Source organism: Chelonus insularis, unplaced genomic scaffold (genome assembly GCF_013357705.1).
Source record: "Chelonus insularis isolate UGA/USDA-ARS -01 unplaced genomic scaffold, ASM1335770v1 contig_52_pilon, whole genome shotgun sequence".
Lineage (NCBI taxonomy): Eukaryota > Metazoa > Arthropoda > Insecta > Hymenoptera > Braconidae > Chelonus > Chelonus insularis.
Window position 1 is genome coordinate 119,528 of NW_023276626.1, and position 60,948 is coordinate 180,475.

The 60,948-nt window shown below is 32.3% G+C and overlaps 4 protein-coding genes and 1 long non-coding RNA gene across 5 annotated transcripts; 3 read left to right on the forward strand and 2 right to left on the reverse strand.

Annotated features, from left to right (window-relative positions):
• Positions 1-13,773: 13,773 nt before the first annotated feature.
• LOC118070143 (uncharacterized) lies at positions 13,774-14,729 on the reverse strand. Its single transcript, XR_004690725.1, has 3 exons — positions 14,635-14,729; positions 14,140-14,195; positions 13,774-13,986 (listed from the first exon to the last, which is right to left on the reverse strand). It is a non-coding gene; the product is annotated as an uncharacterized lncRNA (long non-coding RNA).
• A 5,472-nt stretch (positions 14,730-20,201) lies between these two features.
• LOC118070146 (protein PFC0760c-like) lies at positions 20,202-21,722 on the reverse strand. Its single transcript, XM_035088578.1, has 4 exons — positions 21,287-21,722; positions 20,769-21,172; positions 20,452-20,689; positions 20,202-20,370 (listed from the first exon to the last, which is right to left on the reverse strand). The coding sequence occupies exons 1-4, from the start codon at positions 21,720-21,722 to the stop codon at positions 20,234-20,236; spliced, it is 1,215 nt and encodes a 404-aa protein (XP_034944469.1). The 3' UTR covers positions 20,202-20,233.
• Positions 21,723-22,025: 303 nt separating this feature from the next.
• LOC118070141 (uncharacterized) lies at positions 22,026-24,166 on the forward strand. Its single transcript, XM_035088575.1, has 2 exons — positions 22,026-22,466; positions 22,550-24,166. Exons 1-2 carry the CDS (start codon positions 22,236-22,238, stop codon positions 23,321-23,323), a joined length of 1,005 nt encoding a protein of 334 aa, XP_034944466.1. The 5' UTR covers positions 22,026-22,235; the 3' UTR covers positions 23,324-24,166.
• Positions 24,167-30,543: 6,377 nt separating this feature from the next.
• On the forward strand, positions 30,544-31,673 carry LOC118070142 (uncharacterized). The gene is made up of 4 exons (XM_035088576.1): positions 30,544-30,643; positions 30,778-30,927; positions 31,096-31,245; positions 31,319-31,673. Exons 1-4 carry the CDS (start codon positions 30,584-30,586, stop codon positions 31,505-31,507), a joined length of 549 nt encoding a protein of 182 aa, XP_034944467.1. The 5' UTR covers positions 30,544-30,583; the 3' UTR covers positions 31,508-31,673.
• An 8,001-nt stretch (positions 31,674-39,674) lies between these two features.
• Positions 39,675-41,138, forward strand: LOC118070147 (uncharacterized). Its single transcript, XM_035088579.1, has one exon. It carries the CDS (start codon positions 39,675-39,677, stop codon positions 41,136-41,138), a length of 1,464 nt encoding a protein of 487 aa, XP_034944470.1.
• Positions 41,139-60,948: the final 19,810 nt, after the last annotated feature.

Sequence of the window (60,948 nt, forward strand, 5' to 3'; positions counted from 1 at the left end):
TTATGCTCTATTCACGTAAGTATTTATTTATCTGGCTATTACCTTATTTATTTACTCTTTTACTTCATTTCTTTACTTAGTAATTTATTTATTTACTGATTCATTCATTTGCCTATTACTTCATTTATTTACTTTATTTATTAACTTACTTATTTATTCACTTATTTTAAAATTAGAGTAATTCACAATTTAATTTATTCATCTTTATTGCAATGAAAATTAATTTAGTGAATTTTATAATACCGTTTATATAATTCCAAAAATTTTCATTCCCTGGATTTTCCTATCCTATTATCATTTAAAAGTGTCCAAGAAAAAAGACTGGTATTAGTTGTCTATTCTATTGGAAAGTGTTTAGATCATAGACAGATGAAGTACCAGTAATAAGGTCTACCTAATAAAATCTTATACCTCTTATTTTTACTTGTATGAGTAATCGCTCCGAAACTTATACGTGGAGAGACACTTCAGCTCGGAAATGTAACGTTTACCGGCCTCTAATTTAAGTTGGAGATGGGTGACGCACCAGTAAAGAGGTCCAAGGGCTAATATCGTAAACCTTATAAAAGAGAAAGTCAAATATAAGGATTCAAGTGTCATGTTTATGTTTGAAAAAGAAGATAAAGATATTGAAAGACAAAAGCGTTTGAAAATAATAAAAATCCCATTGATGAAATTGACGAGCAAAGATGACGTACTTATTTCAATTTCTTAATTAAATAAATAAAATCAAATTTTCTTAATTAGTTTTGAAAAATACAGTAATAATTAATTTCATGTATTTTAGATTATAAAAATTCCAAAGCAAGTTTTTTTGGGCCAGCTTCGATAGAAACTTCTTTTGAATAATAATAAAAATAATAACAATAATTGAATAATAATTCTAGAATTATTATTTAATTAGGACAATGTGGAACCAACATCTAGTTTGATAAAAAAAAACCAATTGATCAAGGTAAAATTTCTGCTGCTCAGTTTATGGATTCAAGAAATTTATTAAAATCTGTTGATATATATTTTTTTTTGAGAAAAATATGATGTGTTTACTTGTGGAGAAAAAGAAGTTTTGGAAGAATTAGAACAGCAATAGAGTCCGGCAAAACAGAGTCAGGCCTGAAATTCCTCTGACTCCATTAAAAAATAAGCAAAAAGGTGATAGGAACTCCATAGAAACTTTATTCAAACGCTGCCAAATAAGTTATTAATTTGGAAATATGTTGGAAAGAATTAAACGATAAATAATAATATCTTACAGAAAACAATAATATCAAAAACAATCAATTCAATGAAATTATTTTATTGAGGCAGCATCCATGTCACGTTTAAAGGTGTTTAAATTGTTGTAGATGGCATCTTTGAAAAATTCTTGACTATCATAACCTATTCAACATTGAAATATACGATGATCGATGCTCACTGAAGTTTATTTATATAATAGAACCAAGAAAAGAGTGGTTTGGTTGGAAAACTTCGGTTATATCCTCATTCTTGCTATAATGGCTAGAGTAACGTCTGTCCCGGGGACTACTTCTTAAAATGTATTCTCATGCTAGCGGGTCAATTCAAGGAGCATGTGAAAAAATAAATGAATAAATGAAGTTTAATGCACAGATAATGAAACAATCAATGTGATACATTTAAAATATGAATTTCTTTGAATGATCACTATTAAACGATTGATAAATATCCAAATAATTTGGTTTGAAATATTAATTAGTTATTTAAGGCTACAAGTTCTTGATTGTGTAATAATAGTTATTTGAATGTTTCTAATGAAAGGTAATTATTATTTTTTATATTCTGAGAATGTTATTCATAAAAAGTTTATCTTATCTATTTTCCTGTTTTTTCTCAATTTTTAGACTTCATCCTGCTGCTGCAGGTGCGTGCCTGTGGCCAGTTACCTTTATTAACGTCCTGAATCCCTTGTTAATATTTTGAAGTAAGAAAATAGGGTAAATTAGGCCGTTTTTACAATTTTGTGACAAAATCTGATTGAGTTATTTAATAATTATTTAGTCTCAAGTAATTGATACTCAGAATATCGTCCTGGGAACATCCGGTGCATGATCCGACCATCTCACATGCAATGCTTATTGCGAATCTATGTTTATGGCTGTGTTTGTCTTATTATCGAATCATAATAAAAATAAAACAAATGGAAAAAAAAGTATTTAGTCTAACTTAAACTACGTGAAGGACGTCAGGATGTAACTCTCAGAATATTCGAAAGTTGGTAAACAATACAAATACAGAAAAAAATCACCTGTGATTACGATAATCATGACCCTCCTTATTACCAATGTTAAATAAACTTGCAGTAAAACCAAGCTTATTGATTTTTTCAATAATATCTCTAACACCCGTTTCAGATGCATCGAATTTAAATTTTTCACGTTGCGTCGCTAAAGCTACAACTGCAAAATGAACACCAGGTAATTTGCTAACAGTTGATTCAATTTTATCCACACATGATGCCCATGTCATACCCTAAAATATGAAATGAATTTTAATTAAACATAAATCCTTTCAAATCTATTACAAGATAAAAAATAAGATCAAACTTTTGAATGATTTTACTTTTATATGTAGAAAGCATTTGGTCAGATTTTCAGACTTTTTATAATCTTCAGCAGTACCATTGGTTAGCAGTAATAAAACACTTTTCTCTTCTTTCTCTACTGGTTTTGTTGTTGATGTGACAGCATGACTTCTTTAACACGTCTTTCACAAGATTTTTTGAAAGTGCTATCATTCTTATCTTTTTTATTTTTTGATTCAACTTTTTTTGGTTTGTTAACTCTTTCACTGAACTCTATTAAGTCATTGTAAGTTTTAAAAAGACTATTTACATTCTGTGCTACATTAGCATTATCTGGAGACCAGCAATTTACTTTATAAACTATTAGAGTTTCTAAAACAGATAACTTAGCTGTAAAATTAACACTTTTAGCTGTGACTCCAAAAAATTATCTATTAAATCGAAATGATCATTGAAATTTATATCCTTCAATTTAAGATGAGACAGTCTTTTTGATAAATCCTTAAGAACCATGCTATACTTATTAATACGAAACAAGTTTGTATTTGATACATGACAGTAGATTTTTTGCAAGGTAAATATAAGGTTTTCAATTGGTATTTAGGTGAGTGCGTAATATGTCAATAATATGTTCCGCTAATTCAGGATTTGATGGAATAGCTTTATCTGAACTTTTGTATAAATGTTGCTTGATTTCAACTTCATATGACAAACATCTAATTAAGATACTTGAAATTTCAACAATGTTTAATTTCGTCGAGGATTACATGTAATATGTGGAGTATGTCATTCCACAGTTGCTTTAGTATAAATTGATCCTGAAATAGTCGTTGAAATGCTGAACGAGGATTGACTTAAGCTAAAAGTTTTCATTTTTAAATCCATTAAAAATTGTAAGAATCTTGTTACCGCCATTTGATAGGTTTAAATTCCTTTTCTAAATAAAACCTTTTGTAAAAAAAATTACCACTAAGGTATCTCGAATGTTAGTTGATAGGTTACACAATTAAAGGCAAGTTGCGGCTTCTCCAGGTATTGCTAGTAACTGCTCAAGTAGTGTACCTTTTTCATGACGGTTTTTAATTAATTTTTGAATGATTTATAAACCAATATTATGTAGAAAATTATCATCAACATCTTTCATCTTGGCTTCTAGAAAAATAACAAGACTTTTTTACACTAAATGAAGATTTTCATGACTGTTTTCTATTACTTTATAAATGTTATCCATAGCTTCGCCAAGGTTTCGGTAATATATCTTCTAATCACGTAGCAGATTTTTGTCTCTCGTCATTTTTAATTTTCCAGATTAAGGCTCGCTTGATTATATCAAAAATCTAGTCTTCATAAATATCTAAAACCAGAAGCACTACGTTGGAATGCAAAATTAATAGAGCATGAAGAGATTTCAGAACTTCTTCATTGTGTGTTTTCAACTCCTCTAAGATACATCTATCTATGGCTGCTACATATTGTCCAATGTGAATTCATCATCCCATCATCCGTCTGCTATGTCATTAATGCCTATTATTACCTTGACATTATTGAATAGTATAGGTCTCAATTCTTCAACACTCAAGTATTTATTATTTGTCTTAACATACATTGTCTATAATATTTATTCCCGTGCATTGAGAATTAATATTCTCGTGTTTGAATATGAATTGGCTTCCTTGATTAAAGTTTGCTGATTGGAATAAATATGCACCGACAATGTTTATTTCTTTTTTTTCATAAATCATTTTTTGATATGATGAATCACTTATTGGCACTAACTTTGGTAACGTTTCTTCCGCTGATGGAAATTTTATATTTGAAAAAATGTCTTCCAAAATTTCAGCCCGAAAATTACATATATCCCTTCCAGTAAAGTTAAGAGAAAATATGAAAAGAGTGCAAATGAGAAGAAATTATAAGAAAACACAAAATATCTATAATGATCAGCTTAAATAAAAATTATAAATAATGATTTATACGTACTTTATTTTGACGTTTACTCCATTTTGTTACATCCAATAGGGTGTGTTTTCTAGTCTCGTGTTCTTTACACATGTAATCGAGAAAAGTGTAAAAAATGTAAGGAAAAAATCCTTAATTCTTATTAACTTCTCTTTAGGAAGTTATTGAAATTGGGTCGATTGGTGAAATTTGAATTTTCATCATATCTCCACGTTTCATGATATTTGCAATATAGTGATCGATTTTTAGAATGATGTGTGTGTACGTACGTACGTATGTATGTACGTTTGTATGGACGTCAGCATTTTTTTCGTTTAAGATATCTTAAAAACGGATTGAGATATCAACTTCAACTAAAATTTATTCGGAAGATGTTATTATTAAGAAGAACTAAAAGCAATTTAAACGGATTCGGTTGAGCGGTCTTTTTTATAACAAAAAAAGTAAAAATAAATATATGAGAAGATTAACTATCTAAAATACATTTAAGCGAAAGAATAACAATTTTATTTGAAAATAAAGTCAGTATTAACTAGACATTATTGTTCACAACTAAATATAACTTTTACCAAACATGCATTGTTTACAACATTATGAATTTGTTATAAACAATTAAAAATTGTATTTTTTGATTAACTAATGCATATATCACACTGATTTGGATGTTTTCAACAAAATAATATCATCAATGGTGAAATATGACTCGTAAAAAATTACACATTGTTTATAATAATACGAATTTGTTGTAAACAATTAAAAATTGTATTTATTAATTAAGTAATGTGTATATCACATGGATTCGGATGCTTTCAATAAACATTAATGATAAATATTTAAAGTTCGTCGTGTTAGCACAAAGTGTTCTTAGACCTATTTATTGTATATAAATTTATAATGTATATGAAAATATTTCAATGTCAATTGCATGAAATATTTAACTGTAATCAAAGCACTATTTTTTTTTCTCACATATAAGAACTCAGTGTCGTGAGTATATAAAGTACGATAGTTTGTTTAAATTATCGGATAGCGCACAAACACCAATGATTACTAAGATGAATTGAAATTAAAATTAACTCCTTTAAAAATATATCCAACTTAAAAAAAAAAATAATGAGAAGAAAATATTGACAAATCACTTTTGTGAAAGAAGTTAATATTAACAGGTACAGTGAGACCTAAAAAAATGGAGAATATCTATACAAAATTAATTTCTATTAGAAGTATATATATATATATATATATATATATCTCTTTTAAAATATTTTAAAAGCTCTATCAGTTAAGTTTTACCATACTCATAACGCGTAACTTGTAAAAATCTATATATCATGGAATCAGATATGGTAGGTTAATAAAAGATGTAATCGAGTATTATATGGCTTAAATTTAATATCATCGATACTATTTTAGTCCATCTTTCCACTTTTTTGCATTCATGACGTAATGATGAAAAAAAGAAACCCGATGAAAACATGTCTATTTATATTAGAACGTTTTTGAATAATTTGAAAATATACGTTCACAACCTGTAGTGAAAAAATTATTTTCAACTTCAATCAAATCATTATGGAATACATACATAAGTTGTATTTTTATATTTTCGTACTTCGTCATTCAGCCAGCCATCGTTATGACCATATAGCCTCAGTAAACCTGCTGTTGATATTTTTTCATTGACTGATGTTTGATAAGTGGAACCTCAAAAATCGTTGAACAACATATTCTATAAATCAATATATCATTATATATCATCATAAGAATAAATTGACCATTTCAAATAATATATTAAAAAATATTTGTATGTCACCATCTAATGACTATTAGATTAACGACAGTTTTATAAGTTGCTGACGTTGCTTGACGATTAGTATGTTTATAGCAACGAGGGGAGAGTTTGTTTACATCTAGTTTTTAACTGAGACTTGAATTGATCGGACACCTTCTCTCTAATTTGTTGCTGCGTTTTCGGACTCTATAAGGTCATGCTGTAAAAACAATTTATCCAAATTGTCATTAGTGTCTATTATCGGCGCGGAAAGAATTGGCCCCTCACTTTAGAGGGGCATAAAAGAAAAAATAATGCCCATGAAAAATTGGACTCAGATTAAAAATATAGGTTGAGCAATTCTACGTTACCTGCTAAAATTTGACTTTAATCGGTTAAAAAGTTCACCCGCTACCTAATTTTAAAAGTCGAAAAAGGGCGTTTTTGATGTAGAAAATTTTTTAGGGCCAATATAAACGACCATAATGAGGTCAAAATTTGTCCAATCGAGTTGAAAATTTTTTTGTAGTTTCCGGGAACGTTTCTCTCAAATTGCCGAATTAATTATTCAAAGAAACATTTATCAACGCTATCTCAACAACAAAACAAAATAATAAAATGATTCAAACGGGAAGATACAGAAGAAAGAAATCACATTATAATCCGCAATTGGAAATATAAGGACAAAAAAAATTCGCGAAAATATAAGACTTTTTAAAAAACGCTATAGGTGTTTATAACACCGATTAACGTTAAGGCTTAACGGTCGTAAACCCATTCTTTGCGTATATGTACACAGAGGAGGATTAAAAGATGAAAAAAATTTTACGTGCGTGCAACCAGAAAACATGTGCAGATAGAAAAGCGTAGAACGTGAGAAACTTTCAGAGAGGCAAGAAATAACTAAAAGGACCAATAACGAATAATTCCAAGATCGGAACACTCGAGCGTCACAAATTCAAAATTCATAAGACCTTTATCTATAGAAATTAAGAAATAAAAATTGATCTACATATGGGATATACTTCAATGAATAATATGAAGCCATTTTTATTGAGCATCAACTTGCTCCTTAGGGTCCCAGAGCATGATTTCTGGGTCTATGAAAATTCATAACAGCTTTATTTATGAAGATAAAGGAGTAAAAATTTATCTGCGAGTTAATTTTATCTTAAAAATTTTCTACATTAAAAACGCCCTGTTTCGACTTTTAAAATTAGGTAGTGGGTGAACTTTTTAACCGACTAAAGTCAAATTTTAGCAGGTAACGTAGAATTGCTCAACCTATATTTTGAATCTGAGTCCAATTTTTCATGGGCAATATTTTTTCTTTTATGCCCCTCCAATTCTTTCCGCGCCGATAATAGATTATCCTAAAAATTACATATTACATTAACTTTAATTCTAACAATTAAAATTTCGTGTATTTTATCAATATTTTTTTGAAATATCAGTGCTCTGCAGTGGTCTGGGTGCGACCCGAAAGGTCCACACGACCAACTTTCCAGTGGAAAAAATGAAAAAACAATTTGAATAGAACCCGTTTCCATTTTTTATAACAAATGGAATTGTTATAAGCGGAATGAGTCTGTTTTTATTCATTTGATATGGTTAGTTACTTTATTTCAGTAAAAGAAAAAATTGTCCGTTAGAAGAATTCGAATGTACCTCATAGATCCTTTTTTTTCATTATTTACAACAAAATTTCATTGTTATACACGAAAAAAGTATGTTTTCATTTATGTCATACGGTTGGTAACATTTTTTTAGTTAACGAAAAAATTATGCGTTTAAAAATACTCTTATACATCGAAAGGGTCCCTATTTTTATTGTTTATAACAATTTAAAACTTATTGTTTAAATATTACTATGATCAATAATCACTTGTTAGTAACAATGTTCAATTGTTATGAACACAATTCCATATTATTGACAATTATTATTGACTATTATAGCGTCTTTAATGCTGTTTTCTCAATCCTGACACGAGTTTAAAATTCTTTCATTCCTGATTTTTTTTTTTAAAATTGTTTTTTTCGATGAAATATCGTCACCATATTTTCATACAAGTATTCTAATCATTTAATATTCATATTTTTTTTAAGATTTCGAAATTTTTTCTAAAAAATGGTATAATTTATAAATTGAGAAATTCAGGTCATTTTCCATTTTTGCTAGTTTTTTGGTTCTGCAAAAAAAAATGGCTGGACCGGTTTTGCTGAAAATCTAATCAATTCTAAGTTACATAATTACGTGTCGAATGCAATTGGTCCTACATCGATATGATTGTTTGTTCTCGAGATAATCGAGGCGAAAAATAATTTTGAACGCACATACGTATATACGCACACACGCACATACGTCCACTGGAAAACGATCGTATTCGACTCTGGGGACCTTAAAACGTGGAGATATGTCACAATTCGTGATTCGCAAAATCGGACCCATTACTATAACTTCCCACTGGGAAGTTAATATATTTTACCCTATTTATGCCATCAAATTTGAGTTTCCAGCACACGTTCGTTGGAAAGCTAACTGGTGAACCCATCATTTTGTAATGAACCCTGCTTAAACATTCCTATTGAAAAAGACTAAATGGTATAGGCTTGTTCAGAATTTGAATAGGAAACATCAGATTTAGATGGGAGAGGTTGAGAAATTTTTGGCACCCGAAAAAAGTCTAATAGGATTATGCAAATCTGAATAAGGATGAAAATGGTGATCGTAAAACCTATAGGATTCCGAACTTTCTTATTCACACAACTGAATAGGACTATGAGGATTCTAACAGGTAGTCAGCAGTTCTATTGGTAACGGAGAGTTTCTACGGGAAATAATAAAAGATATTTGAATAAGAAACTAAGTAATTGAATAGGATAATGTGACTTAGAAATTTTTTTTATTATCTATTGAACCTCGTAGGATTCTGCATTATTCAATAGGTTGGACATCTCCAACATCCAATAGGAGATGAATAGATCTCAATAGGGAAACACGACTTAGAAATTATTTCGATAATTGATCATACCTCCATAGGATTTTGCACTTTTTGAATGGTTCGACTTCTCTTATATCTAATAGGATATGAATAGCTGTCAATAGGGAAATACGACTTGATAAATTTTTTCATCATACATCAAACCTCAATAGGATGTTGGAGAAGTCAAACCTATTAAACAATGCAGAATATTATTGAGGTTCGATGGATAATAAAAAGAAATAGGTCTGAGTACACTTCGTCTGCGCTAACACAACGTACTTCCCGTTAGTGATTGTTTATAACAAATTTAAATAGTTATAAACAATGCGCAATTTTTAAGAGTCACATATCATCATTGATAACTTTTTTTTCCAAAAACATTCGAATCCATGAAAATATACGCATTATTTAATCGATAAATACAATTTTCAATTGTTTATAACAAATTTTAATTGTTGTAAACAATGCGTAATTGTTAAGAGTCATATCTCATCATAAATAATATTTTTTGGACTACAACATCCGAATTCATGTGATTTACGCATGAGTTAATTCATTAATACGATTTTCAATTGTTTATTACGAATTTGAATAGTTGTAAACAATGCGTGATTGTTAAAGGTAGTATTTGGTTGTAAAAAATAATGTATAGTCAATATCGATTTAATATTTCAATGAAATTGTTATTGTTTGGTATAAAAGTATTTTTGATAGCTAATTTTTTTATCTATTTGTTCTGACTTCGAGTCGACCGGACGAGAAAACTAAAACCTAGTGGACTGTAATGATACGAGCAGAACAAAGAAAAAGGTTGGATGCTAGAAGGTTCCTTAAAAATAGTTCATTAACACTAACTTGTATAGGTTTTATAGATTTTATTAACCAATAACACTTAACTTAACCAATAGAAATTAATAATCACTAAATTTATGTGAGTTGACTGTACATTAATTGTTCATACACTTATGAATTGTCTGATGGTTATTTTTTCACCAAAAAAAGTCTCATACAGTGAATAGCAACAGGCACACTATACACCTGAGTTGTTCGAGTGTGTGATGTATGTGTGACTGTCCGTGAGGCACTATGGCGTCGACGCCAGTTCAGCTTCGCGCCCAAAGACACTACAACTGACTTTACTGGACCACTGGCACTGATGAGATTGATTATGATGATTCACTTATGTTCGTGAGAGTTGTCCGAGTCTAATTGACCGTATTTGGTACTACCAAAGGTGAGCTGACTGCACAAAACCGCGATTTGACTGCGAACAATTATACAGAGATGACCGCGTGATTTGCCTGGAGCTAACTGACGCCACAAGTGCTCGGCCGCGTGCTTGTTGGCGTCACTAGGGCCGTAGAGTTGCCTTCTGGGCCATGAGGGGACTACTTCCCGATGATTGGTCCAGTGAGTTGACTGACACGCCGGTGGACAAGTCCGGCATTAACAGTTTTCAAATATTCTGAGACTTGCTGACTTGGGGCCCTCCAAGTCAGAACACTATTTATTAGTTTTATTGTAATGAAAAAAAACAGCTTGACCGAATCCGTTTGAATTTCTTTCAGATCTTCTTCATAATAATGTATTTCGAATAAATTTTGGTGAGGGTTGATATCTCGATCCTTTCTTAAGATATCAGAAATGGAAAGAATGCTGACGTCCATACAAACGTACATACATACGTACGCACGGAAAAGTCAAACCTATTAAATAATGCAGAATCGTATTGAGGTTTGATTAATTATCGAAATAATTTCTAAGTCGTGTTTTCCTTTCGAATCTATTAATTTTCTACAGAAATTGTTTTAATGGTCTCCTTTTAAGTAATATAGAATCCTATCATGGGACATTGGAATAAATATATAATTTCTGAGTTGCATTTTAACTGTTATATCTTCATAAATCACAATTTTTTTTTCTGCTTTAAAATCTAAAATCCTATTGAGAAGTTGAATAGGATTCAGCGTACACTCGGCGTCATTAATGCCTGGTCCATCAAAAACTTTGATACAATCCGAGCAATTATCGATGGTGTAGTTTTTTTTTCAAACAGAGATTCTACATCTAAATTAATTTAGAAAGTCTATGATTTAATACCCTTCCAGATAGTCCCTATAACAATAGAATATCCCTACTGAAAAATTTTTTAACCTTAATTTAAATAATAATAATAAATTTAAATAATGATAACTTTAATTCAATTATAAACTTAAGTTTATAATCACTATAATTAAACTAATATTAATGATCACGATTATTTTATAACTGAAGAAGTAAGTTTAAATTATAATTATTAAGTTTCTCTCTCACTTAACTGTTGTAACTTAATTATTTAAATAACTATATCACTTGATCTGTGATTTATGCCAATGATTCATTACGTGATTAATTTCTTAGATTTAGTTTTATTCTTATAACACTCAATGATTAAAATAATATTTTTTATAATTAATAATTAAATAAAATTCTATTATTGATGTTAATATTCAAAAAGTTTTTATTTTATCCTAGAGAACATTTTTATACACGTAGACATTTTATCTGGGGATATTTTGTACCAAAGTTATTTAGTCTGAGGATATTTTGTCAGGGAAATTTTGTCGGGGATATTTTGTCAGAGGATATAAACGCCTGATACCGTCAACTATCTTCATGTATTGAATTTTTTTTTTATCTTATTATAAAGAGTTTGTCTTTGATTTATGTAGAAAATTACATAATAATTTAACGAAAATTAAAAAACATTTCCATTTTATTTTAATAAATATAATTAATCTTTATGTTTAAATACTTGGCTGCAATGATTTCATGCATTTTTGTAGTTGTTCGCATAAAGAAGTTTTATAGAAATCGCACTTGATGAACGATGATTATCGTCTTCGTTATTCATACTTGGCGCGTATTTTTGTGAAGTCCGTTAGGGCTGTTTTTGGTGTGATTTCACGATTTTTTGTACAACAAACGGAATGTGCATCATTCGACTCCGTTACTACGACATGGAATTTTAGAACAGACATCACTATCTGTGTATAGATAGTACAGTACCAGACATAAATGCTGTTCAATTTTTTAAGAGTTCTACAGGCGATTTTCCTATACCGTCCTATAGAAAATCACACAGCATTTATGTCCGGTACTGTATAATAGTCTCCAGTCTGGTAGTATTTAACTATCAACTCAATAAAAAAAAAATTGTTATCTCCTACCGATCTTGAGATATAAACAAAATTATTGATTGAAGGACATGAATTAGTTTTCAAAAAACGTAAAACGATTTTTTTTAAAACGTCAAACCATCGGTAATACATTCTATGTATTACCTATCAACTTAAAATGTACATAAATATTTGTCGTTTTCGATACCGAAAAATTCGGTCGGCATAATACGGACACGGCATAATGACAGCGCGGAATGTACGATCGATCGTCGCGCATAACATCCACGCAGGTTCAGAATTAGAAGCGGCACCTTAAATTTTCCGGCATATTAGATTTTTGCGCCTTTTCTGATTTTAACTTATAAAATCTAAAAAGTAATAAGTGAGGAGATGTAAGTAAAATAATGAGTGCAATAATTCATATGAACACATAAATTTTAGTTTTATTCTTTAAATTTTTCCTCCTGTCTTTTTCTTCAATTTAGTAGGATACAATTTCTCTTCTATTGCATTCCTACCATCAACTTTTTTCATGAGAATTTCCTACAAATAAAAGAAAAGAAATACTTATTATGTTCAATTTTTAATTATTGTGATTAAATGTAAAAAATAGATTAGCTACCTTACTTATCATATCATAAGTCACTTAATTTTTCGTTAAACATTATAAAATAAATAACAATCTCTAGACTTTGTACACTTTGGTTTTCTTTAGGGGGAAATTGACCGTTCAGAATGAAGTCGTAAGTAGACAGAAGATTCATGCTGCATTCACATGAGAGTGAATCAAAAGTCAACAGAATAACTATTTGAATTCTTCTGTAAATCTATATTTAGAATTTTCCCAAAAACTCAATTCAAATAAAAAGTAATTTTGAAAAAAATTATTAATAATTTTAACACAATTTTAACTGTTGCGTCTTTAATGCCTTATACTATTGTACTGGAGCGACATTTGTACCAGTACTATACTGTCCTGAACATTTTGGTCATATAACATTTGTGCCCCTTTCGAAATGTGCTAGTAGTAAATTTACAATGTTGGTGGAGTAGAAACAGTTTCAACCGTTCATTGTGTTTATTTATTCAATGATCCTCTAGTACATGTATTTATTGGATATAAAGTATATTCATTATGATCAGTAGAATATTCATTGATTATTTTTTTTATTTATTTACCAAAAAAAGTATATATTTTAATTTATCTGTACCTCAAAATTATGAAAAATTCAAAAAAACATGAAAACATGATTTTAAATCTATTTAATTTTCTCCTAATATTTTCAATAATTTGTCGAACCCTTTTCTTTTCTTTTCCAACTCCTCTTCTTCTTCTTTTTTTCTTTTTGATGTGTAATATCTGGAACAAGACATTGAACTATAAAATGACAATGTTCATTTGGTTGTACTTTACTTCATTGTTATTGCAATAAAATAACCCTTACATTTTGTTTCGCAGCTTGAGATTTTTCCCACACCACCTCTTTTTTTTTCCTTTGTAGAAACATCTATTTTAATTTTTTGTTTCGTTTTTTCATCTTTTAGTAAATTTTGTGTTCTTGTTTCGATGACCTTTAAATTGAATTTTATTAAAAAGTATTCAGAAAATCAATCACACCGATTTTTCAATATCTCTGTACAGTCACAACTATTGACAGATAAATAAAATATCTTCGTCCGACAATTTATGATTAATTTACCGCTACTATCAACTAACGTACTTACTTGATTTATGTATAGGTACGTTTGACAGAAAGGAGCATTCAACACGCTCACCAGCGCTAAAAAAACATTTATTGAAAGATGGTTGTTTTATTTAAGTAATAGGTACACGGTATATCCCCCCCCCCTATTGATACACTCCCCAAAACTTTATTACTTTTTATTAATTTTTTATACCAAAAAAAATTTACATTTATAATTTGGCGCCTCAGTAATTCTTTAATTTTTTACCAACATAATATTTTCCATAGTCATGCAGCAACTTCATGGTAGTACCAACTTTATAAAAAAAAGTCGTACTTTTGAGGAAAAAGATTCTTTTTACTTAAAATGCGGTCCAAGGGGCGTGGCCAATTTTAATTTTTGCAAATAAATGATTTTTAGGACACAATAGCAATTGCAATTTATTGTCGTAGCTAATCAATGGGGTTTTCAAAGATTTTTTAATAAAGTTTATGTCATTATTGCAGAGAAATTAGAAATTTAAAGGAGCATAACCTCAAAAGTGCTAATTTGAGCGGAATAGAGACACGGTAGTGCCTTCGTCACCGCTATTCATACTTGGCGCTCGAGACACTACTAAAATAAACGTGTCTCTTGATTACTCAAAAAATAATAATTTTCAGGAATGCACTAAACAAAGGGCACCAAAAAATTTACAAATTCTTTAATCATCTGTTCCAAGCAAGACAGAGCATAAAGTGTAAACATTCATCTCCGTCATATTCATCAGAGAAAAGACTGCGAGTGCAGGCGCTTTACCGACAAGCTCTATGCCCACCCTCTGTACCCAAGCGAATAGCTCGTAACTTCACCACTTTAGCAGCTGCTAAGTAGAGCTGCCAACAATGAAAATATTTATGCATTCAGCGCCACCATGTCAAAGAGCGTGCTACTACTTTACCAGACCAGGATTCAGCGCGAAAGAAAGAACATCATTGTATTTGTGACATGTTGCAGTGTCGATTTTCATTTATTTTATTTTAATATTTGGGTTTAATAAACGTTTTTTTAGTGTGGTGACCAGTGTAGGTAAGAAAATATTTCCATTGTTTTAGAAGTTATAATTACATATGTATGTATACACACTATAGACGAGTAACCCAATGATTTATTTAAATAATTACGAATTATGTTGATTAATTTATAACTATAATTAATTTATTCTTAATTGTATCTTGTTTTTAGAAATTAATACAAGTCCGACTCGACCCCGTCAATAGATAGAAACATTATCGGAAACAAAGCAACAGACCTTACTACAATAGCTTCAAGAAAATGATTGTTGGGTGAAAATCGCGAAATTATTCAATGGAAACTCATCTGTGTTTCATATTAAAAAAATTTATAAACTTAGCAATTAGCCTTTGCTGTAAAATATCTCGAATATAAACCTTTGCAATTTTAATGGACTTCAGATAATTTTCAGGAGGTGGACAAATGGAATTAGCCTTCAATTGTGTTTAAGAAATTACATACAGTATAATTAAACCCTTAATAGAAGGTTTAAATAACCCTTATGATAATGATTCAGAATATAATATGAATAATGAACAGAATGAAAATCAACCACCAGCTGTTGATCCAGTTTTTGAAGTAAGGGATAAAGTATTTATTATAATGATGGATTATTACTTTTTCTTACAGTTCTTCTTGATTTTTTATGATTTCTATAATGAAATTTTATTTTAGCACCTCTTGAAATCCAACAGTATGACAAACTGGAACAAATGGACTCCTACCAAACTGAGAAGCCCTTTAGCTGAACCGCTGAAGAACATTATATCAAAGTCTCTTTCGAATGATCAATCCGAGCCAGTAGCGTCTACGTCAAGTGGAAAAACGTCTTAAAGTTACATGAATAATAAGTTACAAAATACTTTTTGATGTTATAGTCATTTTTTTCATTATTATTAACTCATTGCCTGACCAATATTCACTTGTTAATGTATTTTGTTGACTTTCCATAAGAAGAAAACCGTATACATCGATGAAAAACTTCTCAGTATGCGACTGTATCATGCCTAAAAAATGTAATGTTATCTCTTTGAATATAATACATCAATTTCTAATTGTGTACAATCTTTTACTACACCAGTAGATCATCAACTTTAAACGTAGCACTAGCAAAATCTCAACATATATCTTTAGAGTTTAATGGATCTATCGAATAATTATATAGACAACAAACAATTTTAATCTTGAAGAAAATTTATTGACATTTACTTCCGCAATTTTTCAATAAATTCGGATGCCCAAAACTCCGCACATACTTTCGAAATATTAATTGAAAAGTTTTGAAATTGATCTCGGTATTGCAGTAAGTGTTTTCATTTATAAACAAAGCCATGCAATACAAGATTATATTGAACTTTTCTTGACCAAGTTTCAAGCTTCCCTTCTGAACGTGTTGCAAAAAGACTATTTTTCAAGGTTCTGTAATCATAGACAGCATGTATATAAACATCGTCTTCTTTAATACAAACTTTTTTCTTATGTGTTGAAGCTACATGCTTCTGGAAGGCAATTTTAGTATTGAAATTCTCTAAATAAATTCTACATTTAAGGACTGTAGTTGTTTTCGAAATAATACTTCGATATTGAGTTGATCTTTGGATTTTTGGTGGAGTATTAGATGTAACATCAAGTACTATTTCTTCTACAATTCCAACGTCATCAACATCTTCATTTTCACTGATGTACTCTATTGCTTGTAAATCCATACTATGTGTTTTAATAAATGGTGACACTTCTTAAGCTTGTTCATCTTTTTTAACAGGATTATTAACTGAAAATTCTTATTAGAAAATTGTATTACCATTGTCAATGGCTATACATCGACGAGCTTGCAAATCTTCAACAGTCTTTGCAAGGTTATTCTCCTCATTTTTAATAGCTAGAAGTTCCCTCAGCATGCACTCTAGTTCTAATCCAACTTCTGTTGCATTTTTTTTATATTGACTGAAGAAACATTCCAAAACTTAAATTAATAAATTGAAATTTAACATTCATAATGCTAAATGAAAATAAGCAGATAAATCAAATAATTCTTCAGCCTAGTTTCCAATACTGCCGCTTCCCAACTCTGCCTGCTTAAAAATAAATAAAACAAATTATTCTGGAAGGAAAAATCCTGCAGCGGGTGAAAATCTCCAAAACAGGCCAAAATAATCTAAATTAACTAATAACGTCATTCTATACAATAAAAAATTCCTCAAAAACTAATCGTCCGTTAGTCAAATTGAAAATTTAAAAAATCTATGTTTTCATCTTCAATTTCCTTTCCTTCCTTCTTTCTCATCAGGAGAAACCGCTGGGAAGAACCAAAAGAACCCAAAGAGTAGGAAATGCCAAGAACTGGAAAGTCATGGAACTAAACAAAATAAAAGTTCCTCACAGAATCAAAGTTCTTTAAAAATTTCATTATTATATCGTAAATTCAATGTTCAATTAAGAATTAGGTTGAATGGTCACACTTCATGGAGTCAATTCCCCAAAATACCGACTCCCATCCTTCTTTTAAAATAAAATCCGACTCTCAAATAAATGATTCAATATCATTAAAACAATCAATTCAATTCCACCTTGCGCAAGGAATTTTCATAAATAAGTTCAATAGCTTCTGCTCACTGTGCAAACTAAATTATTAAAAATTGGGCTCACAGTTACGCATACTACCCGAACAAAAATAATAGGATACCATGGACATCTAGTAGCTCACTTTGCTTCACTTTGGCCAATAAATAAAGAAAAGGATTCCGGTACAATGACTTCAACCGTGTTTATTCTAAAGTAACTCCACGAGAACGCTCCAGAACAGACATTGTGAATTTAATTCAACAATTGAATGATCAATAAGAGCCAACGTTCTCAGACTGGAAGTTACAAAAACCCTGAATTCAACAGAAGTTAGGAATCCAAAAAGAGTCAACAATGATTTATTATCATCATACGGAGCGAGTCTAATCATTCAATCACTTAAAAACGATCATTCAAGATTTTCTGAAATTCAAAACACAACATCTTTGAGTAGATTTCAGATGCATAAAGACCTTCCAAAAATAACTAAAACTTCAGGCCATTTCCTTCACTTTTAAGAAAAATTGAATCGAATCTATGGATTTAATCTAAAATAATCATGAAAGCTAACGAACTATGATTAACCGACGAAGTTGAGACCGATTCAACCAAATTATTAGAAATATTTTCTAAATTATTATTATCATTGTTATTATTATTAATAATAGTAATTAAGTTCCTTATCTTTAATGCTAGAAATCCTCCATTGTTTTCCAACTTAATTTTTTTACTATACTATAGCAACCTTACAATGGTACCAACTTCATAAATTTCAAAATTTTCGTTTTTTCGACGGATTCACGAAAAAAATTATGGAAAAAAAAAATAAAAGTTTATATTGGTTTCAGGGCTTTAAATGTTTATGTAAATTCACTCATTCATGTATAACTGTTGATAACTTTTTTACAAGTTATCGTATGGGCTTGTTATATTTTTTTATAATCTACACAAAAAAACAAACAGATTAAAAAAAATTTATGCTAAAATGTTGATTTTTCATATTTTTACAATTAAAAATAATAACAACTTTTCTTAAAATTGACCGTTTCCGACATATCATCGTTAGTGTCTCTTTTATTAAGTAATTATCGAAATAATGTAAATAAAAACATTCTTAAAATTACTAATCAAGTATACAATATTGAAAGTAAACTTCAAAAAGTTGAAAATTATGATCATTAGAAAAAATGGTATCCTACTGACATTTACTGTTGAAGAGAATTGAAATGGCGCGAGGGGCGGGGCGAGGGGTAATCAAAAGCAGACCAAATGTGAAAATTTGTTATGAATTTTTAACAACCTCCCCCCCCCCCTCAATCGACATTCTCTCTAATTTCATGTGTGTTTGATAATGATATAGGATGAGTAAAAATGCTGGGTTAACTCAATCATAGATGTACGAAAATTATTTAACACCGATAACTTTATTAAATAATAGGCAACAGTAATCACAGTTTAAAAGTAAATGAGTGTGTGAGTTCACTTTAGTTCATAGAGACGATGAGCACTGATAGTACAGTAGTGAATGAATGTTTGAATGCACTACGACGTGGGTTGTAAGGCCGCGTCATTAAGGATGAGTCCAGAATGTATGATTTTAGTGAGTGGTATGAGTTTCTTAAACACTAGATGAGTTCAGTGAGCTACAGAAGTTAATTGTTGAGCACTAATGTTGATCTCGATGATTGCTTGAGTAGAATGAATGCCCAAAAAATGAATGCTTGTACGACAGCTACGATCTAGCGTCGGTGAGCGCGGTTCAGCAACAACTCGTCGACAATCGAGTTTCATCGAGAAAATTCGTGAAGCCTGCCCTTAGCAACATTTACCATTGATTTCCATTAAGAAAGTACCATTGATTCCCATTGCCATTTAGCAATGGAAATGAATGGACCTTTGCCAAGGATATTTTTTTCCATTAGTATCACCATTGGTATTACCATTGATAGTACCATTGGTATTACCATTGATAGTACCATTGGTCTTACCATTTGTAGTACCATTGGTTTTACCATTAATAGTACCATTAGTCTTACGAGTGTTAGTACCATTGTTATTAATGTTATTTATATTATTATAATAAATAATATGAATCATTATTACGTGGTATTAACATGTTATCTGTAATGAAAGAAACGTTTATTATGCATTTAATGTTCAGATTAATTGACAAATAGCTGATTCTATTTTTGAGTTTATTTGTCGTAATGAATTTAAGAATAGTGAATATTAATTGAAAAATTTGTATGAATATAATAATGAGCATGTTATTTAAGAGCTTTCTAAGAGCTGAATTACTGAATGATAGGCGTAGCTCTAGTTTAAATTTCTATTAGTAATAAAATTTTTTTAAATCAGAAAAGTTTGCTAGTCGTCTTTTAACAAAGTATAAAACGTATAATCCAACTTGTTCACAGAAATATATAACATGTCGCTTACATCAATTGCAGTTAATTTTAAAAATAATTAATATTTTTGTTCTTGTAATACTAATAACGTAAAATAATATTTCCATTGCTCATGAATCATTTTTCTCCTTTTTTGGTACTTTAAAATTGACACCAAACTTCTTGTGCGACTCATATTTCAATTTTCCTTGGATTGTGGATTTTATTTTTTCACGAGTTGCGTCAGGGAATTTTCCTTGAACGTATTCTATAGAACAAAGTAGGTAAGTATAAGATCTTATAAATAATTCAAGGACAATTGAATATAAATATTTGACTTTAAAAATACCTATAATTGCGTCCACTCTTTTAAAGTCCAGTTTTTTTTTCTTTCTAATTTCATCGGTCGCGCGATTTTTATGAATATTTGGTATTTCACCGCTAAGAGATGACTCAGCCATCTCTTCGACTGAGAATATAACAGTCATTAAATCAGTTACCAGCTTCGATGGTTTACTAACACAACAATTATTCAGTGTTTTTCTTGCAATCAAAGTTCCACCAAAGTTTATAAAGTCCACTGTTTCCTATGTAAATATAAAAGGAATATAATAAGATATTATTAATCAACAAAAAAAGTACTAAATAAAAAACCATAAAACTTACATTTTCTGGCAGTAATTTTTGTAGAGTATTGTTTAAAACTGCACCATCTGTGATTACTATCTTCTTTTCATCGAAAGACTCATCTTGTGGCTCATCACCTAATTCATTTATGTTTGATGCTGGATTATTTTCCACCTTTTCATTCTCATTTGTATTGTCACTATTTGCAGTATTACATAGATCATTATTATTAGATGAATTTCTTCTATCATCAGAAGTTTCGATTACAAAACCGCTATTCCTTTCATGATCATTAATTTTAATCAATTTTTTTGCGTTTCGAGAAGTTATATTATCTCGAGTCGGCTGTGATTTATCATTTGTGATAGTTCTTTTAATTTTTTTATTAAAATTTTGCAGTATAAACTTTATCTGAGCTGTTTTCTTCGACATCTGTCTAATAGCTGTAGAAATAAAAATAGTATAGTTGTATTAAGGAAAATCATAATATTATTTTTTATGAAATAAAATTACACATTCTAAATTATGATTTTGAAATATTGTAAATAATAACTTACACTCCGAATGGTATATTATATCAAGAAGTCGTTTATTTTGATTTTTCAATAACCGGTTTTGTTTTTGCAAATGAAGTAATTTATTTATTACTGAAGATTGGGTGATACATGGTTTTGAAACATTTTCAATTATATTATTTTCATTAACATTTTCCTTATTAGCCGACTCTTTCAGTAATGGTTGAACATGTTTTAACAATTCTACTTGAGCTCGTAGAACAGATTCATCTATTTTTTGTTTTTTTGTTATATTTTTATCACCAGAACTATCATTCAATCTTTTTCTTTCTGGCTTCAAATCTCGAGCATCATTATTTTTTTTAGTGGTCTGATTGTTTGGTGTTTTTTCACTCTTAATGTTAGAACTTTTCATTTTTGAATCACATTTTTTTGTTTGTTTTAACTTATTCGATTTATTTCGCAATGACGGTGTCATATTGGTAAATGACTATTCTTGACAATGCCGGTATAAAATAGGTTAAGCTTATCGAAATTGATGTTAAGTATTCCGAAAGATTAAAATTAACTAAATATAATTCACTGATAATAAATTCTAAAAAATCATCATGTTATCAGTATAACATTACATGAATTTTAGATAAGCATGAAAGTAACTCACTCAAAGCGTCTATTCAAGAAATATCAACGGTTAAGAAGATCTGCAGCTTTGTTCAACCGTGGCGTTGGGACTCAAGCTTGAACCTGCGCGTGAATTCACTGCGCATACCGGCAAAGACTACGTACGTCAACACAGTAGTATACTCAAAAACTTTGTAGCATAAAAAAAGTATTTACCAGTGTTAAAAGTTTACATTCTATAAGTTTTGTGATAAATTTTTGTAATTGTTTGTAAAAAAAAAAAAAAATGAACCCGGGGAAATGATATCGAAGATTCCTGTTTGAAGATGCTCCTATTCCAAAAAGAACACGTGTTCGTCGTGAACAGGTTATGTCCACACAACTTCAAGTAAACAACATACAAGATAATGTAGAAGATAATATCATTACAGAAGTAGAAATGAGTGAGTCTATCAGAAATTGTGAAGAAAAGGTAACTCAAGATCAATCCAATGTAGGCGTTAATCACACAAACAGTTTTCGAGTGCTCAATAATGAAGACCATACTATCAATGGAATTCGTACAAATGACGTAAATAATTTGCTTAACACATCGACTGAGGTAACAGAAATTTGCAGCAATTTATTAATTTGAAAAGTTTATAATCACTAACAATTGTTAGATACATTTACTTTTCTTTATAGAGTAATAATGATGATCAAATACTGTATGAAGGAGCACAAATTACTCGAGCTGAAAGTGAAGCTCTTATAATGGCATTCGTTTTGAATCAGTCAACATCTGAAAAAGGCTTAGAACTTCTTCTAAAACTAATTAACTGTCATATGCCAAATCCAGTATATACATCTGCTAAAAATTTTACCAACAAATTTCCAGTGCACTCTTCGAAACAAAATTTTTTTTGTATGGAATGTGAAGCAGGCTTGACTTTTAATGATCACTCTGAAATCATTTGTATGTGTGGAACGCGTAATGTTAAAAAACAATTAATTGATAAAACTAAATACTTTCTTACTCTGCCAATTGAGGAGAAATTAATAGATTTATTGAACAATGAGGAACTACGTAAACAATTGAATATATCAAAAAATAATTCGAGTGATGTAACAACTGGTCGAATGTATCGAAATCTACAGGAACGTAACATTATTGGAAAGAACGATATTACTTTTCAGTTAAATACAGATGGAGTCAGTGTTTTTAAGTCAACAAATGCTTCAATGTGGCCAATTTTCTTATCTATAAACGAATTACCATTGTCAACTCGACGAGATAATACTATATTAGCTGGATTGTATATTGGAAATAGTTCACCTAGAATGGATACATTTCTCACCCCAGTAATAGAAGAGTTAACAAAATTACATCAACTTGGAATTACAATAAAATTAAGAAATGACACCACTTTAAATATTAAAGTACATACAATTATTTCTCCTGTAGACTCCGTTGCCTGATGTAAAATGACATATTCCAAACAGTTCAATGGACGATATGGTTGCCTTTGATGTTTCAATGAAGGAATGCAAATTTTTAAAGGAAAAGGACATTGTCGCATATATATGCCCTATGTTGGACAACTAAGAACAGCCAATGAATTAATGGAAGATGGAGCAGCAGCTATAATCGGAAGGAAAGAAAATGTTAGAGGAATCAAAGGTCTTTCACCACTACTTAAATTACCGGTATTTAATATAGTACGGTCTTTCACACCCGAATATATGCATGGGACTTAATTAGGAGTCACATGCATGTTTTTCGATTTATTTTTTGACTCCAAATATTCTCAAAAACCTTGGTCATTACATGGATCATTACAAGAAATATCCATGAATGTAAAAAATATAAAACCTACATCTGAAATCACTAGACTTCCTGCTCCTATAGAAAAACGTGGCTTAAATAAAGCTTCAGATTGGAGAAGTTTATTATTATATTATTCTTTGGTTATTTTTCGAGGAGTTTTGAAAAGACCATACTATGACCACTGGTTTTTACTAGTCTATAGTTTCAGAATGTTGCTAAAGGATAAAATTTCCTCTACGGATATAGATAAAGCAGAAAGATGTCTTCAAAAGTTTGTTTCTACTACTGGACTTCTTTATGGTGTAGAACACTTATCATTCAATTTACACATATTATTACATGTATCAGATTGTGTACGTGATTGGGGCGGCCTTTGGGCCACATCGACATTTTCTTTTGAACATTGCAATGGAATATTAACTAGATCTTTTAACGGTACACGTTCAGTGATTCCACAAATATGTGCTTCTTATGAACGCACTGGCGTTTTAAATTATAAAAGTAAAAAAATATTTACTGAAAATACCTCTCAGCTTGCAAATGATTTATTTCATGATCTCCTGGAAAATCGAAAATTAGTAAGAAATTATTACCAAACTGGATATTTAACCATTTTAGGTGTAGGTCAGTTACATGAAATTAATGATGATCTTAAACATGCAATAGCTGCGGAATTACAGATTATCAACTCGACTAATTATGAAGTCTTTACATTTACACGTTTCATTTATAAAGGAATTGTTTATTGTGGTCAAGCATCTAGAAGATTGACAAAGAGGGATAATTCAGTGGTTTATTCGAAAAATAATCGATTTGTGGAAATCACCAGAATTATAGAGATTAGATTCGATAATGATCGATATCACTTTATTTGTGGAAAAGAATTAATTCCTTCATTTGAATTTGTTATAACAGACGAATCCATAGGAGCCACATCATTAGATTTTTTACAAACAGTAAAAGAAGGAGCAATAATATGTACTCTTATAAAAAATATTTCCCAAAAATATTTACGAATAACTTTGAATGAAGTTGCATATATCACACCTATAGCAAATACCTACGAAAGAGATTAAATATGTAATTTTTAAAATTCTAGTTCTTAATAAATAAATACTCATGCATTTTATAGTATGAAATGTATCTTTTTCTTCAAAATAATGCTTTCCTTTTATGTTCAATATTTATTTATTTGAAACCAATGAAAAAATATTAATTAGTTTATCCATTGTATTTTCCTTTCAGTACCATTCAATTCTAATGATAAAATTTCCATTTAAACTTTATCCTTTATGATATCCATTAGATTGTTAATGTCAAAAATTATCTTTGAGAATTTACCATTAAATTACTTTTGAAGTCAATGATAAATTCTATCATTAAACAATTCCCATTCTTTCTTCATTTATTCACCATTGACATTCAATGGAAATTATTATATGCCATTGATTACCAATAATGTATTAATGGCAAATGTTGCTAAGGGCGAAAGTCGGCGTCGTTGATGGGTCCTAATTGGTCCGAGTGGGGTTAGCTATTCAGTAATCAATTACTGAACAATGTAAACGATTGAAAATACTGAAATGGGTAATTTTTTTTGTTTTAAAAATTGCAATAATAAAAATTTTTTTTTTTATTTTAATCTAAAATTCGATGAATTAATATTTAATAAAAACTAAATTATTTGTTACTGTCAGTAATTATTACATTTTATCGATCGTTAATGATCGTAAAGTCATTAATCTTTTATCCACTATGTCGCTGCTATCGTAAAAATTCAGCGCACACATATTTTGAATCGATTATTTGACTGTTTGAGCGCTGTAATCAATTTTCACATTTGAGATAATGTTTGCGAGTGATATCTAATTAGAATGATAAGAAGGATATTCAATTGATTTCCTGACTGCAAGAGCGCTGCAACAGAAGTTAAGAATTTCAATAATAATTGTGTAGGCCATCTAATTAGATCACTAGAAAATATACTAATCAAAGAAAATTTCGCAATTAAAAACGTCCATGTTTCTCCGTCATAAACTTATTTCCTTTGTCATAAGTTGGAAGTACTTTGTTTTTTAAGTTGTAAAAATAAATTAAGCAATAGTTTTTATTAGTTTCGTGATTAATAAAATATATATCAGTGTAATAATTAATAATGGTGTGTTCTAATTGTGAAATGACCGTTTTAAGACACTTTTAATGTTCAATGACTTTAGACAAACAATACAATTTCTCATAAATCATAGTGTGATGAAGTCAAAGGTATTTTGTGGAAGTTGTGGTAAATTATGTGGATTAAACTCTACGACTATGTTTTGGCAGTGCCGTAGAAAGAAAAAAGTGACTGTAAATAAACGTGCGAAACTTGAATAATGTAATTTCAAGTTGTCAGTTTGTACTCATACTCGGTTCCATAATTCTTCGATGAGTTTTGAAAAAGTTTGTTCAATAATTACCCAATATTTATTCTTAAATCCATCCCACGCACAAATAAGTTTAAGATATCACCTAATACATAAAATGATTGGGCATCTTACATTAGGCTATATGTGAATAGTGGGTTTTTAAAAACTGTAGTGAGAAAATTGGTGGTCGGGGCAAAATTGTTGAAATTGATGAGGCTGAATTTGAACATAGGAAGTGAAATCGAAGTGGGCTTATTAGGAAAGATGGATTTTAGGAGGCATTAAGAGAGAGAAGGCCCCCGGGGTTGCATGGACGTTTCTGTCCTTAAGATATGTCGCGCAACAACGGGGACAGATTGAAGATTATTGTCCATAATCCGTCGTGCCCCACTTTCGTACTGCCCTATATGGTAGTCTGAATGTGGGCACGTCGAACACGCCGAGCGCGAGACGCGTTAGCGACCGCCGACCAAAGCGGATAAAGTTGGTACTACAGGAGGCCAAATTCCAACCCTGTGCCTGGGGCTGCAAAGTCAAAATATGACATGTAGGCCTAGGTACAACTGACCAATTGAGGTCGGACTCGTAGTGGTATGTTGTATGGCCTCGGACTCGTTACGTGTATCCCTGTGCCTGTTCTAGGTGCAGGTGTACGCGTCCCGGGAAATGCCATCGCAAAGAGAGTAGAGTTATCATTTCCCAGAGTTATGCCCAAAGGGGCGAGGTACTCAATTTTCGTCCTTCGGACGGGGGAAGCATGGCTATGGATTGGAGTAAAAAGTCATTGTTGGAAGTAATGAGAAGGAGAATTAAGTCAGGGACTACGATAATATCAGATTGCTGAAGGGCATATGATTGCTTGAATGATGAAGGTAATTGTCAATTTTCTGTTTTTAGTATTTTTTCTGGATTTTTTGAAACAAAAATTTATTGATACGATTGTACTTACTGTTTTGTACAATTTATTAAATTTTTTATAAATATTTTAGGGTTCAAACATTTAACATTGAACCACACTTATAATTTTGTTGACCCGGATAGTAGAGCTCATACTCAACACATTGAGAGAACCTGGAGAACAGCGCGAGCCAGTATTTTAAGATACGGCTGCAAGGAGGAGAATCTGTTAGGATATGTTGCAAAATTTATGTTTCAAGATTTTTTCGGGGATAATATATGTAATCGATTCATTTGGTCATACCAGTCATCAAACTAGCCATTCTACCAATCAATTCAACTCCTGAAGCCCAACAGCAGAATCAACCAGAAGACAATCATCAACCAGTTGCTGATGGCGGGCGGCATGTTGAGAATTGATCAATTCTCAGTTTGAATTTGCCAGCTGACAGGAACTTCGGCGGCCATCTTGGGACTGGGTCGATAACCAATCGACCAAATAATCAATATTTCTTAATCTAGTCACTCATTTGACTAATTTCCAGTGTCTCTTTTGACTAATGAAGTTCCTGTCACCATACTTTCTCTGTTCTCGTTCACTTGTACACGTCATACGAATTCTTTTCTAAAAAATCTTGAAGTTTTGAGTCATCAGTCAAATTGTGAATCATCAGAAATATTCAAGTTTCATTTTACGATAGAAATCAACTAACATTTCAAGACATTTCACAGTAAATTCACGAAAGTACAAGAAATTCATTTTGCATTCATTCCATTGATAGGCTAACGACACGTGCACAATCATATTCTTGCTTAACTTAAGAAGCGTACTGAGCTCGTGTGGGAGGTCAATAATACCGGACACACCGAGTTGAGCATTTTTTAGACATTCAATTAGAAATTCAGTAACCACAATTATAAATTGTTTAAAAAAAAATCCTACCACTAATGTAGCTACACATAGGTATAAAGATGAGTTTTTTTACACTGTTTGATTTCTTTGTTATTCTTCCGTCATTTATTAGAAAAATGAATGACTTTTAAAATTCATTTTGGTATCCCAAAATTGCAATTGCCTAGAGTAGCGGTAGATACTCGGCGCCACGTCACTTGCACATTCTGCCCCTTATTTAACTATCGCCCCTCGTCAGAGTAGTGCGCTCTCACAGCTCATATTTTCAGTGCTGAGTATTACGCTACTCTGTGCTAAAAAGTTTGCGCGTGACGTCACGGCGCAATGTTTAGTTGTAAATATCTCGATAACTATTCACTATTACCGAATAATTTTCAATTTATGATTAATAATGACTGTTAGCTTTCATTAAGATCCAAAATGAGATTCATTCATTGAGTATTAATCGAGATACAGATTAAGCTACGCCCCTACATGCCATCCAACGCGGACTCCTTTCTCGTGGCCACAATTTTTCTACGATATATATATATATGTTCTGTAAATATCATTCTCAGTTATAAATTGTTTCAAGTAAACATTAATTTACTTGCAATATCGTACAAGTTTTTCCTGTCTTTTGATGAATTTTATGCTGGAATATATATATTTATGTTAAATTCTATTTTTTTTACCAATTTGATATTTGATATCATGAAAAAACGCATTTCTGTATTGTTAACAATTCGAATTTTTAAATTCCTAAACATTATTTTTTACAATACAATTAATTATCTGGCATAACTGCATGCAAAATTGCTATAGTTTCTCTATTTTTTTTGGTGAATAACGTAAAATAATGTACTGAATTGATATTTTATTTAAATTATTTTTAAAATGATTTGTTTCAAAGATTTATTTCATTAGTACAAGCTTAAATCTTTTTTATTAAAATTGATATTAGTCTTGTATAATCATCTACAACATTAAATCAATATAATTTTTATTTTACATAATTAAATTATTTATTTATTATTACTAAATACACATTTGATACAAACTAAACCTTCAAATATGCGGTTTATTAATAATAACTAAATATTTATTTCGCCATTATCAAATATACCATTTGTTAACTATAAATAAATCTTATTTATTCTGAATAATCTCTTTTCTCCACTAAAAAAAAACTGAGTGATTGGTAGACATACCGAAGGATATGATATGAGATAACGGACAAGAAATACTAAAGAGTTTTTCTTTAATTTCTATTGACTTATTATTCTTCTATAAGTTGTTTACATTAACTATTTAGTAATTAAAAATAATATTATGATATATAATTTTACAATTCATAAATGTTATTATATACCGTTTTTTTTTTGTTTTTTAGATGAATATCAGTCATCGGTAAATGTTTTTAGTATGTGCTTGAACAATATGTTTAAAAATCTCATATTATATAAAAATCTATCGAAATTGTAATTACTTATATTTTATCGTTCAGTTGACGATACCTGTCATCATGAAAATGACAATTGTTGCAAGAAATCCAACAATGCTGAAACAGCGCGCTATAAGATCGCGCATTGATGCATTTTTAGTTTATTTATGAAACGGACTTGTGTAAATAAACTAATGAAATACTCTAGACCAGAATGAGATGTGCTTTTGGTTCGAATTAGATCTGATGCGGACTGAAAAAATCTATGTAGTCTAAAAAAAAAATTTTTTGGTGAACTGTAAAATTAATTATTTTTACTCAACAGGGCATACATATAATTGTATCTACAAATTCGGTATAAAATTTTGCTAATACTAATGTAGTAGGAAGGGTTATAAATTGCTCTCCGTTTTGAATACATCATATTCCACTCGATTAAATTATAATCAATCATCATTTCTTGAATTTTTTGTTAATTGTCAAAAAAAAAAGTTTTTTAATATAAGTGAAGCTTAGCTGATAGAAAACGCGTATTAATATTTGAGATTATATATTTTTATTTCGAGAATATATGAAACTTAAATAAAGAATGAATTATTTTTCATTCTAGCAACTTGTGATCAAGAATAAAATAATTTCTGACATAGTAATATTATTTTTTCAATGTTTTAGTAATTGAGCAGATACTTTCTGATTTAATTTTCTTTCAAAAAAAGACAATTCCACGATGATGACAAAATATTGATTATTATTTTTCAAATGCTTTGTCGATATTTTTATGGAAATTATGAATTTGTAATTATTTGCAATGTTCAATCGAAATAAAGCTTAGTCTTATTGGCACAATTTAGATTGCATAACATGTATGATTTTTATAGAAGATAAATAACACTTTTTATCGTATAGTTAAATCTACCCGGATTATTTCTTTTTTATTGTAAAAAATATAACATTAATAGAATATCGTATAAAATTGTGTAGGTAATTTTCAACATCAATTTCATTAAAAATAGATTTTTTTTTTCTGAAAATATCGGATTTTTTTTATCGATTGTCATGACATCCTTTGGATGATTTCTTATCGATCTCAACTTCTGCTTTATTAACAACAATGCAGCTATTAGAAATATAAATATTATTATACAAATAAAATGATGAACGGATGAAGATATCAAAAATGGTGAGTATAAAAGGAAGAATAAAACTGTAGTCAATCTAATAGTGAATAACATTCCGAACTCCGTTCAAAGTTGTAATCACAGCAGTTATCAATATGAAATTTTATTTAACTATCTTTGGAATAATTTTAGCTCTCGGCTTAATTTCAGGAACAGTAAGTTAGAAGCTGATTTTTACGTATCTAAGAAATGAATTTTACATTGAGTTTAATGTTGTTTAGACTTTTATTATCTGTTTTGTTTCTTTTTTCAATTCAAATTCATTGATGGATCGATTCTATTTGTTCAGTCTATTCAACGATTAATAATAAGGGAGGCTATTCCTGAAGTGAAACCGAATCCTTATGTTAAATCGATTAACGTAAAGATAAATGGAGAGTACAATGATACAGTGACAATTGAGATGCCCATTGATGAAGAGCTTCCGGATGATATTGTTGTAAGTCGAATTTTTCTTATTAAACATTCATCAGTCATCAAACAAAAACAATCTCAAATTCAAATTTACTCTAGTATTCATCATTCTATGTTAACTGCATACAAAATCCCCATTATTAAATTAATTTTATTATTAATTTGATATGTGTTTTTTTTTATTTCTTCACAGATGAATCTCAATGTCATATATAATGGTCAAGCAATTCCAGCGTTGAAAGGTGAATTATGTGATCTATTTGATGATAAAACATTTGCTCCAGACATGCTAGACACTGCAGTACCAAAAGATAAATTTCCAAGACAATGTCCAGTCCTTCCGGTAAGATAAAAAATGAATTAACTGCTATGGAAAGCCTTCAAAATATTTCATAATATTACTCTGTTTTTTGTAGAACAAAGATTATGCTTTTCTCAACTATACATTTCCACCAGAAAAATTAGGCCCCGGTATACCAGATGGAGAAATTTATACTGAAGTGTATTGTTCACGCAGTGGTGATGATTCTAATGCTTTCCTCATATTTCGTTCACATTTATCATTAGTTACTGTTACTCCAGATGCATCTTCGCTAATGGGTTAAAAAATTCCTTAAGTTAAAGAATAGATACAAAAAAGATCGCATATTAAAAATCTAATTTTCATGTTGCACTTTATATTTATTGACTCATAAATGTGATTCAATAACAATCTTCTACACTGTATTAAATTAATAAGGTTTTAATAAAGATTTATCTTGCATGCGGAAATTCATTAATTTTTTTTTGTAAAATAAAATTATTTAATCTACGGCAAATAAACGTCAGTTACATGGTAAATGTTGAAATACTGATTACAAATCGAGCATTTTCTACAAATGAAGGAGAATTCAAATCCAATTTATCTACAAACGCCTTTTCTTCGAATAGCTTTCGAGACACAGACTATCGTCTCTCATCAGGCTTTAAAACAATAATGGCGTTTATAGTATTGTACAATATGTATACATCGCCATTTAATGATTTACAGACATACGACAGTTTTGTAGAATGTTGACGTTTCTTAACGATTAGATTGATTATCGCAACGAGGGAAGAGTTTTTTTATCTTAAGAAAGTGGAATAATAATAATAATAATAATAATAATAATAATAATAATTAGGGTAACCCCAAGTTAGGGTAATTTTCTCCGGAAAATTACGCTCTCTGCAGAACACCTAGCTAGCGCTAACCAAGATCTCGACCACCGGGTACCAGATAGTGTAGATCTTTTTGCACTCAACAATGCAGTCTATGATGTGGCTCGAGGGTTTACTCAGGACAGACGAACACCTGTCAATCCTGAGTTAAGCCTGAAAAGACGCATCGAACAGATTGCAATTAAGATCAAGAAGGCTCGACAGGGTGCATCTCGTATTCAGAGTGTGATGGATCACTTAAATACTCACAGGCCTTATACGCCAAGAATTCGGCGTATCGTGGCGAGTATCAGACGTGAACATCACACTGTGAATACGGCCGTGTTACTGATCCTAAAGAAAAGGTACACAGGCAAAATAAGATCGCTAATGGCCGTTAAAAAGTCAGGAATGCTCTAAGGGGCACAAAAAACTGGGCTGCCCCTGGGCCAGATGCAATCCCCACCTTCTGGTGGAAGAAATTGACCTCATCCCACCAGCATCTGGCTCGTATCTTCTCAGAATATCTAGGAGGAGATACACCCATTCCTGGATGGCTCGTTGAAGGGCGTACTGTGCTGATCCCCAAAAGTGGTGATCTGACCAACCCCGGAAACTACAGGCCTATTGCATGTCTAAATACTCTCTACAAATTGTTTACAAAGATTTTGAACGAGAGGATTTTGACTGCAATAGAACCTGTATGGAGACAGATAAACGAACAACGTGGCAGCAAGCGTGGCTTGACAGGTTGCAAGGAGAACAGAAAGGCATTTGATACAACATCACACGAGCTTCTCCTCTACTTGCTCGAATGCCTTTCAGTACCCCCCCAAATAGTGAGATGCATCGAACATCTGATGCCGCTCTGGAGGACACGTTTCACCGTAACATCTGGTGAAACAAGAGTGTCTACCAGAGCAGTGCCATTTAGGAGAGGCGTATACCAGGGAGATACCCTGAGTCCTCTCCTATTTTGCATCTCACTGCTGCCATTATCTGTCACTCTACGCCGAACGCCTGGATATAAAGCCGGACGAGTCTCCAACCGCGTACACAAAGTCACACATCTATTTTATATGGATGACTTGAAAGTGTACGCGGCAAGTCCTGAGAGACTTCGAACAGCCCTAGAGGTTGTTTCCGAGTATACCAGTGCAATCGGCATGGAGTTTGGGTTGGACAAGTGCGCAGTTGCCCACTTAGTAAAAGGAAGATCGCCGAACTGGAGTGATAATGTCGAGCTTATAGACGGGAGCATCATAAAACATCTGGATGCTGGAGAGTCATACCGATATCTTGGACAGGCACAGTCTCCTTTGCAGGACGTGTCTGTCATCAAAGATACTCTCCGCAGTGAGTATCCGCACAAAACAGGCATCTAGGAATGCCTGTAAAAACTGGCGCCAATTTTGTCTTTAAAGTCTGCCCAATTCAGTTTCAAATGTTCTTATGTACGAACTATAATATATGGAACTGTTGAAAGAATTTAAAAAATTGGGCCAAGTTTCATAGTTTTTTGGTTTTAAAGATTTTTTTTTTGGTACTTCAAAATTAACTGAAATTTTATAAGTCAATAGTACATTGCTAGTTCGAAAAAATTATGAAAAAAGACGCAGCTAACTTGGCGTTTTACTTGATTTCACATGTTTTTTTGATCTTACCTTTTTTCCATTTATACTAATTTTACTTGAATGTGGACTTGGCGCCAGTTTTTACAGGCATTCCTAGATGCCTGTTTTGTGCGGATTTCACTTCTTTTTGAAGTGAAAACTTCTTCAGGCGCGTTGGAGCAATTTTTAGTAGGGGACAAACTTGTAAGTTCACATCACCAAATCATCCGTGTTACTGACATAGTAACGTTGATATAATATCTATAGCTATGAAGTTGAAGCGTTCCTCTTGAATAACAGTAAAGTATATATACATATATATATATATATATACATGCAAGCGGACGTTTGGTAACATTTTGTGCGACCAAAGTGGAAGTTTGGTGACGAATTGAAATTTTGGTGACTGTCACCAAACTTCCCTACAACGATTATGGAAGTTTGATGACAGTCATCAAACTTCCAAAATAATTTTGAAATCTATAAAAAAAAGAAAAGTAACAGAAAAATACGATAAATGTCGGATATACGGTTAAAACCATATAATATAATAAGTTCTGTTCTTCAAGAATCTAGGGGAAGCAGAATAACTAAGGAAAAATCAAAATTTGTTGCAGAAAATAGATCTTTTAAAAAACCTCGGTGACTGTCACCGAACTTCCAAAATAATTTTGAAATCTATAAAAAAAAGAAAAGTAACAGAAAAATACGATAAATGTCGGATATACGGTTAAAACCATATAATATAATAAGTTCTGTTCTTCAAGAATCTAGGGGAAGCAGAATAACTAAGGAAAAATCAAAATTTGTTGCAGAAAATAGATCTTTTAAAAAACCTCGGTGACTGTCACCGAACTTCCAAAATAATTCTGAAATCTATAAAAAAAAGAAAAGTAACAGAAAAATACGATAAATGTCGGATATACGGTTAAGAACCATATAATATAATGAGTTCTGTTCTTCAAGAATCTAAAAGGAGCAGAATAACTGAGGAAATATCAAAATTTGTTACAAAAAATAGATTTATCACAATTAGTTTTTTAATTTTTTACCTAATAACGGATATTGAAGATTAAAACGTGAACGTTATATATAATAACATCCATGTATACATTTACCATAGTACACTCTTGTAACAAAGTATCGTACCATTAATGTTCCATTTATGTAGCATAAGTTATGTATTACAAATAAGCATATACATAAACATATGAGCAACATCACTAAGTTATGTAACAAAATATTATATCCAATGCAAAATAATTCATGTATCGCAGTGTCTATATAACATATGTAACGTAAGTTACATTATACTGATGTTATTTCATTTTATTGATGCTATGTTACACTAAGGAAACGGCTGCGACATAACATAAACATAACATAAGAGTCACTGTTGTGACGTTTTTTTCAAAGTAACATTGTTTGGTCACGAGGACATAATATAGCCGTCACAATTGTGACGTTATACTACAATCACAATGCTATGTAACTGATACGTAAGATAGAAGTAACAATTAGGTACATATCATAAAACTCAAATTTGATATAATTGTTATGTCACCTATAAGTCAAAAAAGTTACGTAACTTGTTACTTCCTTGTTATATCACATTTACATTCTGTGTTCACTGGGTAACTCCTCCAGTTACAGGAGCACTCTTACTGATAATGAAAGGAAATGATCGTAAAACTCACTTTCTGTTCTTTTACAACAAATGATATGTTACGAACAAAAGAAATATGTTTATATCCATTATACACTGTGGATAACATTGTTTCAGTAAAAGAAAAAATTTCCCATTGGAAGATCTTAAATATATTGGATAAATCCTGTTTTCAATTGTTTATAACAAATTGAATTGTTATAAACAATTCACATTAACAAAAAGTAGCATAAAACTTTCCGAACAACCCCCTCTACATATCTGTTAAATTTGGTCGCAATCGAATTAACCGTTTTGGAGATTACCCTGAACAGACAGATAGACACCAGAAATTCATATAGTAGTATATATACGTGCAAGTGGAAGTTTAGTAACATTTCGTGCGATCAAAGTGGAATTTTGGAGACAGTCACCAAACTTCCAAAAAAATTTTCTTCCTCCAAATAAATTTTTTTTTTCAATAAGGTTACTAGAAACAACGCGCGCTCTCCGAGCGCGCTGTCTCAAGACAACAACGTTAAAAATTATTTAATTTTTATTTTTATTTATTTCAAAAATTTAAAAATTTATAACAATTTTAGGTAGTTCCTATGCTACATAGGTGTATTTTCTGCTCTTTTATGACTTTGCCAAGCCAGTTTTTTATTTTTCTGAAATAGAAAAAAGTTCAACAAAATAATGTCTTATGAAAATAGTGAAAAATATGATATTTCAATAAGACATTATTTAAAGCCAACCACAAAATTTATAACAATTTTAGGTAGTTCCTATGCTACATAGGTGTATTTTCTGCTCTTTTATGACTTTGCCAAGCCAGTTTTTTATTTTTCTGAAATAGAAAAAAGTTCAACAAAATAATGTCTTATGAAATAGTGAAAAATATGATATTTCAATAAGACATTATTTAAAGCTAATCACAAAATTTATAACAATTTTGGATATTTATTATAATTGTTTTTTCTTTCAATCATCTAGAACATCATTTTATCCATGATTCCAAATGAAATCTATTAAAATCGATATGCAACACGCGGGAAACACTTTTTACTTTTTTTTTATCATATTCTTTTGTTGTTATTATTCGACAAACACTTATTTCTCATTGATCATTTAAAACTTTTCTTTACCAATAATTCCTAAAAAAGTTTATTTAAATCGATATACAACACGCGGGAAACTTTTTTCATTATTCAGAACATAGATGTCTCTTGGTTAGGCAAGAGAGAAGGAAATATTATGAGTTCAACGTGAAAGAGAGTGATAACAATACGTAACGCAAGAAAGAGGGCACTGTAGGGAGCCCAATGTGAAAGAAAGTGACAAAAGACACATTCAGTAAGAGAGAACACATGATAGAGCGCTCGATTAAGTAGAGTGAAACAGCGAGCGAAAAAATCTTGAATAGCAGAAATATCGCTGTTAGGGGCGTGGCTTATTTATAACTCCGTTAATAATTAATAAAAAATTCTCGTTTAACGTTTAATTGGAAGCTCATGATATAAGATAACTACCTATTAAATATGAAATCATAATATGTAGCAATTATAAAGATATTTGCATATAAAGATGCGTTAATGACGTCACACAAAATTTTTCGTGTATAGAGTAGTCGGTAGCCTCGGCGCTCATGGGGGAAAGAGCGCGCTAGTGAGAAAGAGAGAGAGAGGGAAAAGGTGAATGTGCACTTGGCGCCGAGTATCTACCGTTACTCTAGACAAGTGGCGACTTAAGAGAATATGGGGCTCTGAATTATCAGGCCCTAACAAAGTCAAAGCCACGAACATGCTCGCTGTCCCAGTCTTGCTATACTCATTCGGAGTTCTCAAATGGCTCCGAAAAGAGCTTAAAGATCTGGACATTATCACGAGGAAAGTGATGACATTATATCGAAGTCATCACCCGCGATCTTCTGTCTAACGCCTATACTTTCCCCGTGATCTGGGAGAGCGTGGACTACTAAGTTTGGAGTGACTACATGACAGGTTAGTCATAGGCCTGGCTTATGACATCTATGAGAGCTCTGATCCTCTTCTCAAGAGACCGAAGGATTCATTATGGCCTGCCAAGATGGTGTATTTTCCACCCTCGCCTATCGGCGTGATGGTATGCACGAGCAACTCGAGGACACAAGATGCCGAGTTTGCCACGGTGATGTAGATGAGACGCTATTCCATGTATTATCGGCTTGTCCGATATTGGCGCGCTCAGCCTACATACACCGGCATAACGCCGCTCTAAGAGTGCTGTATTACCACCTTCGGCACTGTTATGGAATCGACGAGACACCAGTGCTGCCCTATGTGCCCGGTGAAATTGAGTCAGTCGTTGAGAACGGGAGAGCAAAAATTCTCTGGAATTACCCACTCTCTACGCCTCAACGCATTGAACACAATAAGCCGGATATTACTCTTTTCGACCATACCACCAAGCACGTATATTACATTGAGTTCTCAGCCCCGGCCGAGACAAATATACGTGCGGAAGAAGAGAGTAAACAGGAACGCTACAGAGAGCTCATGGAGGTCATGAGAACTGTCTATCCCGAACACACGGCGCACGTGATAGTCCTAGTAATTGGCGCCCTCGGAGGGATGAGGGATCGCTTTCTGACAGAGCTTCGAACAATACCAGTCTGCCGTAGGCAGGCTGAGATTCTCGCGGCTCGTATGCAGAAAGCGGTCATCCTTGGTTCTCTCCGAATCCTGAGACGACTGTAAATAATGACTGAACGGCTGCAGCCCCGGCTCACCCTCAAACCTGAGGGAGTCGGGTGCCTGCAGGATAATCTCGTCTAGTCAGGCCTCAGGTGGGTCGGAGCCCTGGGATCCCTGGCCAGACACCTCTGACGAATCGCAAGATGATAAGAATAATAATAAATGGTCTGGTGTGCCACTTTGTATGAGATGGATTACTACCGGATCTACACTCAATACCAAGATCTAGCATTAGAGAGTAGAGACTAAAGACCCGCACTTAATCGATAGTACCTAACCTCTTGTACCTAATCTAAAAGTGGATTTCTGAATTTATAATTGATGATTCTTTTTTTTTTTTTTTAATGTTTATTTTACGTTTATTTTATGTAGAAACAATTTCTTAGCATAATATCAAAAGATTTAATTGTTTTTCTTATTTTCCTATGCCTTACATTATTTATTATTAAAAACTTTCATTCGAATTTTTTTCAGATTTTTTCAATCTTATACTGAAAAATCGTTTTGAGATTAATTGGAAAGAATTCTGTAATACCGACGAATTCGCACAATAACTGTAAAATAGTTAGCGCGATCTTTTTCATTTCTTGGAATCGAATATCTCAAAAAATAGGCGGAAAAAAAGAGAAGTGAGGCGATAGAAATCTGCGTTAGACAGTAAAGAACGAACAATGATCTATGAAGTATCGTCTATTTCTACATAACTGCAAAGTTATTTATGAAAATATGCAGATTCTAGCGGTAGAAAATTGTTTATAACAAAGGAACTATATGACGCTGTTGAGAATTAATTAATTCTCAAATTTGAATTTGCCAGCTGACAGGAACTTCGGCGGCCATATTGGGACTGGGTCGATAACCAATCGACCCAATAATCAATAATTCTTTATCTAGTCACTCATTTGACTACTTTTGAGTGTCCCTTTTGACTAATGAAGTTCCTGTCGCCTTTCTTTCACTGTTCTCGTTCACGTGTACACGCCATTCTCATTCATTCTTAACAAATCTTATAATTGTGAGTCAATCATCAGTACTAGTGCTATTGTAAATCATCAACAAAATTCAGGCTTTACGCTAAATCTATAATCAAGTAATATTTCACCATAATTCATTGTAAATTCAAGTCATTTCATCAAATTCATTTTGCATTGCATTGATAGGCTAACGCCACGTGCACAATCATATTCTTGCTCAACTTGAGAAGCGTGCTGAGCTCGTGTGGGAGGTCAATAATACTGAACACACCAAGTTGAGTATTTTTTAGACATTCAATTCACATTCAGTAATTAAAATTAGACATTCAGTGATTTTGAGCGACATTCAGTCTTCCTAGTGAACAACTCAAGTTTGTCAGTGTATTTTAGTGTATCTGTTAGTGCTGAAAATAAAGATTATATATTTTTTATAAAACCTGACTTCCGTTTGCTCTGTTCCGGCACAATCATCCCTATCCTTAAACGGTTAGGTTAATTCACAAGTTGAGATTTTCTCATCATTTAATTTGGTCCTTCGAGCCGGATCAGAGCTCTCGGTGTTGAAGTACAAATTTTTGGTGCTACCAGGGTACTGCTTCAGACAATCAAGTGTGTAAGTGCACAAAATGGCCGATCAAGACAGGAAGAGTGAGGACCAAGAGTCCACGACCTTGAAGCCTCAACCAACAATCAGCGTGACTCCTGACGATGGTGCAGAGGAGTTTGGTAGTCCAACCGATCAAATGGATAATCCATTAGCTCAGCCAAGTAGAAGATCAGCTACCGAAAGCATCATTCGGGTTGTTACACCACCCAATCCAGGTCTACCCATTCAACTAATGTTCAAAATCAAGTCTCAAATGGCTCGGCTACGCTTAGCCCAGTCATTCACTCAACAAATCACGGACCAGCAACAGACAATCACCAAAGAAGAAAGACTCTCGCTGGAAAAACAACTAACAGCGTTACATGAGTCTTTCAATTCAGAACATCAAGTGCTCGAGGAGGTTTGGCCACCATCTCAACTTCATCATCCGTACATTGTGGATGATGTCTTTGAGACATTCAACAAATCAGTCTCAGACTTCTTCATGATATCCGCTAAAGTAGCTTCCACGGAACCTCCAGCACAATCAACATCAACCAGCGGTGCATCTGACGTCGCACAAGCTTTAGCCCGACTTCCTAAGCTGTCAGTGCCTAAATTCCATGGGACTAGTGCCTCCTGGTTGTCGTTCAGAGATCAATTCGAGTCCATGATAGCCAATCAACCTGGTCTGGATGGGGTAATCAAATTCAATTATCTCAAATCAGCTCTTTCAGGTCCAGCTCTTTCTCTGGTAGAAAACCTTCCTCACACGAAGGAATCATTCACTAAAGCATGGTCGACACTCAAATCCAGGTACGAGAATCGCAAGAGGCTCATAAATGCTTACCTGGAAAAACTCTTCAGCCAGTTTGCTGAGTCAAAAAGAGCTTCACTACATTCAGCCAAGATCTCATCCTTACTCACAATTGTAGACAATTCATTGGACTCACTAAAGCTATTAGGACAATCAACTGAGAATTGGAATACAATTCTCATATTTCACATTCTCAAACACCTTGATCAACACACTCGTGAGCTCTGGGAAACTCAGGATAATGATCTTGAGCGGATGCCTACTTACTCAGAGTTCCATGACTTCCTATTGGCTCGGATTCGTACGTTGGAGAAACTGGAGCCACGAATCAAATCAGACAATCAACAACGCTCATCGCATTCAACTACCAGTGAGCGTAGATTCATTTGTGACTGCTGTAATGGTGGTCACTTCATTGTAGTCTGCCCAGAGTACCGGGCATTGCCTCTTGAGCAAGGCCTGAGGACGGTAGACAATAAAAAACTCTGCAGGAATTGTCTTGGAAGACATAACACACCAGCTTGCACCAATAAGAACAGATGTAAGGAATGTAAGTCCAAACATCACACCATGTTCTATTCACTTCTGTTCAGACAATCATCAAGCAACAACAATCAAGCGTCTTCCAGGACACAATCACCACAACAACCACCATCAGACACTCAGCCTTCAACTTCACAACAATGAGTAGGCGAAGCAGTCTTCGAAAATCAATCATCATTCACACAGACATTCAACCTTGCCGATGGACTTGCTCTGGAGAGTCAAACTGACTGGATGACCTTAGCACATGGGGTTTCGGCCTCAGGAGGGTTGAGGGTTCAGTTGGAATGGTCCAAAGGACAAGTTCAGAAGCAGCAAAATCATCTAGGACAATCAAAAGGTCAGAATGATCACAAGACAATCAATCAACATTCAACTAGTAGTGCTATCAGCACACAAAATCATCAATCAAGTGACGTTGAATCAACTCAACTTAGTAGACAATCATCGACGAGAGCAATCTGCTCAAGTCAAACAATTCCAAGTCATCTACATGATGATCATTCAACGCTGTTAGCAACAGCAAAAGTCAAAGCCAATTCACATTTAGGGAGTTACATTGCACGAGTGCTCATAGATCCTGGATCAAAGCTAACATTAATAACTTCTTAAATAGCCAATCTGCTGCAACTGAGAAAACACCATCAGACAATCAACATAAGAGGAGTGGGAAGCTTTAAGCTCACTGAAACAAAAGGTGTAACATTCTGCGAGCTACAATCATTATCATCCAATCATTTAGTACACATTCGAGCTCACATAATGAAACAGTTGACAGCTTTAATTCCAAAAGTGCCATGTAATTTTCCTAACAATCACTGGCCTCATCTCAATGAATTAACACTAGCCGATCCAACATTCAACATTCCACAATCAATAGACATTCTACTTGGAGCTGATTTTTATGGACAAGTCATTAAACAACAGATCATATATCACTCTCCAACAGCTCCTATAGCTCAACTTTCTATCTTTGGTTGGCTAATTCTTGGTCCAGTAGCACCAAATTCATCAGTCAATGATTATCACATTCCAATCACGAACCATGAAGACATTCAAGAGTTGCTAACAAAATTCTGGGTCCCAGAAGAAGTTCCTATGTCAAATCAACATCAATTATTATCCTTGGACCAACAATGTGAAGATTTCTTTAAATCAACTCACTCTAGACATTCATCAGGACGATATATTGTTAGAATCCCACTCATTTCTTCACCCTCAGCTCTTGGGGACTCCTATACAACTGCGTATCGATGTTTGAGGCGTTAGTTGAGGAGATTAACCAACGAGACTGAATACAGCAATCTGTACAGACAATTCATGAAAGAATACGAAGAACTCGGTCATATGAGACCTGCTCCAACAATCAATCCAGAATCTCAAGACATTCATCCATATTTTCTTCCTCATTATGGGGTATTAAGGCCAAGTAGCACTACCACCAAGCTCAGAGTAGTCTTCAATGGATCCAGCCCGACGTCAACTGGAATCTCATTGAATGACATCACTCATACTGGAGCAAAAATTCAATTAGACATCTTCGACGTACTTCTTTGGGTTCGTCAACATCAATACGTATTCGCAACCGACATAACAAAAATAAATCGTCAAATAATGGTTCATCATGAAGATTGGAAGCTTCAACAAATTCTTAGGCTAGACAATCACAACAGAATCATCCCATATCAACTCACAACAGTAACCTACGGCACTAGATCAGCTCCTTATCTAGCAGTTCGTGTGTTACTGCAATTAGTAGAGGATGAAGGCCATAAATATCCAAAAGCAACTCAGACAATCATTAAAGGCAGATATGTCGACGACATATTTGGAGGAGCAGATTCTCCAGAAGAACTAATTCAAGTTGCTGAGGAATTAATCAACTTGTGCAAGGCGGGCGGCTTTCCCCTTGCAAAATGGCAATCAAACAGTCAATCTCTTCTTCAAAAAACGTCACAATCATCAGGCAATCAACAAAAAATCACCTTCGAAGACTGCACTACAAAAATTCTTGGACTTCAATGGAATCCAAGCTTAGACACATTCACATTCACATCAAAATCAGTCACTCATGAGTCAACATATTCAAAACGCCTCATTCTTTCAGAAGTAGCTCAAATTTATGATCCTTTGGGGTTTGTGTCACCAATCACAATCAGAGCTAAGATGCTTCTTCAAGAACTCTGGTTACACAACCTCAGCTGGGACGAACCAGTCCCACAATCAATCATCAATCGCTGGCTGATTATCAGAGAAGAATTCACTCAACTTCATGAGATTTCACTTCCACGATGGATTCACACAACCAGACACTCAACTGTGGAAATTCATGGATTCTCTGATGCTTCACAGCTTGCGATGGCTGCAGCAATCTACTTAAAAATCAATTCACCGTCCACAGGGCCCAAAATCACACTCATCTGTGCGAAAACTAAAGTAGCACCAATCAAACAAATCACGATCCCCAGGCTAGAGTTAACTGCTGCGTTAATTCTAGCGAAACTCACGAAGTATGTTCGAGCTACACTCCACAGAGTGAACATACATTCAATTCACTTATGGACGGACTCTTCAATCACACATTCATGGATCAATTCAAATGCAGGACGCTGGAAGGACTTTGTCAGGAACAGAGTAGTGCAAATTCAAGAACTAGTTGCGGACGCGCACTGGCACCACATTTCTGGCAAGGAAAACCCAGCGGACTGTGCTTCAAGAGGCATCACAGCCAATCAATTAAAAGATTACTCGCTATGGTGAAGGGGACCCACCTGGTTAGCTGAAAATCAAGAAAACTGACCAGTAAATTCACCACCAGCTGACGAGGCTTGTAACTTAGAAGCTCGTCCTGGAATTTCACTCATCGCAGCAATTCAAGATACAATAATTCAATGGGACTTGGTCAACAGATATTCAACACTCAATAAACTACTTAGAATCACCGCCTTAATCATCAAATTCACTTCAAGACTTCGACATTCTTCAGTTACCAGTCCTTTAGCATCAATCACAACAGCTGACATCGAAAAAGCGAGAATCTTCTGGATAAAGTCTACTCAAGCAGCACATTTTCACCAAGAAATCAGGACTTTATCCAACAATCAACATCTTCCACCAAACCATTCATTCAACAGACTCACAGCATACGTTGACTCAGAAGGAGTTCTACGAGTAGGAGGACGACTTCAGCATGCTCAGTTGAGTCATGATTCAAAACATCAATCAATTCTCCCTCGACATTCACCATTCACCACTCTTATTATTAGACATTATCGTTTAGCCACACTACATGGTGGCACTCAACTTACACTCACAACAATCAGACAACGTTACTGGATCATGGGTGGAAGAGCTCCAGTAAAAACATTCATTCTCCGGTGCATCGAATGTGCTCGACAAAGAGGCATAAGAGCACAACAACTCATGGGCCAATTGCCACAATCACGTATCACTCCTTCACGGCCATTCTCTCATACTGGCATAGATTATGCTGGGCCATTCACAATCAAAACATCATCAGGCAGAGGAGCCAAGACTCGAAAGGCTTGGGTCTGTGTATTTGTCTCCATGTCAACTTCTGCAGTTCATTTGGAAGCAGTTAGTGACTATTCAACTGAAGCATTCATTGCTGCCTACAGGAGATTCACCTCTAGACGAGGATTATGCCAGACAATCTATTCTGACTGTGGCAGAAATTTCATTGGAGCTGATATAGAACTCAAGAAATTATTCACACAATTCACCAGAGAACATGAGGTCATCTCTAGATTCATCATCACCAACGGCACTCAATGGTCATTCAACCCACCTGCAGCACCACACATGGGTGGCAAGTGGGAGTCAGTAGTGAAATCACTTAAATTTCATTTGACGAGAACAGTAAAAGAATCACTCTTCACGTTTGAAGAGATCACCACACTACTGGCACAAATGGAAGCCATTCTCAACTCAAGACCTCTAGAGCCAATCAGTGATGACCCAGAAGACATTCAAGCACTCACTCCTGGACACTTTCTTATTGGGTCAGCACTCAACACTGTTCCTGAACCATCAACCTCAGAACCTGCGCATTCAATTCAAAATCGATGGCGGATGATTCAACGACAATCACAGCAGTTCTGGTACAGGTGGTCACAATCTTACCTACAAAAGTTACAAGCTATTTCTAAGTGGTTTTTCAGGAACAGAACAATTCAAGTTGGTGCATTAGCCTTGCTAACTGATGAAAGATTTCCCCCTACGAAACGGCCACTCGTGAGGATAATTCAACTACACCCAGGGCAAGATGGGCTTCCACGAGTAGCAACGGTGAAGACACCAACAACGACGTTGGTCAGACCAATCGTCAAGCTAGCCATTCTACCAATCAACCCAACTCCTGAAGCCCAGCAGCAGAATCAACCAGAAGACAATCATCAACCAGTTGCTGATGGCGGGCGGCATGTTGAGAATTAATTAATTCTCAAATTTGAATTTGCCAGCTGACAGGAACTTCGGCGGCCATATTGGGACTGGGTCGATAACCAATCGACCCAATAATCAATAATTCTTTATCTCGTCACTCATTTGACTACTTTTGAGTGTCCCTTTTGACTAATGAAGTTCCTGTCGCCTTTCTTTCACTGTTCTCGTTCACGTGTACACGCCATTCTCATTCATTCTTAACAAATCTTATAATTGTGAGTCAATCATCAGTACTAGTGCTATTGTAAATCATCAACAAAATTCAGGCTTTACGCTAAATCTATAATCAAGTAATATTTCACGATAATTCATTGTAAATTCAAGTCATTTCATCAAATTCATTTTGCATTGCATTGATAGGCTAACGCCACGTGCACAATCATATTCTTGCTCAACTTGAGAAGCGTGCTGAGCTCGTGTGGGAGGTCAATAATACTGAACACACCAAGTTGAGTATTTTTTAGACATTCAATTCACATTCAGTAATTAAAATTAGACATTCAGTGATTTTGAGCGACATTCAGTCTTCCTAGTGAACAACTCAAGTTTGTCAGTGTATTTTAGTGTATCTGTTAGTGCTGAAAATAAAGATTATATATTTTTTATAAAACCTGACTTCCGTTTGCTCTGTTCCGGCACAATCATCCCTATCCTTAAACGGTTAGGTTAATTCACAAGTTGAGATTTTCTCATCAGACGCATATATTTTTGTTTGCTTGCGAATAGTTTTTTTCGGAATCCCCGTGTGATTTTACATAAAATAAATCTTGGTTCAAATAGGAGGTTAAATTCGCTAATTAAGTTGCACCGTTACGAGACTAGATAGGCTTGTCAAATTCGTGTATCCTTCGGGCTCTTTTGAGGAGAGAGATAAAATTGCGGGTTTACAATTTATTTCAGGGTTAAAGAAATAAACATTGTAATGTTTTTTTCGTTCAGAGAGAATTAAGTCTCTTCAATTTGCGATTGAGAGACTTTAAAGCTGGAATCTATTAAAGAATTGATTTTCGGAGGTCAGAATAAAAATAATTTCAATAATAGTAAGGATAATAATAATTTTAGTAAAAATTATAATACTAATAATTCTAATAAAAATAAGAATTTTAAAAATAATTTTAAAAACAATAATAAAAATAATTCTAATTCTTTTAAAGGAAATTTTAGGTCTGATTCTCAAAATAAAAATTCCTTGCAAACTTTGCAATGTTGGATTTTTAGTGAAAAAAGAAAAAAAAATTTCGTCAAAACTAAAAATTAATTTAATTGATTTTCCTTCTGATTCTTCTAAACCAGATAACATTTCTGCCATTATGAATTGGCCTGTTCCTAAAAATAATCCTGAACTCAGAAGTTTTCTAGGTCTTTGTTTTCATTATAGAAAATATTTTGGTAATATTCCAAAACTTTTATATTTTATTAGTCAGGACAAGAAAGATTTTATTTATCCTTTTATTTATGATACTGATGCTTCAAATCTTGGCATTGGTGCTGTGTTATCTCAGAAGGTTCCGGTTAATAGACATCGTAAGACTGTTTATACAGTCCAATTATTTTATTGCAAGGAAAGAATTATTAGTTGTTGTTATTTCTCTTGAGCATTTTCGTCATTTCCATCTCGGCGAGAGGTTCACTATTAGAACTGATCATGCCTCTCTCACTTGGTTACTTTCTTCCAAAAATTCTCAAGATCAAGTAGCTCGTTGGTTTGAAATCTTATTCTAATATGATTTCGAAGTTCAGCATAAACCTGTTCATAAACATGGCAATGCTGATAGTTTATCTCGGCGTCCATGTGATTGTAAAAAATGTCTCAAAATGGATACTGATGAAAAATATGACGATAACCTTTTGAATTGAATTATTAAAATCAAAAAAGAAAATATAATTTCTGAGTGTAATGATGTTTTACATTTGGATTCTATTAAAACGCTGGGAAGCTCCGAATCTTTCCGATGTTATTCATCAGGTTCTTCTTCCTCGAGTTGAGTAAATGAAATAATTCATGAGACTCATAATTCTCCTACTGGTGGTCATTTTGGTATTAATAAAACAATTCCAATTTGACTGACGAACGCTTAGTTTCTAAGCAATTTATTTTTGATTGTATAGAATCACGTTTCCTCTTGACTTTATGCCAATAAGTATTTTTCTTTTTTCTTTTTCTATAGTCAAAAACAGACAAATACAATTTAGAGTCAAAATTTGGAAAACTTGTTAAAATGTGGTACGTACAGAGAGTTTAATAATGCCAATATTTTTATAAATATTCATACAATCAAACCTCGATTGAAAATATACTAGTATGCTCTTGCGATTTCGTCCGCAAAAAAAGTATATATTTAAGTACAAGTTGTACTGTTTAAAACATATCATTATCTTACTGAATGATATGTAACAAAAGGAAATCAGGATTTTATCGTAAAACTCAATTTTGAGTTATTTATAATAAACTTACTGGTCATTACTGGAAGAGTCCGTTTTCATTTATATTACAGAATTGATAACTTTTTTCAGTGAAAAAAAGAATTCTTCGTTGGAAAAACTTAAATTTATCGCATCGATCGCATTTTCAATCTAAACTATATGAATAGAATGTTCTAGAATATTCCAGAAATCTCTGGGTTGATCAAGAAAGTTCTGAAATATGTGAAAATGTTATAATTGAACTTGATAAAATAATCTAGAAAGTTTCAAAATGTGTACACATGTTGTAATTAATCTAAAAATCTTAAGATTCTGGAGTATTGAGGTATATCCATCTAATGTTCAATAAGCTAATAAATCCATCAATATCTAAAATAGAAATTTACAATATTGTAAAATAAAAGTATGTTCTCATTTATTTGTTAATTAAAACATGACTGAATTGTGAGAGAGATGGCTTCGTGTAAATGGTTAGAATGGAAATTCTAGAATAGAATAGAAATGAGAAAAATTTGGGACTATCATGTCTTATTTTACCCACTATGTGATTACACTGAATTATCTATTGATGAAGTATGGGACGTTGAGGTTGATAAAAAAAATTATCATGGACTTTCATGGGAAATTGGTGATACACCGTATGAAACACTGAACAAGTACTTCAAAGAGACATTGAACAACGTACGCTATATTTTTGTACGAGATTATGAAGTGCAATATTTTCTGGAATCATTGATAAAGATAGATATTCCAATTGTTAACTTGGAAAGAGAAGATTTTACAATTTTTAATGATTTCAACAAAATCAAGTGTCCACATCATGACCAACACTACGAAGGAATTATGAAGAAAGGAATAAATGTCGGACCAATGAAAATTTACCTAGTAACCAAGAATTTACTGAAGTTAAATCCAACAGACATGAAACTTTTAACAAAAGAATTCATTATTAAAGAGGCTGCAAATAATATCGATACTGCATGGGATAAACTGCCGAATGAATGGAAATTAGATGAAGATTTAAAAATGTATCGACGATGTTACAAGCATCATCCACCAAAAGACGACCATAATGATAGCCCCGTTCCGTTTGTTAAGAATTGCAAAATGTATAATAAAGAATGAAATGTTTTGTGAAATTGTTTACTCAAAGGATTGTATTCAACAATTAGATCATGAATAATCAAACAGTATGCTGATGTATTATCGGGTATCGGTTTTGTAGATTCAAATTCGATTCGCACATCCACAGGTCTAGATTTTAATGATTCATTTTGTTTTGAATAATCGATGACAATCAAAGGTGCTTTGCCGATAAATTGTTCTTTTGTGAGAAGACGTTCTGAATGTTTACTATAATATGATTCTTGGAAATTTTTGTATATATTATATAATAATACATATTGATTGTGAGCTACGTCAAGAGTAGATGAACTATGAGAGTTCTACCGCATTTTTTTTTCAAAAAGACGTGAATATGTCACCTTGGCGTTAGCTAAGTGTCGGCGTGTAGTGTCTCGGTATGTGGTCAATATCAAAAGGAAAAACTTACTTGAGAACTGAAGCTAATGCGATGCATTGACTTGCAGTTGGTTCTTTAATCTCGAGAAGTGGAGCTGATGCGAGGCATTGACCTGCAGCTGTATGATATAAGTTTATATGAAATTTGGAGAAATGTTATGTGAAAAACATGAAAAATGTTACTGGTAATGAATAAAATTAAAAAAATATGCATAACCTAAGTAGTATATAGACATGCAGCTGTACAATCTCAAATTCAATATGAGGTAGGTTTCTCTGATAATTTATTAGAAAATAGATTTGAAAAAGATTTTTAAATTATTTAAACCATATATCATCTATATTTTCAAGTAAGCGAGAAATGATGAGAAAAAGAGAGAAAAATCATTATATAGAAATTGTATGAAACGTGAAGACCAAAGTCAAGAGTCTATCAGTCACGTTTCGATCGTGAATGGAATACAATCATTGTAAACTAGTTGTTAAATTCATCTATCGATATTTATCTAACATGACTTCTTTACCGAAAAATAAGTGTCATATTTGTCTATCAGCGGATTGCTATGTATATACAGCGGGAAAATTAGTGTTTGAACATATTGTGAACTTAGAGCCATCTGGATATTCATGGAAATTCCTTAAAGAAGAAAGATTATAGGTCGGATTTATTCGATCCAACTGTGGAAACCACACTGCAATTGGTATAAGTCAATCAACTAGTGAGTTTGATGTAGAAAAATAAGTACATGAATCTCTGGCATATGCTTAAAAAAAAATTGTAATACAATCTAACGATTTAAATATTGAAGAAAACTTAAAGAATTTAAGTCTTCGAGAAAATTTCAAGATACTTGAAGATCAAAAAATAGATTCTCTACTCAAAGAAGGCTACGGTGCGTTGAGAGCATACATCGATGCACATCCTAAAATGCTTCCTGATGAAGATATAACATCTCGATTCAATAAGGATAAAATAAAATCATGGATTGTTGACTGATGCTATAGATGCGAGCTGAAAAAATGCTTCATAATACAATTATGGTCATTATATGTCAAACATCGATACAGATACAATTTTACATGGGATTCAATAACAGCATCATCAGGCAAGGTGTGCATAACAAGATTAGAAAATGAGTACATAGATTTCAATGATATGGAAATCGATATTGGAGCTCTAGGAATAAGTATATGCAGGAGAGATGATATGCTCACAATTGAAAATTCGGAGGAATTTGTATATAGCGCTCATGAAGCTACAGCATGGGCTGCATAAAAAATTGCACAAATAATTTATTCAGAAGCAGCTGAAACTACGCCTAACATTCTTCAAGATGATGAAATCGAACGCTTAAATCAAAATAATATGCTCAATAAGTACATCGATGAGCATCCTGAAGTTCTACTAGATGAGGATATGGGATGCGTCTATGAAACTAACAGTGTAAAACTTTATTGCTTTGTTGATATAATGTAAATTTAAGATTAAAACAATGTAATTACCGATAAATTTATATATGTTCAATGTTTTCTCTAATAAAGTACAAGTCTTACAATTTGTGAGCTATTTAATTCATGTTTTAAATAAATAAATTCCTTTGCAATTTTTCCTCGTTTTCAAAAGTAGAAAGAGGGATCTACAACGATATAACAAAAATTTAATGTCTCTCGTAATAATTACCAATTTATTATAAAAATGATGCATCAGTATTACCAAAACTCTCATCCGAATAAGATCATTCTATAGTATACAAATATGAATGCCGTTGTGGTAAACATTCAGGGTTATACCTTTATGAATAGTGAGTTTGTTGTTAAAGAATTTCCCGTTATCTCTTTGAATAATTTTCAAGATAAATCGTTAGAACGTACTGTGTTCTTCAACCTCAAAAAAGTTTCGCATCTTTAGCGTTTGATTACCAAAATCAAATTTCATGGAATACTTGTGCTATTCATGGAATCAATTCGGAATGTGGAGAAGTTTCATATGATCATCTAAAAAAAGTCATAACGAATGCATATATTTATGTTGCTGATGGTTTACAAAAAGATTTTTTCCTGAAATTTTCAACCTCAAATCAAGTAATAATTTTTATTTCAATTTTTGTCATATTGGAAGGACTTTGGAAGTGAAATCTGCGATAATTATTATTCAAACTTTATATTTCATACATTATAAAAAAATTGACGATTTATTATTGATACAAAATTTAAAATGGACTTGAGATACAATACAATGTTAACGGGAGTTTTGTATTTTCATAGATTTTATATGTTTTGTTCATTTAAACAATTTCCTAAATATGCAAGTGAATAACTGTACATAGCCCTACTAATTGTCTTTTTTTTCAATAATCTTCTTCCCTTTGAGAAATTTAATTAAAAAAATTAATTTATTTTTAGGTTACAGCCTGTTACTGTTTATGTTTAACTGGCAAAGTCAAAGATACTCCTAAAAAATGCCGAGATATAATTAATACTGCCAAGAAATTATTTATGAAACAAAAGTTTATAACTTCCGGGATTTTACTTCAAACAATCTAATTTGATCTCCAATTTGAACATTCCCATAGTTATTTGATAAAATATGCCAAGTACTTATTACTGTTGGGCATAAGAATGCTACAACTGATATGGTTGAACAGGAATTATTGTTTGTAGGGAGTGAAAAAAGAAAATTGGTTGCTTTCAGGAACATTAATTGTAAAGATATATCTCTACCAGTTCTTGTGTCTGTACAAAGCAAAGAAAAAGCTCTCGAATTATCTAATGAGGTCATTTATGATGGAATCAACGTTGACGTCATTCACGCTAACAAGACTCAAACTCAATTGAGGTTTTTTTTATTCAATATAGTAAATAGTGTATATTTATGATAATAACTGTATTGTAGATAAACTAGTAAAATAATTTACAGTGAATGATTATCCTGAATAAAGGTCAAGAAAAAAAAAATAGTAATCTCTGATTTTCGATGAAGGTCCTAATCAAACTATTATTTTTTGCAGATAGATAACGGTATAAAGATGTTTTTGAGAAGGTAAAATATGAGTTCTAATATGTATAGACTTAATGAGTCGCGGAATTTATTTTAAAGGTGTCAGTCTCATTACAAATTATGATTTCTTAACATCTACTATATCATACATTTATAGAATTGGTAGAACTGGTCATAAAGAAAAAGCAATAACAGTTATTACTACAAGATAAGATCAATTTACAAAAGTATTTTTTATATTGAGTCAACATTTAGTATAATAAAATATATTGCTTCTTACTAATATTTTATATTTTTAGTATTGCAGCAATTATGCGAGTGTCTAGTTGCGATGTTTCTAAATACATGGTAGCTGTGAAAAAATATAGAAATAACAAATAAGAACATTCAGCACCCACACGTGACTCAGTTCGTACAATTCCAAAGTTTAAAAGAAAAGAATTACAATCTTCAGAATGTAAAATGTGTTAATTATCTAATTAACATTTTATAGAAAAATTCTTCATACACATTTTGTATACGACTGGAGTATTCTCAAATAATATATAATTTAAAAAAATAGAATCGATTTTGTGAATATATAAGACAATTTTATATTTGTTTTTTATTTCAACTGTCAATTATTTTTTTTAAAGAAAAAAAAGTTAGATATATTTTCTTACATACATTTCTTATAGTAACATCATATCATTCAATAATATTCGCTAGTTTATTTACTTAGTATATGTTTCTAAATTTAATATCAAAATTCACAAATCAACAAACTTTCATTAATTTACAAGTAAAAATATCCTACCGCAAGTTAAATTCTTAAAAAATGATCGTCATCATAACATATCATTTGGTCATGTTTCATAAATTTATACAGTTTGTAATATAGTAATTTTTTATATGATTACAAAATTGATTTTTAGAATACTATTAATATTTTTCACAACATGCTTTTGTTGAAATTAACTTTTTGTCTAATATCTGTAATATATTTATTTGTATTTAGTTTGATAGATTTATGTCTTACATAGTCAATCACAAGGCATTTCAGGTAGTTTATTAAACTGTTTGTTATTAAACTTACAAATAAAATTATCTCAGTCGCAACGATATTAATGAATATAATCGGTCCAATCACCCGGATATACACACATTTTTGATAAATCAAGATCAATTGCTTGTTCTTCAACATTTTCACGAAGAATCTGAAATTTTAGTTTGAAGCCAAGCTTTTAAATGTTTGGTTGTATTATAGTCACAATATAATTTATTACCGCGTACTTGTTTTTATCTGAGATATCAAGTCAGAACTCCCGGCTATTCATGGTATTTAAAACAGGAAAATGTGTAATATTATCGTATGAAAGATCAAGACTCATCAGCTGGGCAAGTCTTGTAAATGAATTATTTTCAGGTTTCCATAAAAGCATTATTTGATAAATTAAAACAATGAGTAGGTATTATCATAAGAAAGTGGCCTTTGATATAATATGATCACCGACAGTGATTGCCAATGATTTCCATCTTTCCTATTTTATTTCGCTTACGTTAAATATGTCTACAGTTGTATTTTTTAAAATGAATGTATGTAATATTCAATGAAAAATCTGAAAAATAAATTATATATTCTTCATTATAATTTAAAAAACATAATTAAGTATACAAAAGTAATTTTCAAAACAACGACTGAATAAATTGCATTTAAACTTTTATTAACGATTTGATCTACTGGTATTAATTGCTTCATATTGATGTAAAATAAATTGTTTCACTATAGTGATACAATGTATATACTTGATAAAAACATTCATATTAGCATCCTTGATGGAAACAATACAAATATTTTTGAATTACACTACACCTAATCAATAAAAAAAAATAGTAGCGAAAATTAAAATATGAGCAACGGACAGTTCCAGTGAAGTTAGATAAATCCAAATTTGAACAACTTCCCACTGGAAAGTTAAAAATCGTAATTAACCATTTCGAATATTTACATTTAATTACACAAAAATTTCGTGACTATCATCCAGTGACTGTAACTCATATAAAACTAATAGAATGTAGAAAAAATATGTAATTACATTATTAAAGAAACAGCATCTGCTTTAGATTTATACGTTACAATTATGATTAATTTCACTTTTCTGTACTGTTATTGTTGTACAATAAATGTTTAGTGTTAGGGAACTTATAGTCTAGCAACTGTGTGAATTTATCGTGCATTGATTACAGAATGAAAATAAAAATTTTTTTGGTTACATGTTCTTGTAGAGGATTATGAAGAGAGTATTTATGCAAATCTTTATTACTCGGAAACAATAATTACTATTGTTTATCGCGTGCCAAAGTTTGGCAAATTGCGTTTTTTCAGTTACTCTATCATTATTGCAAACTAGCTGTCACTTATTTATGTTCTCGCAAAATTTTTTATAATTACTTATTAGTAATTATAGAATATTTTTTTACATTTCTTTCATTTTTTCGAATTTTTGAATTACTTTTTATCGTTTTTTGTGAAGAAATGAATTCTACGCACTTTTTTCGTGCGATTTGGTACATTGTACGTCTTTTTTCAACAATTTCTACTCGATCTAGAGTATTTCTCAGTTTGTCAAATATTTTATTCTATACGTTTTAATTGTGAAGGGACAAGGCCTTCTAGTGCGGGAGGTCACGTGAGCAATGATTGTTGCAACGTTTCATTTTAATTGGAAAATGTCCAGAAAACGATTCTGAACATTCTAGGATTTGTAAGATACTGGAAATATTTTTTTTTTTTCAAATGTTCATTAACAAGGCGCTCAACGGCATATTCTGCCGGAGTTTATTTTAATTGTTTTATGGTGTGTAATGTCTGAATGTATTTAAATTATTTCACATAATTATTTAAAATATATTTTAAGAAAAGCTAAAAATGAATAGCAATAAAACTTAAGGATTGAGGTTAACGATTATTACTCAAGTTATTTTTTGAGCCTTCCTTAGATTTTGTTAAAATAGAAAGGATTTCGAAGAATAGTTGAGGAAGTCATTTTTTAGATATTTTATTGCTTTTGGAAAACCCACGTGGCGAAAAGCAATGAAACTTTTAAAAAAAAAGTACGTGACGTAAGAAGAGCGTTAGCTTTTCCAAAAAAGGGAAAGACCATGCGAAGGGACTTGTGCGCGCCTGAAGCAAGGGATTTCTAATTATGTCACATTCGACTCAATAAATACGTAAGGTTTGATGCATCAGTCAGTTGTCGAAAAAGTAAGATCGAGATCAGATCGTCGTGGAACATCTCTTAAATCGTGAGTCTTGAGTATTGTATTGATAATACTTCAAAGTTTGTAAATTTTTGTATGAAGTTTATTTGATCGTCAAATTATTTTTAAATTGATATTTAAATTAATTCGCGAGAAAAAGTGAATAATTGCGCTGACTGGAATATCGACTAAGGACCAATTAATTGTAATTCATCTCGACCAGAGTAAAAGAAATCATCTGTTGGTAACGTTTAAATTGTTGTTATAATTTTTCAATAATTTTCATTCAATAAAATTTTGTTATTGTTTTTATATAAATCACACATTTTTACTTTCTTTATCGAAGATTCCCTCATCCCTGTCTGTTGGTCGAAAGGCTAGGACTAAAAAGAGGAACTTAAAGTCTCTACGGTTAAGCATATGGTTTACATATTGACACCTTTAAAGAGCAAAATTACATAACAGGTGTTACATAATAAGTGATTAATACATTGAATTTTTATCATACAAATGTCTTCATAAGGGTTGTTTTGTAGTACTTTCGAATATACACTGCTGTCGCCATCCGTTATCATCTCAAAATAAATCAAGTTGTGGTCTTTAAGACTATTTCGGAATCTCTCGACAATAATGTCACTATCCATACTACACGGAGAGAAATATATAGTAAAGTGAGTCAACTATGATGTATAGTGAGTCAACCTTTTTCGTAAAAGTTAAAAATAAAAATATTGTCGAAGGTTATGTCCCAAGATTGAAAGCGTGTAAAGGCGTATTTTTGGGAGATTGTTTAGTACGTGTTAATGATGGTCATGCTTATATGCAGGTTTTTAATACGACTGAAAATGAAATGGGATTGAAAATTCCTACTTTTTTTATACAGTCAGTAGGGAATATACACGATCCGAAAATTGATCAAGAAGATTTTTCGAATAGCGATTGTAAAATTGAAACTCAATCAGATATCAATGAACTAAATTTTAAAGATTTTAATACGGAAAAAATTTTGTCAATTGTTGAAGATTTTGAAAATGATAAAAGATTTAAGAAAATTATAAAGTTATTGAGATTAAGCCATTTAGGCGAAGAAAAAAGAAAACATGTCGAAAAAATTTTAAAAACATATGCAGATCGGTTTCATATTCCAGATGAACCACTAGGGTCAACAGATGTATACAATCATAAAATACCTACTACTTCAGATATTCCTATAACAGTAAAACAATATCGTACGCCTCAGTTTTTAAAGACAGAAATTGAAAAGCAAATTAAGGAGAAACTCGACACAGGCATTATCGCGTTAAAACCTGATTCATCGAAATTCGATGCGGTAAAAAATGTTCCGGTACCGAAAACGCAAAAAAATATTAGAGCTTTTCTGGGTTTAACTGGATATTATAGAAGATTTATTAAGAATTTTTCGAAAATTACAAAACCATTAACGCGTTTATTTGAAAAAAATAGAGATTTTGAATGGTCTCAAGAAGCACAGAGTGCTTTCGAGATATTAAAGGAAGCTTTATGTAAAGCTCCAGTATTACAATATCCAGATTTTTTAAAACCATTTATAATTACAACAGATGCTTCAGGCACTGCTGTTGATGCAGTTTTATCTCAAGGGGAAATAGGTAAAGATAAACCTATTGCTTAATATTCGAAAGCGTGAAGACGCGCTGAGTTGAAATATTGTAGTGTACAGGAATAAGAGGCGTGAATAGTTAACAATGTTTTATCTTAGAACTCGGTTATTTATTAAAGTTAACCACAAAATAATCATAAAACTCATTTTACATATGAAACTCAAAAAAAAAAGGTAACTATAATTTGGTCAGAGTTTTGGAAATGGCGATATCAACATACTCACTGCACACTTCATACAAATCAATATATATATATAAGTTTCAAGGTTAAAGTAAAAAAAAAAATTCAATACAAATTAAAGTAAGTAAAAACTATTTCTACGCGAAGAAATTTGTCAATAAAAAAAAACGCAATTAAATCAGAGGCTTTCCCTTGATTTTCTAGCCTCGTAGATCTTCCAGCGTGGTAAAAATGTAAGGAGTCGTCTTACCAGTGTCTATCGGATCTACCGTACTTGTCGTTGATGATATTGGTAACGGCTGTCGTCCGAGTAATCTTGGTGCTCCAGGATTTCCCAAATCTTCCAGGTCCAAATAAGAAATCAGTGTAGAAACTGGCCAATTTGTTGCAATCTTGGAAGAGTAAGTTACGGGATCCCAAGGCGTGTCTGCACGCGTTGATATCCCACGACGGAAGAGAGTGAGTGTCTCCTATGAGGAGACCTCGTGGCGAATTGGAAGGACACCTGTCCGAATTTGTTTTAATTAGCCCAGGCATGCGCCAAGGCGCGCTATTTAGAACTAACCACTATCATGATGCACCTTATAATATGATACACATGAAAAAGAAGCTTCGGCTATTGTCTAAACTGTTAAAAATTTTAGGCCTTACATCTATGGGCATAAATTCACGTTAGTTACTGATCATAAACCATTGATCTGGTTTCAATCTGCAAAGAAGCAAACGCGAGAGTTCTTAAATGGCGTTCAAAATTAGCAGAATATGATTATGATGTTGTATATAAACCGGGAAAAATTAATTTGAACGCGGATGCATTGTCGCGAAATCCGGTAGAAGTTGTAAATGTTACTACTTGTGCTCAAGCAAAAGTAGGAAATGAAAAGAAAGATTGCTCCGATCTCGAATTGCGAATGAACAATAAAGTCAGTGATTTAATGATTTATTAGGAAAATCGTCAAAGGAAAGAGAAAACGGCAATGTTATTCCCAAAAAGAAAAGGGGTAGGCCGTGAAAAGGAGTCGTAAACACGGAAGGAGCTATGCTCAAGAAAAGAGATAGGCCACCGAAAAAGGTGTTAGACTCTAAAGAACCTGATAATGTCAATACTCAAGGTATCTCTAGTGATGATGATACGAGATTTGCTGGTTCTGGAAATTCTCATGATTCTGATTCCGAGTCTGAAGTCGAGTCGGACAATGAATCGGATGATTCATTGAAGGATGTAGCTGTTGATGAACAAAAATCTAAGGGAATAAGGTCGAATATTATTTTATCGAAAGAATTATTTCAGTATAGAAAGGATAATTTAGGTTCTTTTGTTGATGAGAGTGGACATCCTTGTGATGAGGGCTCTAAGAAATTAAAAGATCTTAATAAAATGCCTTTAATTAAAGCTCCCAGAGTAGGAAGTATTTATTCGTTCAAGGTTAATCGAAAAGTTAATTTTGCATGTATAATTCGTAAATCGAAAGGAGAATCTATAATTCGAGTAAAAAGTCATTTAGGACGATGTTTGGTCAATTTAAAAGGCATCTTAAAAGAAAGGAATATTAAAACAGTTTCGGTTGCTTATTCAAAGTATATAGAAAATATTCCTTGGGATGATGTTTTATCAATGATTAAAGGAATTTTTGAGAATGAAAATATAAAGGTAATTATTTGTTTAGGAACTATTAGGCACGTTCCTCCGGATGAACGTGATAAAATTTTTGCGGAAGCACACTCTTCACCCGTTGGTGGTCATAAAGGTGTGTCTAAAACATATAATAGATTAAAGCATAATTATTATTGGGAAGATTTAAAGGGCGACGTGCAACGTCGAATACAATAATGTTGAAATTGTCCATTAAAAAAATTAACTCGTGTTAAAAATAGGCAACCGATGATTATTATGGATACTCCAGGTACAGTGTTCGAGAAAATTGCAATGGGCATAGTAGGTTCATTACTAGTTACATCACGAGGAATCAAAGTGTAGTGTCGCGATTCCACTTGAAAATATGACCGCGATTTCGGTTGCGGATGCATTTATTAAAAGATTTATTTGTGTGTTTGGAGCACCGAAGGTTTTATTGACTGATCAAGGTCGTAATTTTATTAGTGCTTTTATGCAAAGAATAATGAAAAGATTTAAAATAAAGAAGTTGCAGACAACCGCGTTCTGGCCACAATCAAATGGTTCTCTAGAGAGATCCCACCATGTGTTGGGAGAATATTTAAAACAATTCGCACGTAAAGGTGACGAATGGGACGAGTGGTTAGAATTAGCCATGTTCTCATATAATACGAGTGTTCATGAAGGTACGAAATTTACACCTTATGAACTTGTTTTTGGAAAAATAGCGCGCGTCCCGACGAATGAACCTCTGCATAACTTAGATCGTCTGCCAACGTATGAAAATTATATAACAGATTTAGTGGAAAGATTAATAATCATACGTAAATTAGCTTATGAAAATCTAGTAGATTCAAATGAAACGTCAAAGAAATATTATGACAGAAAAATGGAACCTATGGAATTACATATAGGGGATAACGTTTTCTTAGAAAAAAGTCCAAAGCCAAATAAATTAGGTGATCATGATCATGGACCATTTGAAGTTTTAGAGATACATCCAAATGGAAATGTCAAAATACTAATTATGAATAAACCGAAAATAGTTCATTCTGATAGACTAGAAAAGTCGAAAATAACGATGTTCGAAGCTCAAGAACAATTGAAGAAGTCAAAAAAGCGAATAACCAAGGAGAAAGATCCAGATTATTGAAATTAATTCTTGTTGATTGCGGTTCTAAGTCGTTGAATATGACAACGATATCTCTATTAGACATTGAGGAATGCAATGTTGAAGACGAGCATGTACGAATAGCAAATGTGAACCTTTTCTTACTGCAAAGTAATGAATATGATCATGTTGAAATAAAACAATGTAAGGTTGAAATAAGTAGAACTGTGCATTATTGTGGAATGCATTCTCATGTTTCGGTTGTTGATAACGCGTACATGGATTATGTCCATTCCATGTCAAGGAAAGCATGCCAGATAACGCACGATCATGGCACGCTTTGAATCGCTAATGCAGTAATAGATGGTTTACTATTAAATACAACTACAAATAGAAGCATCACCTTGGCAGGCTCATCAACTCAAAATGGAGCTTGTTCAGGTGCACAGTACTCAGATCCATACGGTACATGGAATTCTGTAGTAGTAATGGGCACTGTTCGTATTAGTTTACGATCGGCCATAGCCCGAGTAAAAACGGATTCCAATCAAATTTATTTGCCGTCCGGTTTTAAATGTAATTTAAATTCGGGAACATGTGTAGATCCCGAAGGAGGACATACCTTCTGGGATCAATTACTGCGTAGATATTGTTCTATGACTACATATTCAATATTATATAGAGGATTAGCTCAGAAAATAGAAACTAAAAAGGAAACGATTTATACAGTTCAGTCGAAAGATACTACATTCTCATTATC

Excerpts from the sequence above, each read along its gene's own strand:
- LOC118070146 (XM_035088578.1), bottom strand. The coding sequence starts at position 21,722 with ATGACACCGTCATTGCGAAATAAATCGAATAAGTTAAAACAAACAAAA. Across the intron at positions 20,690-20,768 it reads AAAAATTACTGCCAGAAAAT|GAAACAGTGGACTTTATAAA; the intron begins GTAAGTTTTATG and ends ATATTTACATAG. Across the intron at positions 20,371-20,451 it reads AAGAGTGGACGCAATTATAG|AATACGTTCAAGGAAAATTC; the intron begins GTATTTTTAAAG and ends TTTGTTCTATAG.
- LOC118070141 (XM_035088575.1), top strand. The coding sequence starts at position 22,236 with ATGTCCACACAACTTCAAGTAAACAACATACAAGATAATGTAGAAGAT. Across the intron at positions 22,467-22,549 it reads TGCTTAACACATCGACTGAG|AGTAATAATGATGATCAAAT; the intron begins GTAACAGAAATT and ends TTTTCTTTATAG.
- LOC118070142 (XM_035088576.1), top strand. The coding sequence starts at position 30,584 with ATGAAATTTTATTTAACTATCTTTGGAATAATTTTAGCTCTCGGCTTA. Across the intron at positions 30,644-30,777 it reads TCGGCTTAATTTCAGGAACA|TCTATTCAACGATTAATAAT; the intron begins GTAAGTTAGAAG and ends CTATTTGTTCAG. Across the intron at positions 30,928-31,095 it reads AGCTTCCGGATGATATTGTT|ATGAATCTCAATGTCATATA; the intron begins GTAAGTCGAATT and ends ATTTCTTCACAG.
- LOC118070147 (XM_035088579.1), top strand. The coding sequence starts at position 39,675 with ATGGCCGATCAAGACAGGAAGAGTGAGGACCAAGAGTCCACGACCTTG.